General features: G+C 32.9%; 8 protein-coding genes and 2 long non-coding RNA genes across 10 annotated transcripts; 3 read left to right on the top strand and 7 right to left on the bottom strand.

The window, feature by feature from the left end:
* Positions 1 to 4,615: 4,615 nt before the first annotated feature.
* On the bottom strand, positions 4,616 to 6,183 carry LOC144424305 (DEP domain-containing protein 1B-like). Its single transcript, XM_078113481.1, has 4 exons — positions 5,858 to 6,183; positions 5,633 to 5,733; positions 5,208 to 5,305; positions 4,616 to 4,958 (listed from the first exon to the last, which is right to left on the bottom strand). Exons 1-4 carry the CDS (start codon positions 6,113 to 6,115, stop codon positions 4,858 to 4,860), a joined length of 558 nt encoding a protein of 185 aa, XP_077969607.1. The 5' UTR covers positions 6,116 to 6,183; the 3' UTR covers positions 4,616 to 4,857.
* Positions 6,184 to 8,978: 2,795 nt separating this feature from the next.
* Positions 8,979 to 10,719, bottom strand: LOC120331280 (uncharacterized). Its single transcript, XM_039398351.2, has 4 exons — positions 10,144 to 10,719; positions 9,919 to 10,019; positions 9,491 to 9,588; positions 8,979 to 9,240 (listed from the first exon to the last, which is right to left on the bottom strand). The coding sequence occupies exons 1-4, from the start codon at positions 10,534 to 10,536 to the stop codon at positions 9,056 to 9,058; spliced, it is 777 nt and encodes a 258-aa protein (XP_039254285.2). The 5' UTR covers positions 10,537 to 10,719; the 3' UTR covers positions 8,979 to 9,055.
* Positions 10,720 to 16,238: 5,519 nt separating this feature from the next.
* On the bottom strand, positions 16,239 to 17,287 carry LOC144424463 (DEP domain-containing protein 1A-like). The gene is made up of 4 exons (XM_078113803.1): positions 17,036 to 17,287; positions 16,817 to 16,917; positions 16,531 to 16,636; positions 16,239 to 16,412 (listed from the first exon to the last, which is right to left on the bottom strand). Exons 1-4 carry the CDS (start codon positions 17,285 to 17,287, stop codon positions 16,239 to 16,241), a joined length of 633 nt encoding a protein of 210 aa, XP_077969929.1.
* A 13,159-nt stretch (positions 17,288 to 30,446) lies between these two features.
* On the top strand, positions 30,447 to 31,745 carry LOC144424295 (uncharacterized). The gene is made up of 4 exons (XM_078113463.1): positions 30,447 to 30,721; positions 30,835 to 30,935; positions 31,151 to 31,244; positions 31,499 to 31,745. The coding sequence occupies exons 1-4, from the start codon at positions 30,467 to 30,469 to the stop codon at positions 31,664 to 31,666; spliced, it is 618 nt and encodes a 205-aa protein (XP_077969589.1). The 5' UTR covers positions 30,447 to 30,466; the 3' UTR covers positions 31,667 to 31,745.
* Positions 31,746 to 36,409: 4,664 nt separating this feature from the next.
* Positions 36,410 to 37,730, bottom strand: LOC144411705 (DEP domain-containing protein 1A-like). The gene is made up of 4 exons (XM_078113438.1): positions 37,436 to 37,730; positions 37,219 to 37,319; positions 36,934 to 37,039; positions 36,410 to 36,819 (listed from the first exon to the last, which is right to left on the bottom strand). The coding sequence occupies exons 1-4, from the start codon at positions 37,685 to 37,687 to the stop codon at positions 36,646 to 36,648; spliced, it is 633 nt and encodes a 210-aa protein (XP_077969564.1). The 5' UTR covers positions 37,688 to 37,730; the 3' UTR covers positions 36,410 to 36,645.
* Positions 37,731 to 39,867: 2,137 nt separating this feature from the next.
* LOC120332087 (DEP domain-containing protein 7-like) lies at positions 39,868 to 41,223 on the top strand. The gene is made up of 4 exons (XM_039399291.2): positions 39,868 to 40,168; positions 40,285 to 40,385; positions 40,612 to 40,705; positions 40,958 to 41,223. The coding sequence occupies exons 1-4, from the start codon at positions 39,914 to 39,916 to the stop codon at positions 41,123 to 41,125; spliced, it is 618 nt and encodes a 205-aa protein (XP_039255225.2). The 5' UTR covers positions 39,868 to 39,913; the 3' UTR covers positions 41,126 to 41,223.
* Positions 41,224 to 42,732: 1,509 nt separating this feature from the next.
* LOC144424306 (uncharacterized) lies at positions 42,733 to 44,017 on the bottom strand. The gene is made up of 4 exons (XR_013476610.1): positions 43,561 to 44,017; positions 43,343 to 43,443; positions 43,057 to 43,162; positions 42,733 to 42,942 (listed from the first exon to the last, which is right to left on the bottom strand). It is a non-coding gene; the product is annotated as an uncharacterized LOC144424306 (long non-coding RNA).
* Positions 44,018 to 45,971: 1,954 nt separating this feature from the next.
* On the bottom strand, positions 45,972 to 47,236 carry LOC120348584 (DEP domain-containing protein 1B-like). Its single transcript, XM_039418742.2, has 4 exons — positions 46,936 to 47,236; positions 46,719 to 46,819; positions 46,435 to 46,539; positions 45,972 to 46,320 (listed from the first exon to the last, which is right to left on the bottom strand). Exons 1-4 carry the CDS (start codon positions 47,185 to 47,187, stop codon positions 46,317 to 46,319), a joined length of 462 nt encoding a protein of 153 aa, XP_039274676.2. The 5' UTR covers positions 47,188 to 47,236; the 3' UTR covers positions 45,972 to 46,316.
* A 2,135-nt stretch (positions 47,237 to 49,371) lies between these two features.
* LOC144424308 (DEP domain-containing protein 7-like) lies at positions 49,372 to 50,783 on the top strand. The gene is made up of 4 exons (XM_078113485.1): positions 49,372 to 49,680; positions 49,797 to 49,897; positions 50,124 to 50,217; positions 50,470 to 50,783. The coding sequence occupies exons 1-4, from the start codon at positions 49,426 to 49,428 to the stop codon at positions 50,635 to 50,637; spliced, it is 618 nt and encodes a 205-aa protein (XP_077969611.1). The 5' UTR covers positions 49,372 to 49,425; the 3' UTR covers positions 50,638 to 50,783.
* Positions 50,784 to 52,009: 1,226 nt separating this feature from the next.
* LOC144424299 (uncharacterized) lies at positions 52,010 to 53,042 on the bottom strand. Its single transcript, XR_013476606.1, has 3 exons — positions 52,873 to 53,042; positions 52,587 to 52,692; positions 52,010 to 52,472 (listed from the first exon to the last, which is right to left on the bottom strand). It is a non-coding gene; the product is annotated as an uncharacterized LOC144424299 (long non-coding RNA).
* Between the last annotated feature and the right edge of the window lie 8,683 nt (positions 53,043 to 61,725).

Here is a 61,725-nt window from a genome sequence, read left to right as displayed (position 1 = left end):
AGAGAAAATTTGCTGAAATGTGCCTATCCATATCAAACGTGGGACTAACAAGACATCAATTTAAATGAGAGCACCGTTGCCAGATGGTACCAAGCTTCTAAGAGTATTTGGTATGCGGCACGCTAGAACATTTTATGCGGCTCTCGACAAATTTTTGAATTTTCAAGTAATTGACAATTAAAGTGCCACTTATCATTTTTCAGATTTGAAAAAGATAAAATTCATTCTAGAGTCTAGTAAAAGGAGGTAGTCTGAAATAATTTACAGTAACCTGCGTTATTCTACCTTATCAGAAAATTTCCCGACTATAATGCAATCGCTGGACCACCGCGCGGTGCGGAATGTCTGATTTTGATGACGTTATCATACAAAACTTCAAAATCAAAACGAATTTTATAGTGCCAACAGGAATATTAGAAATAAAAGTGATAGTCTTTTAGCGACAGCAATCTTTAATCTTTAAAAAAGCAATTGGCTCAGTACTTGAAAAGAATAACAACAACAGTTTTTGTGGGCTTTATGTGATTCGGTGATTCGGTTTTTGGTATACGACAATGTCATCAAACTTTGAAAACAAAACAAAAATTTTCAAGCATATTGGTTTGGAATAATCTTGTCGATCCTTTCAACTCAAAAATGCAATGCAAGAAAATAGGAATTATGATATTCCACGTCAAAATTTATAATTTTAATACCTTTTTTATTATTATTATCCAATTCTAATATATGCTCTAACCAGGTTCAAAAATTCATTGGGTGAAGTGGATGAACGAAAATTTGTCGGTTCCGGAAAGCTTTATTATTAATTCAAGGTTGATAAAATAATATTTTTTTATCAATATTGAGATACTAACTGACGTATTAAATATAACACTCGTTCTTCATTTGCTCATTAGGTTTCCCAAAGATCCTGAACTCTCTCCACTCGAGAGTCTTGCCAAGACAACAAACTTTCCTCATTGAAGATTATTTATGCATTAGTTTGTTACATGTTGATTTCTGACAACTTGATACTGTGCAATAATTCAAAACAACGTTTCAATTTGTTTCAAGACAACAAACTCATGTAAATGTACATGGGTGGATATGTACGTGGTGAACATGTCGGTGGGTGCAAATGTACTGGGATTGAAGCTGACTTTCTTAAGAGCGAGGTTCCTATGGCTGTTCGGTTGCTTTGTATGAAGTAAGGCTTAGAGATCGCTTGTGAAATTTGATAAATGAAAATTTGTTTGATGATATAATTTTATACCTGAATGTGAATGTCGATGTTGCGAGCTGATCCGAAATCTGCTAACTGGTTTAATAATCGTAACTTACTCAAATATCATCTCAGCAATCTACTATTAAGTCTAAGTTAACTTCAAGTTTTTTGCAAAGATCATCCTTTGGCGAAATCAAACTTTTACTAAATCATTTTCGGACAGATTCTATTTTCTAGCATTTAACTTTCTTTCGTTCTTTTCCAATTACACTCTATAATTTACGAATAGTTGATTCATACAATCAATAAATACATGGAAAAATTATTCAATTCATTGATGAGCCAAAAAAAAACAAAATGAATGAAAAAGTTATAATTTACGAATAGTTGATTCAAACAATCAATAAATACATGGCAAACAGCTGATGAACCGGTGAAGCATTCATTGTAAATCTTAAGATTTTTCCGATTGCGGCAGCAACATATTTGTGACTCAAACGATTTGACAAATGTGTTCCAGGTTTTTGTCGCTTCGAAAGCTTTGTTTTCTGATTTTCTGTTTTTGACTGAGCAGTTTTTGTAATCTTGATCTTCAGTATATGTTTCCATGGCCATTTGAACGATGTAGATGGTAGAAAAACCTTTTACCTTTACCAAGTTTGTGAAAGTTTCAGCTTCAAAAACAAGAATAAGATGTGATTCCCTCAAAATGTTTTGATCTCTATCCCGAGTGCTGCAATACCAGCGCATTTAAATATTGCCTCCGCCACTAAACGACTCATGTCATACGCAGGTAATATTACTAATGAGCAAAACAACGTCAGCGAAATGAAATTCAACAAAAATTTATCAGAAGACATAGTCCAATATGTACAATTGGAATAATAATAATTAAGTACAGCACTCATTGAAGGAGAAATTCAAAATTATGCATCATATTTCTGTTGTTGGTTTAGAGCTCATCTATCTAAATAATCAACACAATGGACGTCAGTTCTATGTAATCTTCACACAACATTCGTCAATGATTTTGCATATGTTCCCAATAAAATATTGCACTTTAATTAACTAATTATTTTCTCATCGTCAAAAGTAATTTCTGTGATGTGTATTCACAATGCAATATACCAATTTGATGCAGATGCTTGATCCAATTGTATTATATACCTCACTATATTACGCTCGCTAATTAAAACTTGGAAAAATATTCGAACTAGTGATGATCTCGGAAAAAGCAACGTGTAGATCAGAGATGAATCTGCTGTGACAAGTCAGAGTGTAAAGACAAAGCGGATAGTTTTTTAAACACACCAACAATGAAAATACATTAAAAAATTATAAGAACCCCATTTTTTCTGTACAGTTGGTTATGTAAATATCCATAATTTACTCAAGAATCATGAACACTTGTGTGTTTACCCACAAAAAACATGGTGTCAGAATCGGGATTGATTTAAAGCTGCTTGAAGAATTCAAAAAATCGCGTCAGTGAGAAATTAATTTGGAGATGGCTGATTTGTCATTGAACAGACCAGATCCTCTGATTTTTGATGGAAATGTTGCTGAATGCTGGAAAATATTTGTTAGTAAATTTGATATTGTCATCGGAGCACTGCATAGCCATGAATATGACAAAAATATAAAGCTTGCCTATTGCATAATTTGATTGGGGAAAAGAGCGGAGAAAAAATCTTTTACATATGAGGAAGCTGAAGGTGACATTCCTACCGAATCTCGCGATGATCCAGAATGCCTGGAGAGAAAATTTGCTGAAATGTGCCTATCCAAATCAAACGTGGGACTAACAAGACATCAATTTAAAATGAGAGCACAGATGCCAGATGGTACCAAGCTTCTATTAGTATTTGACATGCGGCACGCTAGAACATTTTATGCGGCTCTCGACAAATTTTTGAATTTTCAAGTAATTGACAATTTAAATGCCACTTATCATTTTTCAGATTTGAAAAAGATAAAATTCATTCTAGAGTATAGTAAAACGAAGTAGTCGCAAATCATTTACAGTAACCTGCGTTATTCTACCTTATCAGAAAATTCCCCGACTAGAATGCAATAGCTGGACCACCGCGCGGTGCGGAATGTCTGATTTTGATGACGTTATCATACAAAACTTCAAAATCAAAACAAATTTTATAGTGCCAACAGGTATATTAAAAATACATGTGATAGTCTTCTAGCGACAACAATCTTTATTCTTAAAAAAGAAATTGGCTCAGTACTTGAAAAGAATAACAACAACAGTTTTTGTGGGCTTTATGTGATTCGGTGATTCGGTTTTTGGTATACGACAATATCATCAAACTTTGAAAACAAAACAAAAATTTTCAAGCATATCGGTTCGGAATAACCTTGTCGATACTTTCAACTCAAAAATGCAATGCAAGAAAATATGAATTATGATATTCCGCGTCAAAATTTATAATTTTAATACCTTTTTCATTATTATTATTCAATTCTAATATATGCTCTAACCAAGTTCAAAAATTCATTGGGTGAAGTGGATGAACGAAAAATTTGTCGGTTCCGGAAAGCTTTATTATTAATTCAAGGTTAATAAAATAATATTTTTTTATCAATATTAAGATACTAACTGACGTATTAAATATAAAAAACATTTAATGAATGCTTCAATAAAATATATTGATAACAATTTACACTTTGAGTTATTTATATTTTTCATTCATATACTTTAATTAAACCCTCGTTCTTCATTTGCTCATTAGATTTCCCAAAAATCCTGAACTCTCTCCACTCGAGAGTCTTGCCAAGACAACAAACTCTCCTCATTGAAGATTATTTATGCATTAGTTTGTTATATGTTGATTTCTGACAACTTTATACTGTGCAATAATTCAAAACAACGTTTCAATTTGTTTCAAGACAACAAACTCATGTAAATGTACATGGGTGGATATGTACGTGGTGAACATGTCGGTGGGTGCAAATGTACTGGGATTGAAGCTGACTTTCTTAAGAGCGAGTCTCCTTTGGCTGTTCGGTTGCTTTGTATGAAGTAAGGCTTAGAGATAGCTTGTGAAATTTGATAAATGAAAATTTGTTTGATGAGATAATTTTATACCAGAATGTGAATGTCGATGTTGCGAGCTGATCCAAAATCTGCTAACTGGTTTAATAATCGTAACTTACTCAAATATCATCTCAGCAATCTACTATTAAGTCTAAGTTAACTTCAAGTTTTTTGCAAAGATCATCCTTTGGTGAAATCAAACTTTCACTAAATCATTTTCGGACAGATTCTATTTTCTCGCATTTAACTTTCTTTCGTTCTTTTCCAATTACACTCTATAATTTACGAATAGTTGATTCATACAATCAATAAATACATGGAAAAATTATTCAATTCATTGATGAACCAATAAAAAGAAAATGAATGAAAAAGTTATAATTTACGAATAGTTGATTCAAACAATCAATAAATACATGGCAAAATTATACAACTCATTGATGAAAGAATAAAAAAAATAAATGAAAAAGTATGTTCGTAGGAAAGTGAAAATGAGAAATCAGAAAAATAAATTAAGTATTTCATTCTGCTGAAAAAGATAAAAGAACTGTTGCGTTGGACTGCTTTGAGTTCAAAGATAATTTTTTTTGCCCTGTGTTTATATTCTTCAAATCTTTATTCGTCCATTCCATCGTGCTACAGAAGAGATTGAAAATCTTTTTGCACTTTTTCGAAAATGTGCTTGAGTTTTGTCTATCTGGACGGAAACTAAAAGCGAAAAGAACTCATTTATTCGGCGTAATAACAGCAACATACAAAAAGTACTATTTTAGACTAAACTTAAATTTCAATTTTTAAATAGGCTGAATGAGATATTCTTTTATAATTTGTCAGTTACTATTATATATAAATATCAAATATTACAACTGTCTCAAATAACATTTTGTTTTATCCTTGAATTTCAAACTAAAACTAGTCGCGACAACTAGATATATATCCATCATGTAGGTTACACACCTTTTCTTCCAACTAATGCATGAATTGAATTACTTCGATTCTGTGATCGATTTTCGATCCATTTCTTGCTGGCATTCGAACATTCGCGTTCGGCCAATCTATAAAAAAAAACAATATGTTTAAAATATATATATTAGCATCTGAGTCATACCTCGGTAGTCGAACATAATTCGCTCGGGAATGGTGTTCGACTATCGATTTGTGCAAGTACCGGAACTTTTTTGCCATAAGGAACAATGATAAATTTTGACTCTAATTTCCTGGGCGACCACCCAATCGTTCGAGTGTTGAGTCTTTTGATTACCGAGATATCACTGTATATCGTAAGCAATTTAATCAAAGATGAAAGGAATTATATATCACAATGCAAAACTCATACTTTAACAAATGACATTCGGAATAAAAAAAATATGGACTAATTATACCTATATAATTTTCCCGAATCTTTGAATTCTTCCGATAACCATTTTTCATTAATATCTTCTATAATATGTTGATCCATGAAATTCTGTAGCAGTTTTATACCCTTTAGGAATGAAATATAAAAATACTTTAGTTGGAATTGCAGCAATATTTCAAATACCTCGTGCATTTTCGATAAAATCAATTTACACTAAAATTGTGTACAACACATGTTCAGCATTTCTTACCTGAGATCTTGACACATTCTCATAGTTTCCCATTTCTTTCAGGATTTTATGCATTGTGGTAACAGCTGATGAACCGGTGAAGCATTCTTTGTAAATCTTAAGATTTTTCCGATTGCGGCAGCAACATATTTGTAACTCAAACGATTTGACAAATGTGTTCCAGGTTTTTGTCGCTTTGAAAGCTTTGTTTTCTGATTTTCTGTTTTTGACTGAGCAGTTTTTGTAATCTTGATCTTCAGTATATGTTTCCATGGCCATTTGAACGATGTAGATGGTAAAAAAAACTTTTACCTTTACCAAGTTTGTGAAAGTTTCAGCTTCAAAAACAAGAATAAGATGTGATTCCCTCAAAATGTTTTGATCTCCATCCCGAGTGCTGCAATACCAGCGCATTTAAATATTGCCTCCGCCACTAAACGGCTCATGTCATACTCAGGTAATATTACTAATGAGCAAAACAACGTCAGCGAAATGAAATTCAACGAAAATTTATCAGAAGATATAGTCCAATATGTACAATTACAATAATAATAATTAAGTAAATTCAAAATTATGCATCATATTTCTGTTGTTGGTATAGAGATCATCTATCTAATTAATCAACACAATGGACGTCAGTTCTATGTAATCTTCACACAACATTCGTCAATGATTTTGCATATGTTCCCAATAAAATATTGCACTTCAATTAACTAATTATTTTCTCATCGTCAAAAGTAATTTCTGTGATGTGTATTCACAATGCAATATACCAATTTGATGCAGATGCTTGATCCAATTGTATTATATACCTCACTATATTACGCTCGCTAATTAAAACTTTGAAAAATATTTGAACTAGTGATGATCTCGGAAAACGCAACGTGTAGATCAGAGATGAATCTGCTGTGACAAGTCAGAGTGTAAAGACAAAGCGGATAGTTTTTTAAACACACCAACAATGAAAATACATTAAAAAATTATAAGAATCCCATTTTTTCTGTACAGTTGGTTATGTAAATATCCATAATTTACTCAAGAATCATGAACACTTGTGTGTTTACCCACAAAAAAACATGATGTCAGAATCGGGATTGATTTAAAGCTGCTTGAAGAATTCAAAAAATCGCGTCAGTGAGAAATTAATTTGGAGATGGCTGATTTGTCATTGAACAGACCAGATCCTCTGATTTTTGATGGAAATGTTGCTGAACGCTGGAAAATATTTGTTAGTAAATTTTATATTGTCATCGGAGCACTGCATAGCCATGAATATGACAAAAATATAAAGCTTGCCTATTGCATAATTTGATTGGGGAAAAGAGCGGAGAAAAGAAGAATCTTTTACATATGAGGAAGCTGAAGGTGACATTCCTACCGAATCTCGCGATGATCCAGAATGCCTGGAGAGAAAATTTGCTGAAATGTGCCTATCCAAATCAAACGTGGGACTAACATGACATCAATTTAAAATGAGAGCACAGATGCCAGATGGTACCAAGCTTCTATTAGTATTTGGCATGCGGCACGCTAGAACATTTTATGCGGCTCTCGACAAATTTTTGAATTTTCAAGTAATTGACAATTTAAGTGCCACTTATCATTTTTCAGATTTGAAAAAGGAAAAATTCATTCTAGAGTCTAGTAAAACGAAGTAGTCGCAAATCATTTACAGTAACCTGCGTTATTCTACCTTATCAGAAAATTCCTCGACTAGAATGCAATAGCTGGACCACCGCGCGGTGCGGAATGTCTGATTTTGATGACGTTTTCATACAAAACTTCAAAATCAAAACGAATTTTATAGTGCCAACAGGAATATTAAAAATACATGTGATAGTCTTCTAGCGACAACAATCTTTAATCTTTAAAAAAGCAATTGGCTCAGTACTTGAAAAAAATAACAACAACAGTTTTTGTGGGCTTTATGCGATTCGGTGATTCGGTTTTTGGTATACGACAATGTCATCAAACTTTGAAAACAAAACAAAAATTTTAAAGCATATTGGTTTGGAATAATCTTGTCGATCCTTTCAACTCAAAAATGCAATGCAAGAAAATAGGAATTATGATATTCCACGTCAAAATTTACAATTTTAATAACCTATTTATTATTATTATCCAATTCTAATATATGCTCTAACCAGGTTCCAAAATTCATTGGGTGAAGTGGATGAACGAAAAATTTGTCGGTTCCGGAAAGCTTTATTATTAATTCAAGGTTAATAAAATAATATTTTTTTATCAATATTAAGATAATAACTGACGTATTAAATATAAAAAACATTTAATGACTGCTTCAAAAAAATATATTAATAACAATTTACACTTTGAGTTATTTATATTTTTCATTCATATACTTTAATTAAACCCTCGTTCCTCATTTGCTCATTAGATTTCCCAAAATTCCTGAACTCTCTCCACTCGAGAGTCTTGCCGAGACAACAAACTCTCCTCATTGAAGATAATTTATGCATTAGTTTGTTACATGTTGATTTCTGACAACTTTATACTGTGCAATAATTCAAAACAACGTTTCAATTAGTTTCAAGACAACAAACTCGTGTAAATGTACATGGGTGGATATGTACGTGGTGAACATGTCGGTGGGTGCAAATGTACTGGGATTGAAGCTGACTTTCTTAAGAGCGAGTCTCCTTTGGCTGTTCGGTTGCTTTGTATGAAGTAAGGCTTAGAGATAGCTTGTGAAATTTGATAAATGAAAATTTGTTTGATGAGATAATTTTATACCAGAATGTGAATGTCGATGTTGCGAGCTGATCCGAAATCTGCTAACTGGTTTACTAATCGTAACTTACTCAATTATCATCTCAGCAATCTACTATTGAGTCTAAGTTAACTTCAAGTTTTTTGCAAAGATCATCCTTTGGCAAAATCAAACTTTTACTAAATCATTTTCGGACAGATTCTACTTTCTAGCATTTAACTTTCTTTCGTTCTTTTCCAATTACACTCTATAATTTACGAATAGTTGATTCATACAATCAATAAATACATGGAAAAATTATTCAATTCATTGATGAGCCAATAAAACGAAAATGAATGAAAAAGTTATAATTTACGAATAGTTGATTCAAACAATCAATAAATACATGGCAAAATTATGCAACTCATTGATGAAAGAATAAAAAAAAATAAATGAAAAAGTATGTTCGTAGGAAAGTGAAAAAGAGAAATCAGAAAAAAAAATTAAGTATTTCATTCTGCTGAAAAAGATAAAAGAACTGTTGCGTTGGACTGCTTTGAGTTCAAAGATAATGTTTTTTGCCCTGTGTTTATATTCTTCAAATTTATTCGTCCATTCCATCGTGCTACAGAAGAGGTTGAAAATCTTTTTGCACTTTTTCGAAAATGTGCTTGAGTTTTGTCTATCTGGACGGAAACTAAAAGCGAAAAGAACTCATTTTATTCGGCGTAATAACAGCAACATACAAAAAGTACTATTTTAAGCTAAACTTAAATTTCAATTTTTAAATAGGCTGAATGAGATATTCTTTTATGATTTGTCAGTTACTATTATATATAAATATCAAATATTACAACTGTCTCAAATAACATTTTGTTTTATCCTTGAATTTCAAACTAAAACTATTCGCGACAACTAGATATATATCCATCACGTAGGTTACACACCTTTTCTTCCAACTAATGCATGAATTGAATTACTTCGATTCTGTGATCGATTTTCGATCCATTTCTTGCTGGCATTCGAACATTCGCGTTCGGCCAATCTATAAAAAAAAAACAATATGTTTAAAATATATATATTAGCATCTGAGTCATACCTCGGTAGTCGAACATAATTCGCTCGGGAATGGTGTTCGACTATCGATTTGTGCGAGTACCGGAACTTTTTTGCCATAAGGAACAGTGATAAATTTCGACTCTAATTTCCTGGGCGACCACCCAATCGTTCGAGTGTTGAGTCTTTTGATTACCGAGGTATCACTGTATATCGTAAGCAATTTAATCAAAGATGAAAGGCATTATATATCACAATGCAAAACTCATACTTTATAACATATGACATTCGGAATAAAAAAAATATGGACTAATTATACCTATATAATTTTCCCGAATCTTTGAATTCTTCCGATAACCATTTTCCATTAATATCTTCTATAATATGTTGATCCATGAATTTCTGTAGCAGTTTTATACCCTTTAGGAATGAAATATTAAAATACTTCAGTTGGAATTGCAGCAATATTTCAAATACCTCGTGCATTTTCGATAAAATCAATTTACACTAAAATTGTGTACAACACATGTTCAGCATTTCTTACCTGAGATCTTGACACATTCTCATAGTTTCCCATTTCTTTCAGGATTTTATGCATTGTGGTAACAGCTGATGAACCGGTGAAGCATTCTTTGTAAATCTTAAGATTTTTCCGATTGCGGCAGCAACATATTTGTGACCCAAACGATTTGACAAATGTGTTCCAGGTTTTTGTCGCTTTGAAAGCTTTGTTTTCTGATTTTCTGTTTTTGACTGAGCAGTTTTTGTAATCTTGATCTTCAGTATATGTTTCCATGGCCATTTGAACGATGTAGATGGTAAAAAAACCTTTTACCTTTACCAAGTTTGTGAAAGTTTCAGCTTCAAAAACAAGAATAAGATGTGATTCCCTCAAAATGTTTTGATCTCTATCCCGAGTGCTGCAATACCAGCGCATTTAAATATTGCCTCCGCCACTAAACGACTCATGTCATACGCAGGTAATATTACTAATGAGCAAAACAACGTCAGCGAAATGAAATTCAACGAAAATTTATCAGAAGATATAGTCCAATATGTACAATTAGAATAATAATAATTAAGTACAGCACTCATTGAAGGAGAAATTCAAAATTATGCATCATATTTCTGCTGTTGGTTTAGAGCTCATCTATCTAATTAATCAACACAATGGACGTCAGTTCTATGTAATCTTCACACAACATTCGTCAATGATTTTGCATATGTTCCCAATAAAATATTGCACTTTAACTTAATTAACTAATTATTTTCTCATCGTCAAAAGTAATTTCTGTGATGTGTATTCACAATGCAATATACCAATTTGATGCAGATGCTTGATCCAATTGTATTATATACCTCACTATATTACGCTCGCTAATTAAAACTTGGAAAAATATTCGAACTAGTGATGATCTCGGAAAAAGCAACGTGTAGATCAGAGATGAATCTGCTGTGACATGTCAGAGTGTAAAGACAAAGCGAATAGTTTTTTAAACACACACACAATGAAAATACATTAAAACATTACAAGAACCCCATTTTTTCTGTACAGTTGGTTATGTAAATATCCATAATTTACTCAAGAATCATGAACAGTTGTGTGTTTACCCACAAAAAAACATGGTGTCAGAATCGGGATTGATTTAAAGCTGCTTGAAGAATTCAAAAAATCGCGTCAGTGAGAAATTAATTTGGAGATGGCTGATTTATCATTGAACAGACCAGATTCTCTGATTTTTTGATGGAAATGTTGCTGAACGCTGGAAAATATTTGTTAGTAAATTTTATATTGTCATCGGAGCACTGCATAGCCATGAATATGACAAAAATATAAAGCTTGCCTATTGCATAATTTGATTGGGGAAAAGAGCGGAGAAAAAATCTTTTACATATGAGGAAGCTGAAGGTGACATTCCTACCGAATCTCGCGATGAACCAGAATGCCTGGAGAGAAAATTTGCTGAAATGTGCCTATCCAAATCAAACGTGGGACTAACAAGACATCAATTTAAAATGAGAGCACAGATGGTACCAAGCTTCTATTAGTATTTGACATGCGGCACGCTAGAACATTTTATGCGGCTCTCGACAAATTTTTGAATTTTCAAGTAATTGACAATTTAAATGCCACTTATCATTTTTCAGATTTGAAAAAGATAAAATTCATTCTAGAGTATAGTAAAACGAAGTAGTCGCAAATCATTTACAGTAACCTGCGTTATTCTACCTTATCAGAAAATTCCCCGACTAGCATGCAATAGCTGGACCACCGCGCGGTGCGGAATGTCTGATTTTGATGACGTTATCATATAAAACTTCAAAATCAAAACGAATTTTATAGTGCCAACAGGTATATTAAAAATACATGTGATAGTCTTCTAGCGACAACAATCTTTAATCTTTGAAAAAGCAATTGGCTCAGTACTTGAAAAGAATAACAACAACAGTTTTTGTGGGCTTTATGTGATTCGGTGATTCGGTTTTTGGTATACGACAATGTCATCAAACTTTGAAAAGGAAACAAAAATTTTCAAGCATATCGGTTTGGAATAATCTTGTCGATACTTTCAACTCAAAAATGCCATGCAAGAAAATATGAATTATGATATTCCGCGTCAAAATTTATAATTTTAATAACTTTTTTATTATTATTATCCAATTCTAATATATGCTCTAACCAGGTTCAAAAATTCATTGGGTGAAGTGGATGAATGGAAAATTTGTCGGTTCCGGAAAGCTTTATTATTAATTCAAGGTTAATAAAATAATATTTTTTTATCAATATTAAGATACTAACTGACGTATTAAATATAAAAAACATTTAATGACTGCTTCAAAAAAATATATTGATAACAATTTACACTTTGAGTTATTTATATTTTTCATTCATATACTTTAATTAAACCCTCGTTCTTCATTTGCTCATTAGATTTCCCAAAAATCCTGAACTCTCTCCACTCGAGAGTCTTGCCAAGACAACAAACTCTCCTCATTGAAGATTATTTATGCATTAGTTTGTTACATGTTGATTTCTGACAACTTTATAATGTGCAATAATTCAAAACAACGTTTCAATTTGTTCCAAGACAACAAACTCATGTAAATGTACATGGATGGATATGTACGTGGTGAACATGTCGGTGGGTGCAAATGTACTGGGATTGAAGCTGACTTTCTTAAGAGCGAGTCTCCTTTGGCTGTTCGGTTGCTTTGTATGAAGTAAGGCTTAGAGATAGCTTGTGAAATTTGATAAATGAAAATTTGTTTGATGAGATAATTTTATACCAAAATGTGAATGTCGATGTTGCGAGCTGATCCGAAATCTGCTAACTGGTTTAATAATCGTAACTTACTCAAATATCATCTCAGCAATCTACTATTAAGTCTAAGTTAACTTCAAGTTTTTTGCAAAGATCATCCTTTGGCGAAATCAAACTTTTACTAAATCATTTTCGGACAGATTCTATTTTCTAGCATTTAACTTTCTTTCGTTCTTTTCCAATTACACTCTATAATTTACGAATAGTTGATTCATACAATCAATAAATACATGGAAAAATTATTCAATTCATTGATGAACCAAAAAAAAGAAAATGAATGAAAAAGTTATAATTTACGAATAGTTGATTCATACAATCAATAAATACATGGCAAAATTATTCAATTCATTGATGAACCAAAAAAAAGAAAATGAATGAAAAAGTTATAATTTACGAATAGTTGATTCAAACAATCAATGAATACATGGCAAAATTATACAACTCATTGATGGAAGAATAAAAAAAATAAATGAAAAAGTATGTTTTGTGCCTTATACCTGTTGATTCGTTTGCATTCAGAAGATAAAATATTTTTTATAACACATCGTCTGTGATATTTAAAATGCTTGAATAGTTTGTCGGCCAAACAAGAGTTAGTTAGATTATTAGTGCTGTGGGAATATTAGTACTTCAGGAATTTTTGTATTTGATTTGTATATGCAAATTGACGCGATACTGGGAGCAGCCACGTTGAGACTTGTCGCATGAGACTTCATCGTCACACTCTCCGGGGAATCCAGGATATATGGAAATCATATCCTGATACATCAATTGATGAAAACCTAGGAAGCTAGACTATTTCTGTACTATAAACATATAAAAGACTCTAGTTATATTAATGTTACCACTGCCTAGCACGTCAAATAGTGAAATGAGGTTAGTTTAATTTACCTGTTTACTGGTACATGCAGTAAAATTAACGTATTTTTTATTTACATATGGTTAAAAATTTCTTTTCGTCTTTTGTGTCCATGTAGTATTGCTCTTTTGTTTCAGATAACACGACTTATCGATCGAAAGTTGGGGGATCCCCAAAACAGCGCTCTTACTCCATAGTGACACCATGTGTCCCATCATTAATTAATTAACACCTCGCTAATTATACGACATAATTCGCCCGAAATCAATATGAATGCACATGAAAAATCTGGAGCAGAATTCAATCTCGCTTTCGTGAAAGCTTTGGCCTCTTTCTTTACACGAGTATCAAAACATGATACACTGATACCAGGTAAAAGCCAATCTCTGTCATCAGAAGTAGATACAAATAAAATAAATTCCAACTTGCTTACTTCAGAATCAAATTGTGACGTCGTTTCCTAGGCGGGTACATTTAGCACAGAAATAAGAATAAACAGCACCAGTATCAAAATGCCCGGATGAACCAATGTGATGGTGCTGAAAATAATCTATCTGCAAAAGATGAAATAAATCACAATATAGCAGAGAATCCAGGTCTGTGGATTGATTTCTCCACTGATGATGTGGCTCATTGGATTGCTCGTGGACCCAGTAACTATCAGCATCATAATGAATCTTTTGACAAGTCTAACCGTTATTTCAGTGGTGGCAAACCAGAGTAGGGTATTGTTCGCAGAAGGGTTGTTCGGGCGAAAGTCAATGGTGAGAAATGGGAGAGAGTGGTTAATGTATTCACCATCAACAGAATCAGTTTATTGTTTTGTTTGTAAACTGTTTTCTCCGAACAATTTCACTAATTTTATTACAAAAGAAGGGGTTCAGTGATTGGCGAATAAACATATTATGATTTATCGTGCATTCTTTTTTTTACATTGAAGATACATGAACGGCTTCATTTACTTTACCATGCAATCGTACATTATGCTATCGTAATCGTATCGAAAACGGAGTTCGGCGCAGTCTACCATTTGAGTGAAGTGATTGAATTGCGATTGATGAAACTTCACAGATTACGTCGTCGATGACTCATTTAATTCTGAGACGGATTGTTTGAAATTCACTCTAGTCTCAGATGAGGCTGCAACTGAGTTAATGATGATCGGTCTTTATTAGGAAGACCAACTGAAATGGGCTTTTAGGGAAGGGACTATTGAGTTAAGGAAAAGCGTGCCAATGGAAAAATACCTCATGTCAAACGAGCTGAGCGTGGGATATTGTCAATGTTTGGGTCAACATACGTCTGCGAATCTGTGTTTTCCACCCTAAAACAGGTGGAATCACAGCATTGATCTGTTCTGACTCATACCAATGTGAACGAATTGACTCGGTTGGCTACAACGACATACAAACCAAATTTGAAGAGGATTGTTCAATCCAAGGTATGACAAAAGTTCCACTAAGTAGCATGAATATCTATGAATGGCTTGTAAATTTCAGTCATAATCATGTTGGTTGGTGACATTTACTATATACTAGCATTCTAGCAGGGCTGAATAGAGGTATATCTGATGTTCATGTGTGTTCTTGTTTATAATGTGGCTCTTCGCGGTAATAAAGTACGAAATGCTGCTGTTTGTCTCTGACTGGTTGGCCACCCCTGGACTAGATGCTTTATCTCTGTTAAGTATAGATGTGTTACTTAATCTTAGCTTTGAGGATCTAATCAAAGATTTGCAGCTAAAAATGAGGAGAAAACTTTTCAAATGTATGTGACGGTATAAGTTGGACACAATTAAATTGGTATATAAGGACATTTTAGAATACCGTAATTTTCATAGATTGAATATTTTACGCGACAGAAAAATCATTATACGCTGAAACGGCGGCTCTTTCAACGAGCGTGTAATCGCGGTGACTGTTACCGACGGCAATGGTAATTTCCGATTTCCGATCCCTTATGAAAATCCTAGCTGTGCGCCTGATCTCAATTATTTGTACTGGTATTAGGATTAGATAGGGCAGTAATTTAGTTATGAACCATATACCAATCGAAACCTACCTTCTTTACTAATTGACAACAGTACCTGCATCAGATCGAGTTCTTATAATCAAACAGTAACATTGTGTTTGATTGATAAACTATGCAAATCTTACATATTACAGACGATATCTTTTAAAAATATATCTATATTTTGATTGCAAAAAACATCAGAAGATTGAAAGACTTAACAATTTGTGGGCAATAGAGTTATTCAAGCAAGAGAACAAGGAATATAAAAATATAAAAATAATTGTATTGAAAAAGAAAAGAGATGTGGATTAGATATAGGTCAATTGTTCACATAAAGTATTCTAAGTTTGAATAGATTAACAATAAGCGTTTAGTTCTGATTTGCATTTGTCGCTTCTCTTTCCATTCATTTTCGATACAGCGAAACTAAATTTTCCAGTACACTCAAAACTTTTGATTTTGGACTTTTGAAGTCGATTTTAAAAAGAATCTCGCGCTTTTGATAACTGCACAAGAGTTTTTTTCCGATGAGAATTCGAACATTGAACTTGAGGTTGAATATTTTCTAAGTACCGATGGTGATTTGTTGACTAACTTTTTTGTTCGTAGTGTGGTCAGCTGTAAAACGTAGTTTTGAATTATTGCACAGTTCAAAGTTGTCAGAAATCAGCATGTAACAAACTAATTCATAAATAAATATATATAAGATTAAACTTTTTAATGCGTGAATACATACCTTTGGTTGCATAAAGTATGAGCGGAGAGATTTGGATCTTCTATGAGGGGAATTTGTTGTCTTTGCAGTACTCTCGAGTAAAGAGAGTTCAGGATCTTTGGGAAATCTAATAGGCAAATGAGAAACGAGTTTTCAAAATATATCGACGAAAGATGAGAATACCTCAGTGTAAATTAGTATTAATATTTTTTTAAGCAGTCAATAAATCTTTTTAATGTTTAATACATCAGATATTATGCTAATACTAATAAAAATAATATTTTATTAACCCTGAATTAATAATTACCTGTAAAGCTTTCCGGAATCAACAAATTTTTCATTCATCCATTTTCCATGGATATCTTCGATTAGATGTTGTTCAATGAGTTTTTGAAGAAGTTTGGCAACCTGATTAAGAAATGTATTAGAATTAAATAATTATATAAAAAAAGGAATTAAATTTATGAATTTTGACGTGGAATATCATAATTCGATTCAATTCATGAAATAAAATACGAAACCATACCTGAATGCGTAAAATATTTCCAAATTGTTTTTTTGATAGTAAAATGAAATGCATTGTATCAACTGCAGATGATCCCGTAAAACATTCTTCATAAATTTTCAGATTCCTTCTTGTTTTCTTGCATTGCATTTTTGACTTGAAAGTATCAACAAGAATATTCCAAACCAAGGTTGCTTTAAACGTCTTTGTTGTACTTTTAGCATCATTGTCGGTCGTATAGTTATCAGGTCGTATGAATGATTTTGCATTCATTTCGATATTGTCCTCAAGAAATTAAATTTAGTCAGTTCAATTTGCTTCCCTGAGTTAATTAATGCTAACTGACTTTCTAAATAACAATATATATACTTCTGTTTTCAATATTTTATCAATTAAAAACTGACAGATAAGAATCATGTGATTTGTTTCTTTTGATATTGTGTAATTAAGTTTGGTTGAGCCGATTTTTCTTATCTTACTTTTGCGATGAGAAGATTTAATGATAAGCTTATTTAATACTAAATAACAATAAAACAGTTAATTAACTTTTTATCCTCCTTTTTGCGTAAATTGCATGTTCAAATCTTGTGAATCGTTTGACGAACGCGGTTGGTGCTTGCAACAATACATTATCTGTATTTTATAATTAGGTTTTTCTGATTTGTCGCAATCAGATCAGTTTTCTTAGCGCATTTTACCTTCACTTTTACATATAACGATCAGGCGTTATGATACAGTAATGCATACAGAGTATAGCAAAACTCACAAGTTCATTTCATATATTTTTATAAATGGCGATAATACAAAAGGTTCAAACTTGTTATCTCTTCAACATTATAATTTACATTAATAAAATGGATATAATATCCAGAAAAAGTCGATTAAATTTTATGTCGTTGATAACTGGTTCCATGTGACCCACTCAACTCTTGAACCACAACGAAAATCCGGAGTTTCTCAACACTCTCGAGCAATTTAATAAGAGATAATTTTTTAAATCAGGAAGTGCACAAAGTGTGAAAACCTAGGGATGATCCAATATCATTTAACGTATCAGATGCAACACATTAAAAAAATGCGAAAAAAGTTATTTGATAGATTCACACTTTTGGACACAGTGCGAAAAGAGAAAAAAAAAACACAAAGGAAAGAGATTATATTGTTGTAAGTTATGGGTTATATTTTGTATTTTATAAAATGGTTTATATATATTTTTTGATTGCGCATATATATTATTAAAAATGAATTAAAACCAAAAAAGATTTTGAGTGCATGCTCCATCATTTTCAATATGCCTAAAGGGATAACATATATATTATATATATACAATATATCCTATATATAATTCTGGCGCAAACTTTAAATAGTCTCCATCGCTTACAAAAATGTAACTGTGAATAAAAAACAATCTAGATTGTAGTTGATTTCACATTTGGTTATTCAATATTAAATTATCGAGGTGTTAATGTTTCCGAGTAATAGAATTAATAATAAAGTGTACCATCTATCAATTGTGTACAATTGCGATCCAATCACATTACATTTAATGATTGGGTTCAAGGTAATGGAGACCTGCTATTGGTGACCAAAGTTGAATAAACCCTAGAAAAAAATCAGTTTTGTGTTCAAATTCCTGCATTTCATCCATTTGAGACAACTCTGCGGGATAGTCTTCGCGGTTGCCGCCGGCTTCCATATCTGACGGAGGTTTGGCGCTGAACGTCGGATGTCTGAAATTGCACCTGATAGTTATTTTTGTTGCGGACACGCTTCACACTAATTAATTATGTTTGTCAATTACAAGATGATTATTAAACAAGTTCATACATTTTATTATAAATAAAAGACTGGTCGTTTAATTATTATATTCTCTTGTAAGATAAGTCATAGACGCATTGAAAATAAAATATAGGTAATTTGAGAAGATAGATAGGTAGATCATATGTATATGGCGTTTCCGCGATTGAATTTCAGCGATGTGGTAGGTGGTCACACTACTGGTACTGTAAATGATTTGATGATACTTCGTTTTGCTCTTCGACCCAAATGTGAATGCGCTTAAGTCTTAGGATTATATGGTCGTAGATTTCTTGTTTTAATAGTAGATAAACGCCATGGTATCGCCATTTACTCAACTGTGTAATACGGGGCGTAATATTTGAATGCTTATAGTATTCCAGTAAATATAATCCGATAGAATTTTTCTTGCAGAGACGTTAATTAAAGAAATGTAAAGATAAAGTTATGGCGAGGTATTTGATGTTAAAAATCCAATGCCAATTAACATATTATTGGAAGGCGATGGTTCAATGAACGCCTTATCTCTTTATCATAAGTGATTATCAAGTTCCATTATGATCATAACAAATTTATCTTTCATCGATTATTATAATTAATATATTAATATATATGACTTGTTTAGAAAGTCAGTTATCATCATTAGCATAGCTAAGTAAGAATAAATCTTAATTAGCAGCATAACTTGAAAAACTATGGAAAATCAAAATGGAGAAGAATTAGACTACAACAATTGTCTCATCGGAAACACAAAATCAGAAAACAAAGCTTTTAAAGCAACAAGGATATGGAAGGTTATTGTGAATTCGTTTGAATCACAAATGTATTGCGGCCGGAGGCGAAAAAATCTTAAAATTTATGAAGATTGTTTCACCGGTTCATCAGCTGTCACCACAGTGCATTCTATTTTGGAGGAAATAGAAAACTATGAGAACGTGTCAAGATGTCAGGTACGGAGACTAGAACAGAAATTGCGAGTTTACACTTCAATGGAATCGAATTATTTTTAAAGGTTTAGTTTTCAAACATTCTCAAAATGTCCTAAATGTTTTTATTTAATCCCCAGGCCAAAAAACTGCTACAGAAATTCATGGATCAACGTATTATAGAAGATGTTAATGGCAAATGGTTGTCGGAAGAATTCAAAGATTCGGGAAAATTATATAGGTAAATATATAACCTTATTCCAAAATAAAACAGAAAGTTTTATTTATAGGTGGTCACTTTTACATAAATGTCACAATTTATTTTAAGAAACTACTTATTTTATATTGTTATGGTCTATGTTTTAGATAGATGCAAAATTTCTATAGAACTTTTTGCTGTGACGGCATTGCTATCGGAAACAAAGAGCTGTTTATAACTCACAATAAACGTTGCTATTTTTTTGCAGATTTTTTAAATATGATTTTCAAAACGAATTGAATGGTAAAAAAGACATGTCCTTGAATCAAAGTGGTTCCACCCAATCACTACTAAGAACGAAGGTTTGTCATCTGTTGATATATTTTATTGATATCTGCATATATAATATTATTCTTATAACGCGTTTTTGTCCAGGCAAGCAAGTACGATATATATTGTATTTTATTGATGCTACTGCGAAGCTTAGTCAAATTTCAATTGAAATATATTAATAATAATATTATTTATTATACATTTAATTTCCTAAAAAGTAAAAAATAATTAACAAGTGAAAAATTATTTACGCCAATTAAAAGTTTTTATTTTATTTTTAGTCTCTTTCAAGATCGAAATCAATTATGACTCATTCTCCGACAAAGGTGAAAAAATACTCAATCAGTTCCTACAACGCAAAAGACACATCGGATAGGGAATCTTCCAACGTCAAAAAAATTGCTAGAATTTTATTTTCTCTAAATTTTAAGCAATCAAATACGAAATAAGTTTTTCCTGAAAATTTTAATTCTCCAGCACTTTATTTTTGAATAATGCAATGTCTGTATCGATTTAGGTTACAATTCATATATTGCAAATTATGTGTTATTTTTTTATCATGCAATTGATCATTTACTTTTTTATAATTTTTATGCAATTATATAAAGTTTATTTATAATTTGAGTTGTTAAAGTATATTACAGGTTGGGTTGAAAACTAGAAATTGTAATATACGTATTAAGTTTAAATTAAGTTTGATCAAGGATATCGTGGCGAACTGGATTGCGCATCCTAATAAGATGATTCTGAAACGGGTTCAGACTTTTCAATTTCACATTTCTTGATGTCCGATTGTATAGTTTCAAAGAATCGAGACAGATCACTCCTCGAAACCGTGGATTACTGGTCATCGGAATAACGGATTAACGATAAGCCTACTTGGTGTTAGCTTCAAGTAGTTCAACTTCTTCAAAAATCGGGTTAATTTCAGATAAATTTGTTCAATAGTTGGTTAATTCACCACAACAACAGCAACAGCGAAAAAGTCCACTTCGTCCCTAATAGCCATTTATATCATATCATCCCAGCAATACGTCACAGGACTACCATATAAAAATTTTCTTTTTCAACATTGAAAGTTTCAAATATTTCGATCATAACCAAATATTACGAAATATTTCATTTCCGATCGAATATGCTAACCATTCCTATATTTTTTGAACAACAAATTCGAAATGATTTCATTGTGGATACGCTCCACCAATCAATTTACAATTACAATTTAGGAGATATTTTGTTAAAAACACCCATAACTGAGCATAGATAGATATTCATCTTCAGATCAACCAAAAATATTTTATAACCTTGAATTACCAATCGAAACCTACCTTCTTTACTAATTGACAACAGTACCTGCATCAGATCAAGTTCTTATAATCAAACAGTAACATGGTGTTTGACTGATAAACTATGCAAATCTAACATATTACAAACGATATCTTTCAAAAATATATCTTTATTTTGATTACAAAAAACATCAGAAGATTGAAAGACCTAACAATTTGTGGGCAATAGAGTTATTCAAGCAAGGGAACAAGGAATATAAAAATATAAAAATAATTGTAATGAAAAAAAAGGAGATGTAGATTAGATATAGGGCAGTCGTTCACATAAAGTTTTCTAAGTTTGAATAGATTAATAATAAGCGTTTAGTTATGATTTGCATTTGTCGCTTCTCTTTCCATTCATTTTTGATACAGCGAAACTAAATTTTCCAGTACACTTTTGATTTTGGACTTTCGAAGACGATGTTAAAAAGAATCTCGCCCCTTTGATAACTGCACAAGAGTTTTTTTCCGTTGAGAATTGAACATTGAACTTGAAGTTGAATATTTTCTAAGTACCGATGGTGATTTGTTGACTGACTTTTTTGTTCGTAGTGTGGTCAGCTGTAAAACGTTGTTTTGAATTATTGCACAGTTCAAAGTTGTCAGAAATCAACAAGTAATAAACTAATGCATAAATAAATAAATAAATATAGGTTTAAACATTTTAATGCGTGAATACCTACCATAGATTGCATAAAGTATGAGCGGAGAGATTTGGATCTTCCATGAGGGAGGTTTGGTGTCTTTGCAGTACTCTCGAGTGGAGAGAGTACATGGTTTTTGGGAAACCTAATAAGAAAATGAAAAACGTGTTTTCAAAATATATCGACGAAAGATGAGAATACCTCAGTGTAAATTAGTATTAATATTTTTTGAGCAGTCAATAAATCTTTTTAATGTTTAATACATCAGATATTATGCTAATACTAATAAAAACAATATCTTATTAACTTTTAATTAATATTTACCTGTAAAGATTTCCGGAATCAACAAATTTTTCATTCATCCATTTTCCGTGTATATCTTCCATTAGTTGTTGTTCAATGAATTTTTGAAGAAGTTTGGCAACCTGATTAAGAAATGTATTAGAATTAAATAATCATTTAAAAATAGAATTAAATTTATTAGTTTTGACGTGGAATATCATGATTCGATTCAATTCATAAAAGAAGATACGAAACCATACCTGTTTTTGCCGGCTTCAATATATGAAGGAGGTTGGGCGCTAAACGACTGATGTCTGGAATTGCACCTATGCATCGTATCAACTGATCACCTGCAGTTGATACGATGCATAGGTGCCCGTGAAACATTCTTAATAAATTTCCAGATTTCTTCTTATTTTCTTGCATTGCATTTTTGACTCAAAAGAATCGACGAGATTATTCGAAACCAATGTTGCTTCAACTGTCCTCCTCGTGCCTTCAGCATCATCATCAGTCGTATAGTCAATGTTATCAGTTCCTAAGAATGATTTTCATTCATTCCGATATCATCCTCGAGAAATCAAATTAACTGACTTATCTAATATCATCAAATATACCTCTGTTATCAATATTTTATCAATTATTAAATAACATATTTTCATGAATCATTTTATTTGTTTTATTTGTTTCAGTGATATGCACAAGTTTATGCATTTCACCTATTTCAGACAACTTCGTGATTGTATTCGATATCATAGCTTGCATTTCATTTCGCTCTGCGGGATAGTCTCCTGCGGTTGCCGCCGGCTTCCATATATGACGGAGGTTTGGCGCTGAACGTCGGATGTCTGGAATTGCACCTGATAGCTATTTTTGTTGCGGTCACGCTTCACACTAATTAATTATGTTTGTCAATTAGAAGATGATTATGAAACAAGTTCATCAATTTTATTATAAATATAAGAACGGTCGTTTAATTATTATATTCTCTTGTAGGATAGGTCATAGACGCATTGAAAATAAAATATAGGTAAATTGAGAACATAGATATGTAGATCATATGTAGGCACTATATGGCGTTTCCGCGATTGAATTGTGGTTGGTGGTCACACTACTGGTACTGTAAAAGATTTGATGATACTTCGTTTTGGCCTTTGAACCAAATGTGAATGTGCTTCAGTTTTCTTGTTTTAATAGTATATAAACGCTATAGATATGTGAATGTTTATAGTATTCCAGTAAAGATAATCCAATAGAATTTTTCCTGCAAAGACGTTAATTAAAGAAATATAAAGATAAAGTTACGGCGAGGTATTTGATGTTATAAATCCAATGCCAATTAATATAATATTGAAGGGTGATGGTTCAATGAACGCCTTATCTCTTTATCATAACTGATTATCAAGTTCCATTATGATCATAACAAATTTATCTTTCAACAATGATTATTATTAATATATTAATATTTATGACTCGTTTAGAAAGTCAGTTATCATTATTAGCATAGCTAAGTAAGAATAAATTAGCGGCATAGCTTGAAAAACTATGGAAAATCAAAATAGAGAAGAATTAGACTACAACAATACGTATTAAGCTTAAATTAGGTTTGATCAAGGATATCGTGGAGAACTGGATTGCGCATCCTAATAAGATGATTCTGAAACGGGTTCAGACTTTTCAATTTCCAATTTCTTGATGTCCGATTGTATAGTTTCAAATAATCGAGACAGATCACTCCTCGAAACCGTGGATTACCTGTCATCGGAATAACGGATTAACGGATTATGATCATAACAAATTTATCTTTCAACAATGATTATTATTAATATATTAATATTTATGACTCGTTTAGAAAGTCAGTTATCATTATTAGCATAGCTAAGTAAGAATAAATTAGCGGCATAGCTTGAAAAACTATGGAAAATCAAAATGGAGAAGAATTAGACTACAACAATTGTCTCATCGAAAACACAAAATCAGAAAACAGAGCTTTCAAAGCAACAAAGATATGGAACATTATTGTGAATTCGTTCGAATCACAAATGTATTGCGGCCGGAGACGAAAAAATCTTAAAATTTATGAAGATTGTTTCACTGGTTCATCAGCTGTCACCACAATGCATTCTATTTTAGAGGAAATAGGAAACTATGAGAACGTGTTAAGATGTCAGGTACGGAAACTAGAAAAGAAATTGCGAGTTTTCACAATGGAATAGTATTATTTTTAAAGATTTAGTTTTCAAACATTTTCAAAATGTTTTAAATGTTTTTATTTAACCCTCAGGCCAAAAAACTGCTACAGAAATTCATGGATCAACGTATTATAGAAGATGTTAATGGCAAATGGTTGTCGGAAGAGTTCAGCGATTCGGGAAAATTATATAGGTAAATATATAACCTTATTCAAAATAAAACAGGAAGTTTTATTTATAGGTGGTCAGTTTTCCATCAATGTCACAATTTATTTTAAGAGAGTACTTATTTTATATTGTAATGGTCTATGTTTTAGGTAGATGCAAAATTCCATAGAACTTTTTAGCTGTAATGACATTTCTATCGGAAAGAAAGAGTTGTTTAACTCACAATAAACGTTGCTATTCCTATTTGCAAATTTTCTAAATGTGCTTTACAAAAAGAATTGAATGGTAATAAAGACATGTCCTTGAATCGAAGTGGTTCCATCCAACCACTATTAAGAACGAAGGTTTGTCATCTGTTGATATTTTATTGATATGTGTATATCTGATATTATTCTTATGACGCGTTTTTGTCCACGCAAGCAAGTACGATATATATGGTATTTTGTTGATGCTACTGCGATGCTTAGTCATTTTATTTATTTACGTCAATTACAATTTTTATTTTATTTTTAGTCTCTTTCAAGATCGAAATCAATTATGGCTCATTCTCCGGCAAAGGTAAAAAAATACTCAATCAGTTCCTACAACGCGAAAGATACATCGGATAGGGAATCTTCCAACGTCATAAAAATTGCTAGAATTTTATTTTCTCTAAATTTTAAGCAATCAAATACGCAATAAGTTTTTCTTGAAAATTTCAATTCTCCAGCACTTTATTTTTAAATAATGCAATTTCTGTATCTATTTTTGTTACAATTCATGTATTGCAAATTATGTGTTATTTTTTTATCATGCAATTGATCATTTACTTTTTTATAATTTTTATGCAATTATATAAAGATTATTTGAGTTGTTAAAGTATATTACAGGTTAGGTTGAAAACTAGAAATTGTAATATACGTATTAAGTTTAAATTAAGTTTGGTCAGGGAAATCGTGGCGAACACATTAGATGAGCTCACAAGAAAGCAATGCTAAAATATATGGACACGGAGGCTAAAACGAAATATTTCACCCACGTTTTTCTCAAAATTCATAGCCTGGACAACGCAGATGAGCATCGTAACTTACCAGTAGAGGTATGGTACCGCATTTTACTAGGTTCGCCAGGTCCTATGTAAGACCTATGACAATGATGATCCAAGCGTCTATTGCCAACGTGAAATAAAATACCAAACGATTCGACTCACAACTGCAGAATCTAATCTTTTACAGTACTTTACCTTTGACCGTTAATTTTCCGTACCTAGTTTAGAGTGTGGTCATCGTTGTGTGAATTGTGTGATCGTTCTTCGAATCAGGACTTTTAAAACTGGATTGCGCATCCTAATGAGATGATTCTGAAACGGGTTCAGACTTTTCAATTTCCAATTTCTTGATGTCCGATTGTACAGTTTCAAACAATCGAGACAGATCACTCCTCGAAACCGTGGATTACCGGCCATCGGAATAAGGGATTAACGATAAGCCTACTTGGTGTTACCTTCAAGTAGTTCAACTTCTTCAAAAATCGGGTCAATTTCAGATAAATTTGTTCAATAGTTGGTTAATTCACCACAACAACAGCAACAGCAAAAAGGTCCACTTCGCCCCTAATAACCATTTATATCATATCATCCCAACAATACGTCACAGGACTACCATATCAAAATTTTCTTTTTCAGCATTGAAAGTTTCAAATATTTTGATCATAACCATATATTACGAAATATTTCATTTCCGATCGAATAGGCTAACCATTTCTATATTTTTTGAACAACGAATTTGAAATGATTTAATTGTGGATACGCTCCACCAATTAATTTAGATTTACAATTTATGAGATGTTTTGTTAAAAACACCCATAACTGAGCATAGATAGATATTTATCTTCAGATCAACCAGATAATAGAACTGGAAAATATTTTATAATCCTTGAAGTAACAATCGAAACCTACCTTCTTTACTAATTGACAACAGTACCTGCATCAGATCGAGTTCTTATAATCAAACAGTAACATGGTGTTTGACTGATAAACTATGCAAATCATACATATTACAGACGATATCTTTTAAAAATATATTTATATTTTGATTGCAAAAACATCAAAAGATTGAAAGACCTAACAATTTGTGGGCAGTAGAGTTATTCAAGCAAGGGAACAAGGAATATAAAAATATAAAAATAATTGTAATGACAAAGAAAAGAGATGTAGATTAGATATAGGTCAGTCGTTCACATAAAGTTTTCTAAGTTTGAATAGATTAATAATAAGCGTTTAGTTCTAATTTGCATTTGTCGCCTCTCTTTCCATTCATTTTTGATACAGCGAAACTAAATTTTCCAGTACACTCAAAACTTTTGATTTTGGACTTTCGAGGACGATGATAAAAAGAATCTCGTGCCTTTGATAACTGCACAAGAGTTTTCTTCCGTTGAGAATTCGAACATTGAACTTGAAGTTGAATATTTTCGAAGTACCGATGGTGAATTGTTGACTGACTTTTTTGTTCGTAGTGTGGTCAGCTGTAAAACGTTGTTTTGAATTATTGCACAGTTCAAAGTTGTCAGAAATCAACATGTAACAATCTAATGCATAAATAAATATAAGTTTAAACATTTTAATGCGTGAATACATACCTTTGGTTGCATAAAGTATGAGCGGAGAGATTTGGATCTTCTATGAGGGAGGTTTGGTGTCTTTGCAGTACTCTCGAGTGGAGAGAGTTCAGGATGTTTGGGAAATCTGATAGGCAAATGAAAAACGAGTTTTAAAAATATATCGACGAAAGATGAGAATACCTCAGTGTAAATTAGTATTAATATTTTTTTAAGCAGTCAATAAATCTTTTTAATGTTTAATACATCAGATATTATGCTAATATTAATAAAAATAATATTTAATTAACCTTTAATAATTACCTGTAAAGCTTTCCGGAATCAACAAATTTTTTATTCATCCATTTTCCATGGACATCTTCGATTAGATGTTGTTCAATGAATTTTTGAAGAAGTTTGGCAACCTGATTAAGAAATGTATCAGAATTAAATAATTATATAAAAAAGGAATTAAATTTATGAATTTTGACGTGGAATATTATAATTCGATTCAATTCATGAAAGAAGATACGAAACCATACCTGAATGCGTAAAATATTTCCAAATTGTTTCTTTGATAGTAAAATGAAATGCATTGTATCAACTGCAGATGATCCCGTAAAACATTCTTCATAAATTTTGAGATTTCTTCTTATTTCCTTGCATTGCATTTTTGACTTGAAAGTATCAACAAGATTATTCCAAACCAAGGTTGCTTTAAACGTCTTTGTTGTACTTTTAGCATCATTGTCGGTCGTATAGTTATCAGGTCGTATGAATGATTTTGCATTCATTTCGATATTGTCCTCAAGAAATTAAATTTAGTCAGTTCAATTTGCTTCCCTGAGTTAATTAATGCTAACTGACTTTCTAAATAACAATATATATACTTCTGTTTTCAATATTTTATCAATTAAAAACTAACAGATAAGAATCATGTAGTTTGTTTCTTTTGATATTGTGTAATTAAGTTTGGTTGAGCTGATTTTTCTTATCTCACTTTTGCGATGAGAAGATTTATTGATAAGCTAATTCAATACCAAATAACAATAAAACAGTTAATTAACTTTTTATCCTCTTTTCCGAGTAAATTGCATGTTCAAATCTTGTGCATCGTTTGACGAACGCGGTTGGTGGTGGCAACAATACATCATCTGTATTTTATAATTAGGTTTTTCTGTTTTGTCGCAATCAGATCAGTTTTCTTAGCGCTTTTTTACCTTCACTTTTTCATACAACGATCAGGCGTTATGATACAGTATGCATATAGAGTATAGCAAAACTCACAAGTTCATTTCAAATATTTTTATAAATGGCGATAATACAAATGGTCCGAACTTGTTAGTTCTTCAACATTATAATTTACATTAATAAAATGGATATAATATCCAGAAAAAGTCGATTAAATTTTATGTCGTTGATAAACAACTTATTCACATGACCCACTCAACTCTCGAACATCAACAAAAATCCAGAGTCCCTTAACACACTCGAGCGATTTAATAGAGATGGTTTTATAAATCAGGAAGTGCTTGAAGTGTGAAAACCTATGAATGATGCAATTACATTCAACATAACAGGTGTAACACATTAAATAAGTGTGAAAATTAGTATTTACTATATATTGCGGAAAGAGGGAAAAAATACAACGGAAATAGATTGGATTGTTGTAAGTTATGGGTAATGTTTTGTATTTTTTAAAATAGTTCATATTTGAATTCATTTCGCATATATATTTAATTAAAAATTTATTAAAATCGAAAAAAGTTTCGAATCTCCATCCTTCTCAATATGCTTAAAGGCAGCGGATAATATTATAAATACAAAATATCTATCGCTCATACAGATAATTCCAAACTTCGCGGTTGCGCAGATGCTATTCCCATATGTAATTCTGGCGCAAACTTCAGTAGGTCTCCATCATATAAAAAATTGTAAATGTGAATATAAAACAACCAAAATTGTAGTTGAATTCACATTAGGTTATTCAATGATAAATTATCGAGGAGTTGATGTTATTCTCGAGTAATAAAATCATTAATAAATTGTCCCATCTATCAATTGTGTACAACTGGGATTCAATCACATTACAATCAATTATTGGGTTCAAGTTAATTGGTGGCCAAAGTTGCATAAACCCATTAAAAAATCAGTGTTATGCTCAGGTTTCTGCATTTCACCTATTTCAGACAACTTCGTGGTTGTATTCGATATCATAGCTTGCATTTCATTTCGCTCTGCGGGATAGTCTCCTGCGGTTGCCGCCGGCTTCCATATATGACGGAGGTTTGGCGCTGAACGTCGGATGTCTGGAATTGCACCTGATAGTTATTTTTGTTGCGGACACGCTTCACACTAATTAATTATGTTTGTCAATTAGAAGATGATTATTAAACAAGTTCATACATTTTATTATAAATATAAGAACAGTCGTTTAATTATTATATTCTCTTGTAGGATAAGTCATAGACGCATTGAAAATAAAATATAGGTAAATTAAGAACATAGATATGTAGATCATATGTAGGCACAATATGGCGTTTCCGCGATTGAATTGTGGTTGGTGGTCACACTACTGGTACTGTAAAAGATTTGATGATACTTCGTTTTGGTCTTTGAACCAAATGTGAATGTGCTTCAGTTTTCTTGTTTTAATCGTATATAAACGCTATAGATATGTGAATGTTTATAGTATTCCAGTAAAGATAATCCAATAGAATTTTTCCTGCAAAGACGTTAATTAAATAAATATAAAGATAAAGTTACGGCGAGGTATTTGATGTTATGAATCCAATGCCAATTAATATATTATTGAAGGGTGATGGTTCAATGAACGCTTTATCTCTTTTTCGTAACTGATTATCAAGTTCCATTATGATCATAACAAATTTATCTGTCATCAATGAATATTATTATTATATTAATATTTATGACTCGTTTAGAAAGTCAGTTATCATTATTAGCATAGCTAAGTAAGAACAAATTAGCGGCATAGCTTGAAAAACTATGGAAAATCAAAATGGAGAAGAATTAGACTACAACAATTGTCTCATCGAAAACACAAAATCAGAAAACAAAGCTTTTAAAGCAACAAAGATATGGAACGTTATTGTGAATTCGTTCGAATCACGAATGTATTGCGGCCGGAGGCGAAAAAATCTTAAAATTTATGAAGATTGTTTCACCGGTTCATCAGCTGTCACCACAATGCATTCTATTTTAGAGGAAATAGGAAACTATGAGAACGTGTTAAGATGTCAGGTACGGAAACTAGAATAGAAATTGCGAGTTTTCACAATGGAATAGTATTATTTTTAAAGATTTAGCTTTCAAACATTTTCAAAATGTTTTAAATGTTTTTATTTAACCCCCAGGCCAAAAAACTGCTACAAAAATTCATGGATCAACGTATTATAGAAGATGTTAATGGCAAATGGTTGTCGGAAGAGTTCAAAGATTCGGGAAAATTGTATAGGTAAATATATAACCTTATTCCATATAAAACAGAAAGTTTTATTTATAGGTGGTCAGTTTTACATCAGTGTCACAATTTATTTTAAGAAAGTACTTATTTTATATTGGTATGGTCTATGTTTTAGGTAGATGCAAAATTCCATAGAACTTTTTTGCTGTGATGACATTTCTTTGGGAAAGAAAGAGTTGTTTAACTCTTGCTATTCCTATTTGCAGATTTTCTAAATGTGCTTTACAAAAGGAATTGAATGGTAATAAAGACATGTCCTTGAATCGAAGTGGTTCCATCCAATCACTACTAAGAACGAAGGTTTGTCATCTGTTGATATTTTATTGATATGTGTATATATAATATTATTCTTATGACGCGTTTCTATCCACGCAAGCAAGTACGATATATATGGTATTTTTAAATATGCTACTGCGATGCTTAGTCAAATTTCAATTAAAAATATATTATTAATATTAATATTTATTATACATTTAATTTATCAGAAAATGTGTAAAAATAATTACAAAGTGAACATTTTTTTACGTCAATTACAATTTTTATTTTATTTTTAGTTTCTTTCAAGATCGAAATCATTTATGACTCATTCTCCGGCAAAGGTAAAAAAATACTCAATCAGTTCCTACAACGCGAAAGATACATCGGATAGGGAATCTTCCAACGTCATGAAAATTGCTAGAAATTTATTTTCTCTAAATTTTAAGCAATCAAATACGCAATAAATTTTTCCTGAAAATTTTAATTCTCCAGCTCTTTATTTTTAAATAACGCAATGCCTGTATCTATTTTTGTTACAATTCATTTATTGCAAATTATGTGTTATTTTTTTATTATGCAATTGATCATTTACTTTTTTATAATTTTTATGCAATTATATAAAGTTTATCTATAATTTGAGTTGTTAAAGTATATTACAGGTTAGGTTGAAAACTAGAAATTGTAATATACGTATTAAGTTTAAATTAAGTTTGATCAGGGAAATCGTGGCGAACACATTAGATGAGCTCACAAGAAAGCAATGCTCAAAATATATGGACACGGAGGCTAAAACGAAATATTTCACCCACGTTTTTCTCAAAATTCATAGCCTGGACAACGCAGAGGAGCATCGTAACTTACCAGTAGAGGTGCCGCATTTTCCCAGGTTCGCCAGGTCTTATGTAAGACCTATGACAATGATGATCCAAGCGTCTATTGCCAACGTGAAATAAAATACCAAACGATTCGACTCACAACTGCAGAATCTAATCTTTTACGGTACTTTACCTTTGACCGCTAATTTTCCGTACCTAGTTTAGAGTGTGGTCATCGTTGTGTGAATTGTGTAACCGTTCTTCGAATCAAGACTTTTAAAACTGGATTGCGCATCCTAATGAGATGATTCTGAAACGGGTTCAGACTTTTCAATTTCCAATTTCTTGATGTCCGATTGTACAGTTTCAAACAATCGAGACAGATCACTCCTCGAAACCGTGTATTACCGGCCATCGGAATAAGGGATTAACGATAAGCCTACTTGGTGTTAGCTTCAAGTAGTTCAACTTCTTCAAAAATCGGGTGAATTTCAGATAAATTTGTTCAATAGTTGGATAATTCACCACAACAACAGCAACAGCAAAAAGGTCCACTTCGCCCCTAATAACCATTTATGTCATATCATCCCAACAATACGTCACAGGACTACCATATAAAAATTTTCTTTTTCAACATTGAAAGTTTCAAATATTTTGATCATAACCATATATTACGAAATATTTCATTTCCGATCGAATATGCTAACCATTTCTCTATTTTTGAACAACGAATTTGAAATGATTTCATTGTGGATACGCTCCACCAATCAATTTAGATTTACAATTTAGGAGATGTTTTGTTAAAAACACCCATAACTGAGCATAGATATATATTTATCTTCAGATCAACCAGATAATAGAACTGGAAAATATTTTATAACCTTGAATTAACAATCGAAACCTACCTTCTTTACTAATTGACAACAGTACCTGCATCAGATCGAGTTCTTATAATCAAACAGTAACATGATGTTTGACTGATAAACTATGCAAATCTTACATATTACAGACGATATCTTTTAAAAATATATCTATATTTTGATTGCGAAAAACATCAGAAGATTGAAAGACCTAACAATATGTGGGCGATAGAGTTATTCAAGCAAGGGAACAAGGAATATAAAAATAGAAAAATAATTGTAATGAAAAAGAAAAGATATGTAGATTAGATATAAGTCAGTCGTTCACATAAAGTTTTCTAAGTTTGAATAGATTAATAATAAGCGTTTAGTTCTGATTTGCATTTGTCGCTTCTCTTTCCATTCATTTTCGAAACAGCGAAACTAAATTTTCCAGTACACTTTTGATTTTGGACTTTCGAAGACGATGTTAAAAAGAATCTCGCCCCTTTGATAACTGCACAAAAGTTTTCTTCCGTTGAGAATTCGAACATTGAACTTGAGGTTGAATATTTTCTACCGAAGTACCGATGATGATTTATTGACTGACTTTTTTGTTCGTAGTGTGGTCAGCTGTGAAACGTTGTTTTGAATTATTGCACAGTTCAAAGTTGTCAGAAATCAACAAGTAACAAACTAATGCAAAGTATGAGCGGAGAGATTTGGATCTCCTATGAGAGAGATCTGGTGTCTTTGCAGTACTATCGAGTGGAGAGAGTTCAGGATCTTTGGGAAACCTAATAGACAAATGAAAAACGAGTTTTTAAAATATATCGACGAAAGATGAGAATACCTCAGTGTAAATTAGTATTAATATTTTTTGAAGAGTTCAATAAATCTTTTTAATGTTTAATACATCAGATATTATGCTAATACTAATAAAAATAATATTTTATTAACCTTTAATTAATATTTACCTGTAAAGCTTTCCAGAATCAACAAATTTTCAATTCATCCATTTTCCGTGGATATCTTCGATTAGATGTTGTTCGATGAATTTTTGAAGAAGTTTGGCAACCTGATTAAGAAATGCATTAGAATTAAATAATCATTTAAAAATAGAATTAAACTTATGAATTTTGACGTGGAATATCATAATTCGATTCAATTCATAAAAGAGGATACGAAATAATACCTGAATGCGTACAATATTCCCAAATATTGGGTTCAAGTTATTAATGAAGATTTGCTATTGGTGACCAAAGTTGAATAAAACCTATAAAAAAATCAGTTTTATGTTGATATTTCTGCATTTCATCCATTTCAGACAACTTCATGGTTGTATTCAGTATCATAGCTTGCATTTCATTTCGCTCTACGGGATAGTCTCCTGCGGTTGTTGCCGGCTTCCATATATGAAGGAGGTTGGGCGCTAAACGACTGATGTCTGAAATTGCACCTATGCATCGTATCAACTGATGCATTCCGATATCATCCACGAGAAATCAAATTAACTGACTTATCTAATAACATTAAATATACCTCTGTTATCAATATTTTATCAATTAATAAATAACATATTTAAATCATTTTATTTGTTTCTATTGATATTGTATAATTAGGTTTGGTTGAGTTTATTCTTCTCTTATTTCACATTTCCAATGAGACGATTTATTGATAAGATAATTTAATATCAAATAACAATTGAAACAGATAATTAACTTTTTAACCTTCTTTCTCCGTCAAATCTTGTGAATCGTTAGACGAAAGCGGTTGGTTCTTTCAACAATACACTATCTGTATTTTATGATAAGGTTTTTCTGTTTTGTCGCAATTAGATCAGTTTTCTTAGCGCTTTCATTTACATAACATTTTACAAAGAACGATTAGGGCTGGGCGTTATGATACGGCTAAGCATAATATCCGCAAGTATATTTCGTGTATTTTTATAAATGGCAATAATAGAAAAGATTCGATTTTTTATCCCTTTAAAATTATGATTTACGGCAATAAAAAGATGATAATATTCATAAAAAAGTCGATAAAATTTTTTGTCGTTGATAAACAACTTGTTCACATGACCCACTCAACTCTTGAACATCAACAAAAATCCAGAGTCCCTTAACACACTCGAGCGATTTAATAGAGATAGCTTTATAAATCAGGAACTGCTTGAAGTGTGAAAACCTATTAATGATGCAATTATATTCAACATAACAGGTGCAACACATTAAAAAAGTGTGAAAATTAGTATTTAATATATTCACACTTTTGGGCACATTGCGGAAAGAGGGAAAAATACAATGGAGAGAGATTGGATTGTTGTAAGTTATGGGAAATGTTTTGTATTTTTTTAAATGGTTTATATTTGAATTCATTGCGCATATATATATAATTAAAAATGTATTAAAATCAAAAAATTTTTTAAATCTCCATCATTCTCAATATGCTTAAAGGCAGCGGATAATATTATAAATACAATATATCTATCGCTCATACAGATAATTCCATACTTCGCGGTTGCGCGTATGCTATTCCCATATGTAATTCTGGCACAAACACTAAATAGGTTCCATAATATAAAAAATTGTAAATGTGAATATGAAAAACAATAATTGTAGTTGGATTCACATTAGGTTATTCAATGATAAATTATCGAGGAGTTGATGTTATTTTCGAGTAATAAAATCATTAATAAATTGTCCCATCTATCAATTGTGTACAACTGGGATTCAATCACATTACAATTAATTATTGGGTTCAAGTTAATTGGTGGCCAAAGTTGCATAAACCCATTGAAAAATCAGTGTTATGCTCAAGTTTCTGCATTCCACCTATTTCAGACAACTTCGTGGTTGTATTCGATATCATAGCTCGCATTTCATTTCGCTCTGCGGGATAGTCTCCTGCGGTTGCCGCCGGCTTCCATATATGACGGAGGTTTGGCGCTGAACGTCGGATGTCTGGAATTGCACCTGATAGTTATTTTTGTTGCGGACACGCTTCACACTAATTAATTATGTTTGTCAATTAGAAGATGATTATTAAACAAGTTCATACATTTTATTATAAATATAAGAACAGTCGTTTAATTATTATACAATCAATAACATTAAATTTATGAATTTCGACGTGGAATATCATAATTCGATTCAATTCAAAAAAGAGGATACGAAATCATACCTGAATGCGTACAATATTCCCAAAGATTGGGTTCAAGTTATTAATGGAGACCTGCTATTGGTGACCAAAGTTGAATAAACCCTATAAAAAAATCAGTTTTATGTTTATATTTCTGCATTTCATCCATTTCAGACAACTTCGTGGTTGTATTCAACCAGATAATAGAACTGGAAAATATTTTATAACCTTGAATTACCAAACGAAACCTACCTTCTTTACTAATTGACAACAGTACCTGCATCAGATCGAGCTCTTATAATCAAACAGTAACATGATGTTTGACTGATAAACTATGCAAATGTTACATATTACAGACGACATCTTTTAAAAATATATCTATATTTTGATTGCGAAAAACATCAGAAGATTGAAAGACCTAACAATATGTGGGCGATAGAGTTATTCAAGCAAGGGAACAAGGAATATAAAAATAGAAAAATAATTGTAATGAAAAAGAAAAGATATGTAGATTAGATATAAGTCAGTCGTTCACATAAAGTTTTCTAAGTTTGAATAGATTAATAATAAGCGTTTAGTTCTGATTTGCATTTGTCGCTTCTCTTTCCATTCATTTTCGAAACAGCGAAACTAAATTTTTCAGTACACTCAAAACTTTTGATTTTGGACTTTCGAAGACGTTGTTAAAAAGAATCTCGCGCCTTTGATAACTGCACAAGAGTTTTCTTCCGTTGAGAATTCGAACATTGAACTTGAGGTTGAATATTTTCTAAGTACCGATGGTGATTTGTTGACTGACCTTTTTGTTCGTAGTCTGGTCAGCTGTAAAACGTTGTTTTGAATTATTGCACAGTTCAAAGTTGTCAGAAATCAACATGTAACAAACTAATGCATAAATAAATAAAAGTTTAAACATTTTAATGCGTGAATACATACCTTTGGTTGCATAAAGTATGAGCGGAGAGATTTGGATCTTCTATGGGGGGAGTTTGTTGACTTTGCGGTACTCTCGAGTGGAGAGAGTTCAGGATCTTTGGGAAATCTAATAAGCAAATAAAGAACGAGTTTTTAAAATATATCGACGAAAGATGAGAATACCTCAGTGTAAATTAGTATTAATATTTTTTGAGCTGTCAATAAATCTTTTTAATGTTTAATACATCAGCTATTATGCTAATACTAATAAAAACAATATTTTATTAACCCTGAATTAATAATTACCTGTAAAGCTTTCCGGAATCAACAAATCTCTCATTCATCCATTTTCCATATATATCTTCGATTAGATGTTTTTCAATGAATTTTTGAAGAAGTTTGGCAACCTGATTACGAAATGTATTAGAATTAAATAATTATATTAAAAAGGAATCAAATTTATGAATTTTGGCGTGGAATTTCATATTCGATTCAATTCATGAAAGAAGATACGAAACCATACGTGAATGCGTAAAATATTTCCAAATTGTTTCTTTGATAGCAAAATGAAATGCATTGTATCAACTGCAGATGATCCCGTAAAACATTCTTCATAAATTTTTAGATTTCTTCTTATTTTCTTGCATTGCATTTTTGACTTGAAATTATCAACAAGATTATTCCAAACCAAGGTTGCTTTAAACGTCTTTGTTGTACTTCCAGCATAATTGTCGGTCGTATAGTTATCAGGTCGTATGAATGATTTTGCATCCATTTCGATATTGTCCTCAAGAAATTAAATTTAGTCAGTTCAATTTGCTTCCCTGAGTTAATTAATGCTAACTGACTTTCTAAATAACAATATATATACTTCTGTTTTCTATATTTTATCAATTAAAAACTGACAGATAAGAATCATGTGATTTGTTTCTTTTAATATTGTGTAATTAAGTTTGGTTGAGCTGATTTTTCTTATCTTACTTTTGCGATGAGAAGATTTAATGATAAGCTTATTCAATACTAAATAACAATAAAACAGTTAATTAACATTTTATCCTCCTTTTTGCGTAAATTGCATGTTCAAATCTTGTGAATCGTTTGACGAACGCGGTTGGTGCTTGCAACAATACATTATCTGTATTTTATAATTAAGTTTTTCTGATTTGTCGCAATCAGATCAGTTTTCTTAGCGCATTTTTACCTTCACTCTTACATACAACGATCAGGCGTTATGATACAGTAATGCATACAGAGTATAGCAAAACTCACAAGTTCATTTCATATATTTTTATAAATGGCGATAATACAAAAGGTTCAAACTTGTTATCTCTTCAACATTATAATTTACATTAATAAAATGGATATAATATCCAGAAAAAGTCGATTAAATTTTATGTCGTTGATAACTGGTTCCATGTGACCCACTCAACTCTTGAACCACAACGAAAATCCGGAGTTCCTTAACACTCTCGAGCAATTTAATAAGAGATAATTTTTTAAATCAGGAAGTGCACAAAGTGTGAAAACCTAAGTATGATCCAATATCATTTAACGTATCAGATGCAACACATTAAAAAAATGCGAAAAATGTTATTTGATAGATTCACACTTTTGGACACAGTGCGAAAAGAGAAAAAAAAAAAACAATGGAAAGAGATTATATTGTTGTAAGTTATGGGTTATATTTTGTATTTTATAAAATGGTTTATATATTTTTTTAATTGCGCATATATATTATTAAAAATGAATTAAAACCGAAAAAGATTTTGAGTGCATGCTCCATCATTTTCAATATGCCTTAAGGGATAATATATATATAATATATATATATTATATATATACAATATATCCTATATATAATTCTGGCGCAAACTTTAAATAGTCTCCATCGCTTACAAAAATGTAACTGTGAATAAAAAACAATCTAGATTGTAGTTGATTTCACATTTGGTTATTCAATATTAAATTATCGAGGTGTTAATGTTTCCGAGTAATAGAATTAATAATAAAGTGTACCATCTATCAATTGTGTACAATTGCGATCCACTCACATTACATTTAATGATTGGGTTCAAGGTAATGGAGACCTGCTATTGGTGACCAAAGTTGAATAAACCCTAGAAAAAAATCAGTTTTGTGTTCAAATTCCTGCATTTCATCCATTTGAGACAACTCTGCGGGATAGTCTTCGCGGTTGCCGCCAGCTTCCATATCTGACGGAGGTTTGGCGCTGAACGTCGGATGTCTGAAATTGCACCTGATAGTTATTTTTGTTGCGGACACGCTTCACACTAATTAATTATGTTTGTCAATTACAAGATGATTATTAAACAAGTTCATACATTTTATTATAAATATAAGAACGGTCGTTTAATTATTATATTCTCTTGTAAGATAAGTCATAGACGCATTGAAAATAAAATATAGGTAATTTGAGAACATAGATAGGTAGATCATATGTAGGCACTATATGGCGTTTCCGCGATTGAATTTCAGCGATGTGGTAGGTGTACTGTAAATGATTTGATGATACTTCGTTTTGCTCTTCGAACCAAATGTGAATGCGCTTAAGTCTTAGGATTATATGGTCGTAGATTTCTTGTTTTAATAGTAGATAAACGCTATGGTATCGCCATTTACTCAACTGTGTAATACGGGGCGTAATATTTGAAAGCTTATAGTATTCCAGTAAATATAATCCGATAGAATTTTTCTTGCAAAGACGTTAATTAAAGAAATGTAAAGATTAAGTTATGGCGAGGTATTTGATGTTAAAAATCCAATGCCAATTAACATATTATTGAAGGGCGATGGTTCAATGAACGCCTTATCTCTTTATCATAAGTGATTATCAAGTTCCATTATGATCATAACAAATTTATCTTTCATCGATGATTATAATTAATATATTAATATATATGACTTGTTTAGAAAGTCAGTTATCATCATTAGCATAGCTAAGTAAGAATAAATCTTAATTAGCAGCATAACTTGAAAAACTATGGAAAATCAAAATGGAGAAGAATTAGACTACAACAATTGTCTCATCGGAAACACAAAATCAGAAAACAAAGCTTTTAAAGCAACAAGGATATGGAAGGTTATTGTGAATTCGTTTGAATCACAAATGTATTGCGGCCGGAGGCGAAAAAATCTTAAAATTTATGAAGATTGTTTCACCGGTTCATCAGCTGTCACCACAATGCATTCTATTTTAAAGGAAATAGAAAACTATGAGAACGTGTCAAGATGTCAGGTACGGAGACTAGAACAGAAATTGCGAGTTTACACTTCAATGGAATCGAATTATTTTTAAAGGTTTAGTTTTCAAACATTCTCAAAATGTTTTAAATGTTTTTATTTAATCCCCAGGCCAAAAAACTGCTACAGAAATTCATGGATCAACGTATTATAGAAGATGTTAATGGCAAATGGTTGTCGGAAGAATTCAAAGATTCGGGAAAATTATATAGGTAAATATATAACCTTATTCCAAAATAAAACAGAAAGTTTTATTTATAGGTGGTCACTTTTACATAAATGTCACAATTTATTTTAAGAAACTACTTATTTTATATTGTTAGGGTCTATGTTTTAGATAGATGCAAAATTTCTATAGAACTTTTTGCTGTGACGGCATTGCTATCGGAAACAAAGAGTTGTTTATAACTCACAATAAACGTTGCTATTTTTTTGCAGATTTTTTAAATATGATTTTCAAAACGAATTGAATGGTAAAAAAGACATGTCCTTGAATCGAAGTGGTTCCATCCAATCACTACTAAGAACGAAGGTTTGTCATCTGTTTATATTTTATTGATATGTGCATATATAATATTATTCTTATAACGCGTTTTTGTCCAGGCAAGCAAGTACGATATATATTGTATTTTATTGATGCTACTGCGAAGCTTAGTCAAATTTCAATTAAAAATATACTAATATTAATATTATTTATTATACATTTAATTTCCTAAAAAGTGAAAAAATAATTAACAAGTGAAAAATTATTTACGCCAATTAAAAGTTTTTATTTTATTTTTAGTCTCTTTCAAGATCGAAATCAATTATGACTCATTCTCCGACAAAGGTGAAAAAATACTCAATCAGTTCCTACAACGCAAAAGACACATCGGATAGGGAATCTTCCAACGTCAAAAAAATTGCTAGAATTTTATTTTCTCTAAATTTCAAGCAATCAACTATGCAATAAATTTTTTTATGAAACTTTTAATTCTCCAGCACTTTATTTTTAAATAATGCAATGCCTGTATCTATTTATGTTACAATTCATGTATTGTAATTTATGTGTTATTTTTTTATTATGCAATTGATCATTTACTTTTTTATAATTTTTATGCAATTATATAAAGTCTAATTATAATTTGAGTTGTTAAAGTATATTACAGGTTAGGTTGAAAACTAGAAATTGTAATATACGTATTAAGTTTAAATTAAGTTTGATCAGGGAAATTGTTGCGAACACATTAAATGAGCTCACAAGAAAGCAATGCTCAAAATATATGGACACAGAGGCTAAAACGAAATATTTCACCCACGTTTTTCTCGAAATTCATAGCCTGGACAACGCAGAGGAGCATCGTAACTTACCAGTAGAAGTATGGTACCGCATTTTCCTAGGTTCGCCAGGTCCTATGTAAGACCTATGACAATGATGATCCAAGCGTCTATTGCCAACGTGAAATAAGATACCAAACGATTCGACTCACAACTGCAGAATCTAATATTTTACGGTACTTTACCTTTGACCGCTAATTTTCCGTACCTAGTTTAGAGTGTGGTCATCGTTGTGTGAATTGTGTAATCGTTCTTCGAATCAGGACTTTTAAAACTGGATTGCGCATCCTAAGGAGATGATTCTGAAACGGGTTCAGACTTTTCAATTTCCAATTTCTTGATGTCCGATTGTACAGTTTCAAAAAATCGAGACAGATCACTTCTCGAAACCGTGGATTACAGGTCATCGGAATAACGGATTAACGATAAGCCTACTTGGTGTTAGCTTCAAGTTGTTCAACTTCTTCAAAAATCGGGTTAATTTCAGATAAATTTGTTCAATAGTTGGAAAGATAGCAATCTTAATTCACCACAACGACAGCAACAGCAAAAAAGTCCACTTCGCCCCTAATAACCATTTATATCATATCATCCCAGCAATATGTCACAGGACTACCATATAAAAATTTTCTTATTCAACATTGAAAGTTTCAAATATTTTGATCATAACCAAATATTACGAAATAATTCATTTCCGATCGAATATGCTAACCATTTCTCTATTTTTTGAACAACGGATTTGAAATGATTTCATTGTGGATGCGCTCCACCAATCAATTTAGGAGATATTTTGTTAAAAACACCCATAACTGAGCATAGATAGATATTCATCTTCAGATCAACCAGATAATAGAACTGGAAAATATTTTTTAACCTTGAATTACCAATCGAAACCTACCTTCTTTACTAATTGACAACAGTACCTACATCAGATCGAGTCATTATAATCAAACAGTAACATTGTGTTTGATTGATAAACTATGCAAATCTTACATATTACAGACGATATCTTTTAAAAATATATTTATATTTTGATTGCAAAAAGCAAAAAACATCAGAAAATTGAAAGACCTAACAATTTGTGGACAATAGAGTTATTCAAGCAAGGGAACAAGAAATATAAAAATATAAAAATAATTGTAATTAAAAAGGAAAGAGATGTAGATTACATAAAGTTTTCTAAGTTGAATAGAATAATAATAAGCGTTTAGTTCTGATTTGCATTTGTCGCTTCTCTTTCCATTCATTTTTGATAGAGCGAAACTAAATTTTCCAGTACACTTTTGATTTTGGACTTTCGAAGACGATGTTAAAAAGAATCTCGCCCCTTTGATAACTGCACAAGAGTTTTCTTCCGTTGAGAATTCGAACATAGAACTTGAGGTTGAATATTTTCTACCGAAGTACCGATGGTGATTTATTGACTGACTTTTTTGTTCGTAGTGTGGTCAGCTGTAAAACGTTGTTTTGAATTATTGCACAGTTCAAAGTTGTCAGAAATCAACAAGTAACAAACTAATGCATAAATAAATATAGGTTTAAACATTTTATTGCGTGAATACATACCTTTGGTTGCATAAAGTATGAGCGGAGAGATTTGGATCTCCTATGAGAGAGATCTGGTGTCTTTGCAGTACTATAGAGTGGAGAGAGTTGAGGATCTTTGGGAAATCTAATAGGCAAATGAAAAACGAGTTTTTAAAATATATCGACGAAAGATGAGAATACCTCAGTGTAAATTAGTATTAATATTTTTTAAAGAGTTCAATAAATCTTTTTAATGTTTAATACATCAGATATTATGCTAATACTAATAAAAATAATATTTTATTAACCTTTAATCAATATTTACCTGTAAAGCTTTCCGGAATCAACAAATTTTCAATTCATCCATTTTCAGTGGATATCTTCGATTAGATGTTGTTCGATGAATTTTTGAAGAAGTTTGGCAACCTGATTAAGAAATGCATTAGAATTAAATAATCATTTAAAAATAGAATTAAATTTATGAATTTTGACGTGGAATATCATAATTCGATTCAATTCATAAAAAAGGATACGAAATAATACCTGAATGCGTACAATATTCCCAAATATTGGGTTCAAGTTATTAATGAAGATTTGCTATTGGTGACCAAAGTTGAATAAAACCTATAAAAAAAAATCAGTTTTATGTTGATACTTCTGCATTTCATCCATTTCAGACAACTTCGTGGTTGTATTCAGTATCATAGCTTGCATTTCATTTCGCTCTACGGGATAGTCTCCTGCGGTTGTTGCCGGCTTATATATATGAAGCAGGTTGGGCGCTAAACGACTGATGTCTGAATGCATCGTATCAACTGATGCATTCCGATATCTTCCACGAGAAATCAAATTAACTGACTTATCTAATAACATTAAATATACCTCTGTTATCAATATTTTATCAATTAATAAATAACACATTTAAATCATTTTATTTGTTTCTATTGATATGGTATAATTAGGTTTGGTTGACCTTTTTCTTCTCTTATTTTACATTTCCAATGAGACGATTTATTGATAAGATAATTTAATATCAAATACCAATTGAAACAGATAATTAACTTTTTATCCTTCTTTCTCCGTCAAATCTTGTGAATCGTTAGACGAAAGCGGTTGGTTCTTTCAACAATACACTATCTGTATTTTATGATAAGGTTTTTCTGTTTTGTCGCAATTAGATCAGTTTTCTTAGCGCTTTCATTTACATAACATTTTACAAAGAACGATTAGGGCTGGGCGTTATGATACGGCTAAGCATAATATCCACAAGTATATTTCGTGTATTTTTATAAATGGCAATAATAGAAAAGATTCGATTTTTTATCCCTTTAAAATTATGATTTACGGTAATAAAAAGATGATAATATTTATAAAAAAGTCGATAAAATTTTTTGTCGTTGATAAACAACTTGTTCACATGACCCACTCAACTCTTGAACATCAACAAAAATCCAGAGTCCCTTAACACACTCGAGCGATTTAATAGAGATAGCTTTATAAATCAGGAACTGCTTGAAGTGTGAAAACCTATTAATGATGCGATTATATTCAACATAACAGGTGCAACACATTAAAAAAGTGTGAAAATTAGTATTTAATATATTCACACTTTTGGGCACATTGCGGAAAGAGGGAAAAATACAATGGAAAGAGATTGGACTGTTGTAAGTTATGGGAAATGTTTTGTATTTTTTAAAATGGTTTATATTTGAATTTATTGCGCATATATATATAATTAAAAATGTATTAAAATCAAAAAAAGTTTTAAATCTCCATCATTCTCAATATGCTTAAAGGCAGCGGATAATATTATAAATACAATATATCTATCGCTCATACAGATAATTCCAAACTTCGCGATTGCGCGTATGCTATTCCCATATGTAATTCTGGCACAAACACTAAATAGGCTCCATAATATAAAAAATTGTAAATGTGAATATGAAAAACAATAATTGTAGTTGGATTTACATTAGGTTATTCAATGATAAATTATCGAGGAGTTGATGTTATTTCCGAGTAATAAAATCATTAATAAATTGTCCCATCTATCAATTGTGTACAACTGGGATTCAATCACATTACAATTAATTATTGGGTTCAAGTTAATTGGTGGCCAAAGTTGCATAAACCCATTGAAAAATCAGTGTTATGCTCAAGTTTCTGCATTCCACCTATTTCAGACAACTTCGTGGTTGTATTCGGTATCATAGCTTGCATTTCATTTCGCTCTGCGGGATAACCTCCTGCGGTTGCCGCCGGCTTCCATATATGACGGAGGTTTGGCGCTGAACGTCGGATGTCTGAAATTGCACCTGATAGTTATTTTTGTTGCGGACACGCTTCACACTAATTAATTATGTTTGTCAATTAGAAGATGATTATTAAACAAGTTCATACATTTTATTATAAATATAAGAACAGTCGTTTAATTATTATACAATCAATAACATTAAATTTATGAATTTCGACGTGGAATATCATAATTCGATTCAATTCAAAAAAGAGGATACGAAATCATACCTGAATGCGTACAATATTCCCAAAGATTGGGTTCAAGTTATTAATGGAGACCTGCTATTGGTGACCAAAGTTGAATAAACCCTATAAAAAAATCAGTTTTATGTTTATATTTCTGCATTTCATCCATTTCAGACAACTTCGTGGTTGTATTCAACCAGATAATAGAACTGGAAAATATTTTATAACCTTGAATTACCAAACGAAACCTACCTTCTTTACTAATTGACAACAGTACCTGCATCAGATCGAGTTCTTATAATCAAACAGTAACATGATGTTTGACTGATAAACTATGCAAATGTTACATATTACAGACGACATCTTTTAAAAATATATCTATATTTTGATTGCGAAAAACATCAGAAGATTGAAAGACCTAACAATATGTGGGCGATAGAGTTATTCAAGCAAGGGAACAAGGAATATAAAAATAGAAAAATAATTGTAATGAAAAAGAAAAGATATGTAAATTAGATATAAGTCAGTCGTTCACATAAAGTTTTCTAAGTTTGAATAGATTAATAATAAGCGTTTAGTTCTGATTTGCATTTGTCGCTTCTCTTTCCATTCATTTTAGAAACAGCGAAACTAAATTTTTCAGTACACTCAAAACTTTTGATTTTGGACTTTCGAAGACGTTGTTAAAAAGAATCTCGCGCCTTTGATAACTGCACAAGAGTTTTCTTCCGTTGAGAATTCGAACATTGAACTTGAGGTTGAATATTTTCTAAGTACCGATGGTGATTTGTTGACTGACCTTTTTGTTCGTAGTCTGGTCAGCTGTAAAACGTTGTTTTGAATTATTGCACAGTTCAAAGTTGTCAGAAATCAACATGTAACAAACTAATGCATAAATAAATAAAAGTTTAAACATTTTAATGCGTGAATACATACCTTTGGTTGCATAAAGTATGAGCGGAGAGATTTGGATCTTCTATGGGGGAATTTGTTGACTTTGCGGTACTCTCGAGTGGAGAGAGTTCAGGATCTTTGGGAAATCTAATAAGCAAATAAAGAACGAGTTTTTAAAATATATCGACGAAAGATGAGAATACCTCAGTGTAAATTAGTATTAATATTTTTTGAGCTGTCAATAAATCTTTTTAATGTTTAATACATCAGCTATTATGCTAATACTAATAAAAACAATATTTTATTAACCCTGAATTAATAATTACCTGTAAAGCTTTCCGGAATCAACAAATCTCTCATTCATCCATTTTCCATATATATCTTCGATTAGATGTTTTTCAATGAATTTTTGAAGAAGTTTGGCAACCTGATTACGAAATGTATTAGAATTAAATAATTATATTAAAAAGGAATCAAATTTATGAATTTTGGCGTGGAATTTCATATTCGATTCAATTCATGAAAGAAGATACGAAACCATACGTGAATGCGTGAAATATTTCCAAATTGTTTCTTTGATAGCAAAATGAAATGCATTGTATCAACTGCAGATGATCCCGTAAAACATTCTTCATAAATTTTCAGATTTCTTCTTATTTTCTTGCATTGCATTTTTGACTTGAAATTATCAACAAGATTATTCCAAACCAAGGTTGCTTTAAACGTCTTTGTTGTACTTCCAGCATAATTGTCGGTCGTATAGTTATCAGGTCGTATGAATGATTTTGCATCCATTTCGATATTGTCCTCAAGAAACTAATTTTAGTCAGTTCAATTTGCTTCCCTGAGTTAATTAATGCTAACTGACTTTCTAAATAACAATATATATACTTCTGTTTTCAATATTTTATCAATTAAAAACTGACAGATAAGAATCATGTGATTTGTTTCTTTTGATATTGTGTAATTAAGTTTGGTTGAGCTGATTTTTCTTATCTTACTTTTGCGATGAGAAGATTTAATGATAAGCTTATTCAATACTAAATAACAATAAAACAGTTAATTAACTTTTTATCCTCCTTTTTGCGTAAATTGCATGTTCAAATCTTGTGAATCGTTTGACGAACGCGGTTGGTGCTTGCAACAATACATTATCTGTATTTTATAATTAAGTTTTTCTGATTTGTCGCAATCAGATCAGTTTTCTTAGCGCATTTTTACCTTCACTTTTACATACAACGATCAGGCGTTATGATACAGTAATGCATACAGAGTATAGCAAAACTCACAAGTTCATTTCATATATTTTTATAAATGGCGATAATACAAAAGGTTCAAACTTGTTATCTCTTCAACATTATAATTTACATTAATAAAATGGATATAATATCCAGAAAAAGTCGATTAAATTTTATGTCGTTGATAACTGGTTCCATGTGACCCACTCAACTCTTGAACCACAACGAAAATCCGGAGTTCCTTAACACTCTCGAGCAATTTAATAAGAGATAATTTTTTAAATCAGGAAGTGCACAAAGTGTGAAAACCTAAGTATGATCCAATATCATTTAACGTATCAGATGCAACACATTAAAAAAATGCGAAAAATGTTATTTGATAGATTCACACTTTTGGACACAGTGCGAAAAGAGAAAAAAAAACACAAAGGAAAGAGATTATATTGTTGTAAGTTATGGGTTATATTTTGTATTTTATAAAATGGTTTATATATTTTTTTAATTGCGCATATATATTATTAAAAATGAATTAAAACCGAAAAAGATTTTGAGTGCATGCTCCATCATTTTCAATATGCCTTAAGGGATAATATATATATAATATATATATATTATATATATACAATAGATCCTATATATAATTCTGGCGCAAACTTTAAATAGTCTCCATCGCTTACAAAAATGTAACTGTGAATAAAAAACAATCTAGATTGTAGTTGATTTCACATTTGGTTATTCAATATTAAATTATCGAGGTGTTAATGTTTCCGAGTAATAGAATTAATAATAAAGTGTACCATCTATCAATTGTGTACAATTGCGATCCACTCACATTACATTTAATGATTGGGTTCAAGGTAATGGAGACCTGCTATTGGTGACCAAAGTTGAATAAACCCTAGAAAAAAATCAGTTTTGTGTTCAAATTCCTGCATTTCATCCATTTGAGACAACTCTGCGGGATAGTCTTCGCGGTTGCCGCCAGCTTCCATATCTGACGGAGGTTTGGCGCTGAACGTCGGATGTCTGAAATTGCACCTGATAGTTATTTTTGTTGCGGACACGCTTCACACTAATTAATTATGTTTGTCAATTACAAGATGATTATTAAACAAGTTCATACATTTTATTATAAATATAAGAACGGTCGTTTAATTATTATATTCTCTTGTAAGATAAGTCATAGACGCATTGAAAATAAAATATAGGTAACTTGAGAACATAGATAGGTAGATCATATGTAGGCACTATATGGCGTTTCCGCGATTGAATTTCAGCGATGTGGTAGGTGGTCACACTACTGGTACTGTAAATGATTTGATGATACTTCGTTTTGCTCTTCGAACCAAATGTGAATGCGCTTAAGTCTTAGGATTATATGGTCGTAGATTTCTTGTTTTAATAGTAGATAAACGCTATGGTATCGTCATTTACTCAACTGTGTAATACGGGGCGTAATATTTGAAAGCTTATAGTATTCCAGTAAATATAATCCTATAGAATTTTTCTTGCAGAGACGTTAATTAAAGAAATGTAAAGATAAAGTTATGGCGAGGTATTTGATGTTAAAAATCCAATGCCAATTAACATATTATTGGAGGGCGATGGTTCAATGAACGCCTTATCTCTTTATCATGAGTGATTATCAAGTTCCATTATGATCATAACAAATTTATCTTTCATCGATGATTATAATTAATATATTAATATATATGACTTGTTTAGAAAGTCAGTTATCATCATTAGCATAGCTAAGTAAGAATAAATCTTAATTAGCAGCATAACTTGAAAAACTATGGAAAATCAAAATGGAGAAGAATTAGACTACAACAATTGTCTCATCGGAAACACAAAATCAGGAAACAAAACTTTTAAAGCAACAAGGATATGGAAGGTTATTGTGAATTCGTTTGAATCACAAATGTATTGCGGCCGGAGGCGAAAACATCTTAAAATTTATGAAGATTGTTTCACCGGTTCATCAGCTGTCACCACTATGCATTCTATTTTAAAGGAAATAGAAAACTATGAGAACGCGTCAAGATGTCAGGTACGGAGACTAGAACAGAAATTGCGAGTTTACACTTCAATGGAATCGAATTATTTTTAAAGGTTTAGTTTTCAAACATTCTCAAAATGTTTTAAATGTTTTTATGTAATCCCCAGGCCAAAAAACTGCTACAGAAATTCATGGATCAACGTATTATAGAAGATGTTAATGGCAAATGGTTGTCGGAAGAATTCAAAGATTCGGGAAAATTATATAGGTAAATATATAACCTTATTCCAAAATAAAACAGAAAGTTTTATTTATAGGTGGTCACTTTTACATAAATGTCACAATTTATTTTAAGAGACTACTTATTTTATATTGTTATGGTCTATGTTTTAGATAGATGCAAAATTTCTATAGAACTTTTTGCTGTGACGGCATTGCTATCGGAAACAAAGAGTTGTTTATAACTCACAATAAACGTTGCTATTTTTTTGCAGATTTTTTAAATATGATTTTCAAAACGAATTGAATGGTAAAAAAGACATGTCCTTGAATCGAAGTGGTTCCACCCAATCACTACTAAGAACGAAGGTTTGTCATCTGTTTATATTTTATTGATATGTGCATATATAATATTATTCTTATAACGCGTTTTTGTCCAGGCAAGCAAGTACGATATATATTGTATTTTATTGATGCTACTGCGAAGCTTAGTCAAATTTCAATTAAAAATATACTAATAATAATTTTATTTATTATACATTTAATTTCCTAAAAAGTGAAAAAATAATTAACAAGTGAAAAATTATTTACGCCAATTAAAAGTTTTTATTTTATTTTTAGTCTCTTTCAAGATCGAAATCAATTATGACTCATTCTCCGACAAAGGTGAAAAAATACTCAATCAGTTCCTACAACGCAAAAGACACATCGGATAGGGAATCTTCCAACGTCAAAAAAATTGCTAGAATTTTATTTTCTCTAAATTTCAAGCAATCAACTATGCAATAAAATTTTTTATGAAAATTTTAATTCTCCAGCACTATTTTTAAATAATGCAATGCCTGTATTTATTTATGTTACAATTCATGTATTGTAAATTATATGTTATTTTTTTATTATGCAATTGATCATTTACTTTTTTATAATTTTTATGCAATTATATAAAGTCTAATTATAATTTGAGTTGTTAAAGTATATTTCAGGTTAGGTTGAAAACTAGAAATTGTAATATACGTATTAAGTTTAAATTAAGTTTGATCAGGGAAATTGTTGCGAACACATTAAATGAGCTCACAAGAAAGCAATGCTCAAAATATATGGACACAGAGGCTAAAACGAAATATTTCACCCACTTTTTTCTCGAAATTCATAGCCTGGACAACGCAGAGGAGCATCGTAACTTACCAGTAGAGGTATGGTACCGCATTTTCCTAGGTTCGCCAGGTCCTATGTAAGACCTATGACAATGATGATCCAAGCGTCTATTGCCAACGTGAAATAAAATACCAAACGATTCGACTCACAACTGCAGAATCTAATATTTTACGGTACTTTACCTTTGACCGCTAATTTTCCGTACCTAGTTTAGAGTGTGGTCATCGTTGTGTGAATTGTGTAATCGTTCTTCGAATCAGGACTTTTAAAACTGGATTGCGCATCCTAAGTAGATGATTCTGAAACGGGTTCAGACTTTTCAATTTCCAATTTCTTGATGTCCGATTGTACAGTTTCAAAAAAATCGAGACAGATCACTTCTCGAAACCGTGGATTACAGGTCATCGGAATAACGGATTAGCGATAAGCCTACTTGGTGTTAGCTTCAAGTTGTTCAACTTCTTCAAAAATCGGGTTAATTTCAGATAAATTTGTTCAATAGTTGGAAAGATAGCAATCTTAATTCACCACAACGACAGCAACAGCAAAAAAGTCCACTTCGCCCCTAATAACCATTTATATCATATCATCCCAGCAATATGTCACAGGACTACCATATAAAAATTTTCTTATTCAACATTGAAAGTTTCAAATATTTTGATCATAACCAAATATTACGAAATAATTCATTTCCGATCGAATATGCTAACCATTTCTCTATTTTTTGAACAACGAATTTGAAATGATTTCATTGTGGATGCGCTCCACCAATCAATTTAGGAGATATTTTGTTAAAAACACCCATAACTGAGCATAGATAGATATTCATCTTCAGATCAACCAGATAATAGAACTGGAAAATATTTTTTAACCTTGAATTACCAATCGAAACCTACCTTCTTTACTAATTAACAACAGTACCTACATCAGATCGAGTCATTATAATCAAACAGTAACATTGTGTTTGATTGATAAACTATGCAAATCTTACATATTACAGACGATATCTTTTAAAAATATATTTATATTTTGATTGCAAAAAGCAAAAAACATCAGAAAATTGAAAGACCTAACAATTTGTGGACAATAGAGTTATTCAAGCAAGGGAACAAGAAATATAAAAATATAAAAATAATTGTAATTAAAAAGAAAAGAGATGTAGATTAGATATAGGTCAGTCGTTCACATAAAGTTTTCTAAGTTGAATAGAATAATAATAAGCGTTTAGTTCTGATTTGCATTTGTCGCTTCTCTTTCCATTCATTTTTGATACAGCGAAACTAAATTTTCCAGTAAACTTTTGATTTTGGACTTTCGAAGACGATGTTAAAAAGAATCTCGCCCCTTTGATAACTGCACAAGAGTTTTCTTCCGTTGAGAATTCGAACATAGAACTTGAGGTTGAATATTTTCTACCGAAGTACCGATGGTGATTTATTGACTGACTTTTTTGTTCGTAGTGTGGTCAGCTGTAAAACGTTGTTTTGAATTATTGCACAGTTCAAAGTTGTCAGAAATCAACAAGTAACAAACTAATGCATAAATAAATATAGGTTTAAACATTTTATTGCGTGAATACATACCTTTGGTTGCATAAAGTATGAGCGGAGAGATTTGGATCTCCTATGAGAGAGATCTGGTGTCTTTGCAGTACTATAGAGTGGAGAGAGTTGAGGATCTTTGGGAAATCTAATAGGCAAATGAAAAACGAGTTTTTAAAATATATCGACGAAAGATGAGAATACCTCAGTGTAAATTAGTATTAATATTTTTTAAAGAGTTCAATAAATCTTTTTAATGTTTAATACATCAGATATTATGCTAATACTAATAAAAATAATATTTTATTAACCTTTAATTAATATTTACCTGTAAAGCTTTCCGGAATCAATAAATTTTCAATTCATCCATTTTCCGTGGATATCTTCGATTAGATGTTGTTCGATGAATTTTTGAAGAAGTTTGGCAACCTGATTAAGAAATGCATTAGAATTAAACGGACCAGAACACTATTGCTTATTTCGGATCAGCATCATATTTGTTACGAGACTCACGACATGGCCAATTATTGAGGGCATAAAATGGCCTGTTAAAATTTAGAAAACTGTTATTCCCAACTAAAAACCATCAGTAGCCCAATTAGTAAAACATTTTTAAACTGCCAATTAAGGTTATAGTTTAATATTTGGGATTCCAGCCTACATATACGAATGCTGTCAATCATGTTTTGTCGGCGTACGATTGAATCATCTCATTGGCATACACGACCAGTATAACCCATGGAAGTTGGTGGCAAGATAGTAAAGTTCAATGTGGCGATCGGGTCGTGAATAAAGCGCCGTTAGGTCAGGTAACGAATAGTATGGCACCGTAGGTCAGAGATAGGTAAGTTGTGGCAGATAGGGCAGTGGGTCCGAGGATAGGTAAGTTGAGGTAGATAGGACAGTAGGTCGAAAAGAGAGAGGCAGTGGGTGTGACCTTTTTATCCTCGTCTCATTGCCATATCTCCCTCAACTTTTCTTTCCTCTATCCACTGCACTATCTGCCTCAAATTTCCCACCCTCGACCCCCTTTCCGACCTCCATCAACCCACTAATCTTCGACCTATGACACTATACAACTCAGCCCCTAACCTAACAGCGCTACAATCACGACTAGATCGTCAAAAAGAACTCCGTCATCTTGCAACCAACTTCCATGTGTTATACTGGTCGAGTATGCCAATGAGATGATTCAATCGTACGTCGACAAAACATGATTGACGGCATTCGTAAATGTAGGCTGGAATCTCAATTGGTAATCAATAACCATAATGAGTGGCTTAAAAATGTGCTACTAATTAAGCTACTGATGGCGTCGGGTTTGAGGTGACTGTTTTTAAAATTTTGAAAGGCCATTCGATATCGACATACCTGAGTTCATTTTCCGAAACTCATTCAATGTCTCTTGTATTTCCGTTCAAGGCAAAACGATGAGCAAATAATAAAATATTTGCACGCTTACTCATTTTCAACGAATGCTCTGCCATATTCTGTTGTATATACAAATTTCTTTTACGTGACTGAGAATGCTGAAAAGTCAAAAACAGTCAAAAATAAAAGTCGCTCAGTGAGTGTAATCCCTTCCAAACTATTTTAGAGCCATGAAATGTTTTGTCGTAGCTAGCGTTGCCAACTGCCCTTTAATTCAGCGTATAGTCCCAAAATTGAGCTTATCTTATCTGCAACTTAATGAAGTTGCAAAGGACGCAATTCGTACGTAATCTTTGGCATCGCTTTTACTATAAAACGTAGACGAAAAATACTTTATACGGATCAGCATCATATTGTAACAAGACTGACGGCATGGCCAATTATTAAAGGCATAAAAGGGCCTGTTAAAATTTAGAAAACTGTTATTCCCAACAAAAAATCATCAGTAGCCCAATTAGTAAAACATTTTTAAACTGCCAATTAAGGGTATTGTTTAATATTTGAGATTCCAGCCTACTTATACGAATGCTGTCAATCATGTTTTGTCGACGTACGATTGAATCATCTCATTGGCATACACGACCAGTATAACCCATGGAAGTTGGTCGCAAGATAGTAAAGTTCAGTGTGGCGATCGGGTAGTGAATAAAGCGCCGTTTGGTCAGGTACCGAATAGTATAGCACCGTAGGTCAGAGATAGGTAGGTTGAGGGAGATAGGACAGTAGGTCGAAAAGAGAGAGGTTGAGGGAGATAGAGCAGTGGGTCGAGGATAGGAAGGTTGAGGGAGCTGGGGCAGTTGGTCGAGGATAGGAAAGTTGAGGGAGGTCGGGCAGTGGGTCGAGGACAGTTTTAAGTTCTTTAACGGAGTACTTTTGGCACGCAAACAACAAAAGTTTGCCGACCTCTCGTTTAGACTTCAGAGCCAGTGAAGTTACCGCCCTATTTCACTCAACCTTCCTATCCTCGACCCACCGCCCTACCTCCCTCAACCGTCCTATCCTCGACACACTATACTATTTCCCCCACACTTCCTATCCCCTTCAACCCCTTTATCCTCGTCCCATTGCCATATCTCCATCACCTTTCTTTCCTCTATCCACTGCACTATCTGCCCCAAATGTCCCACCCTCGACCCACTTTCCGACCTCCATCAACTTACTTATCTTCGACCTACGACGCTATACCACTCAGCCCCTAACCTGACGGCGCTACACTCACGACTAGATCGTCTAAATGAACTCCACCATATCGCAACCAACTTCCATGTGTTATACTGGTCGAGTATTCCAATGAGATGATTCAATCGTACGTCGACAAAACATGATTGACAGCATTCGTGAATGTAGGCTGGAATCTCAATTGGTAATCAATAACCATAATGAGTGGCTTAAAAATGTGCTACTAATTAAGCTACTGATGGCGTCAGATTTGAGGTGACTGTTTTTAAAATTTTGAAATGCAATTTGATATCGACATACCTGAGTTCATTTTCCGAAACTCACTCAATGTCGCTTGTATTTCCGTTCAAGGCAAAACGATGAGGAAATAATAAAGTATTTGCACGCTTAGTCATTTTCAACAAATGTTCTGCCATATTCTGTTGTCTATACAAATTTCTTTTATGTGACTGAGAATGCTGAAAAGTCAAAAACGGTCAAAAATATAAGTCGCTCAGTGAGTGTAATCCCTTCCAAACTATTTTAGAGCCATGAAATATTTTGTCGTAGCTAGCGTTGCCAACTGCCCTTTAATTCAGCGTATAGTCCCAAAATTGAGCTTATCTTATCTGCAACGTAATGAAGTTGAAAAGGACTGAGTTAGTACGTAATCTTTGGCATCGCTTTTACTATAAAATGTTGAAGATAAATACTTTATACGGACCAGAACACTATTGCTTATTTCGGATCAGCATCATATTTGTTACGAGACTCACGACATGGCCAATCATTGAGGGCATAAAATGGCCTGTTAGAATTTAGAAAACTGTTATTCCCAACAAAAAACCATCAGTAGCCCAATTAGTAAAACATTTTTAAACTGCCAATTAAGGGTATTGTTTAATATTTGAGATTCCAGCCTACATATACGAATGCTGCCAATCATGTTTTGTCAACGTACGATTGAATCATCTCATTGGCATACACGACCAGTATAACCCATGGAAGTTGGTGGCAAGATAGTAAAGTTCAGTGTGGCGATCGGGTCGTGAATAAAGCGCCGTTAGGTCAGGTAACGAATAGTATGGCACCGTAGGTCAGAGATAGGTAAGTTGTGGCAGATAGGGCAGTGGGTCCGAGGATAGGTAGGTTGAGAGAGATAGGACAGTAGGTAGAAAAGAGAGAGGTTGAGGGAGATAAAGCGGTGGTTCGAGGATGTGAAAGTTGGGAAGATAGAGCAGTGGGCCGAGGATAGGAAGGTTGAAGGAGCTAGGGCAGTGGGTCGAGAATAGGAACGTTGAGGAAGGTCGGGCAGTGGGTCCGAGGATAGGTAGGTTGAGGGAAATAGTGCAAGACAGTAGGTCGAAAAGAGAGAGGTTGATGGAGATAGAGCGGTGGTTCGAGGATGTGAAAGTTGAGGGAGATCGGGCAGTGGGTCATGGAGATGGGGCAGTAATAGTTTGCCGGCCTCTGGTTTAGACTTCCCTCCACTTTCCTATTCTCGATACTCTGCCCTGTCTCCCTCGACCAACTGCTGCATCTCCCTCAACCGTCCTATCTTCGACCCACTGTCCTATTTCCTATCCCCTTCGACCTTTTTATCCTCGTCTCATTGCCATATCTCCATCAACTTTTCTTTCCTCTATCCACTGCACAATCTGCCTCAATTGTCCCACCCTCGACCCACTTTCCGACCTCCATCAACTTACTTATCTTCGACCTACGACGCTATACCACTCAGCCCCTAACCTAACGGCGCCACACTCACGACTAGATCGTCTAAAAGAACCCCACAATCTCGCAACCAACTTCCATGTGTTATACTGGTCGAGTATGCCAATGAGATGTTTCAATCGTACGTCGACAAAACATGATTGACAGCATTCGTAAATGTAGGCTGGAATCTCAATTGGTAATCAATAACCATAATGAGTGGCTTAAAAATGTGCTACTAATTAAGCTACTGATGGCGCCATATTTGAGGTGACTGTTTTTAAAATTTCGAAATGCCATACGATATCGACATACCTGAGTTCATTTTCCGAAACTCATTCAATGTCGCTTGTATTCCCGTTCAAGGCAAAACGATGAGGAAATAATAAAGTATTTGCACGCTTAGTCATTTTCAACGAATGTTCTGCCATATTCTGTTGTCTATACAAATTTCTTTTATGTGGCTGAGAATGCTGAAAAGTCAAAAACGGTCAAAAGTATAAGTCGCTCAGTGAGTGTAATCCCTTCCAAACTATTTTAGAGCCATGAAATGTTTTGTCGTAGCTAGCGTTGCCAACTGCCCTTTAATTCAGCGTATAGTCCCAAAATTGAGCTTATCTTATCTGCAACTTAATGAAGTTGAAAAGGACGGAGTTAGTACGTAATCTTTGGCATCGCTTTTACTATAAAATGTTGAAGATAAATACTTTATACGGACCAGAACACTATTGCTTATTTCGGATCAGCATCATATTTGTTACGAGACTCACGACATGGCCAATTATTGAGGGCATAAAATGGACTGTTAGAATTTAGAAAACTGTTATTCCCAACAAAAAACCATCAGTAACCCAATTAGTAAAACATTTTTAAACTGCCAATTAAGGGTATTGTTTAATATTTGAGATTCCAGCCTACATATACGAATGCTGCCAATCATGTTTTGTCAACGTACGATTGAATCATCTCATTGGCATACACGACCAGTAAAACCCATGGAAGTTGGTGGCAAGATAGTAAAGTTCAGTGTGGCGATCGGGTCGTGAATAAAGCGCCGTTAGGTCAGGTAACGAATAGTATGGCACCGTAGGTCAGAGATAGGTAAGTTGTGGCAGATAGGGCAGTGGGTCCGAGGATAGGTAGATTGAGGGAGATAGGACAGTAGGTAGAAAAGAGAGAGGTTGAGGGAGTTAAAGCGGTGGTTCGAGGATGTGAAAGTTGGGGAAATAGAGCAGTGGGCCGAGGATAGGAAGGTTGAAGGAGCTAGGGCAGTGGGTCGAGAATAGGAACGTTGAGGAAGGTCGGGCAGTGGGTCCGAGGATAGGTAGGTTGAGGGAGATAGAGCGGTGGTTCGAGGATGTGAAAGTTGAGGGAGATAGGGCAGTAATAGTTTGCCGGCCTCTGGTTTAGACTTCCCTCCACATTCCTATTCTCGATCCTCTGCCCTGTCTCCCTCGACCAACTGCTGCATCTCCCTCAACCGTCCTATCCTCGATCCACTGTCCTATTTCCTATCCCCTTCGACCTTTTTATCCTCGTCTCATTGCCATATCTCCATCAACTTTTCTTTCCTCTATCCACTGCACTATCTGCCTCAAATGTCCCACCCTCGACCCACTTTCCGTCCTCCATCAACTTACTTATCTTCGACCTACGACGCTATACCACTCAGCCCCTAACCTAACGGCGCTACACTCACGACTAGATCGTCTAAAAGAACCCCACAATCTCGCAACCAACTTCCATGTGTTATACTGGTCGAGTATGCCAATGAGATGATTCAATCGTACGTCGACAAAACATGATTGACAACATTCGTAAATGTAGGATGGAATCTCAATTGGTAATCAATAACCATATTGAGTGGCTTAAAAATGTGCTACTAAATAAGCTACTGATGGCATCAGGTTTGAGGTGACTGTTTTTAAAATTTTGAAATGCCATTCGATATCAACATACCTGAGTTCATTTCCCGAAACTCATTCAATGTCGCTTGTATTTCCGTTCAAGGCAAAACGATGAAGGAATAATAAAATTTTTGCATGCTTAGTCATTTTCAACGAATGATCTGCCATATTCTGTTGTCTATACAAATTTCTTTTATGTGACTGAGAAGGCTGAAAAGTCAAAAACAGTCAAAAATATAAGTCGCTCAGTGAGTGTAATCCCTTCCAAACTATTTTAGAGCCATGAAATGTTTTGTCATAGCTAGCGTTGCCAACTGCCCTTTAATTCAGCGTATAGTCCCAAAATTGAGCTTATCTTATCTGCAACTTAATGAAGTTGAAAAGGACGGAGTTAGTACGTAATCTTTGGCATCGCTTTTACTATAAAATGTTGAAGATAAATACTTTATACGGACCAGAACACTATTGCTTATTTCGGATCAGCATCATATTTGTTACGAGACTCACGACATGACCAATTATTGAGGGCATAAAATGTTCTGTTAGAATTTAGAAAACTGTTATTCCTAACAAAAACCATCAGTAGCCCAATTAGTAAAACATTTTTAAACTGCCAATTAAGGTTATTGTTTAATATTTGAGATTCCAGCCTACATATACGAATGCTGCCAATCATGTTTTGTCAACGTACGATTGAATCATCTCATTGGCATACACGACCAGTATAACCCATGGAAGTTGGTCGCAAGATAGTAAAGTTCAGTGTGGCGATCGGGTCGTGAATAAAGCGCCGTTAGGTCAGGTAACGAAAAGTATGGCACCGTAGGTCAGAGATAGGTAAGTTGTGGCTGATAGGGCAGTGGGTCCGAGGATAGGTAGGTTGAGGGAGATAGGACAGTAGGTAGAAAAGAGAGAGTTTGAGGGAGATAAAGCGGTGGTTCGAGGATGTGAAAGTTGGGGAGATAGAGCAGTGGGCCGAGGATAGGAAGGTTGAAGGAGCTAGGGCAGTGGGTCGAGAATAGGAACGTTGAGGAAGGTCGGGCAGTGGGTCCAAGGATAGGTAGGTTGAGGGAGATAGTACAAGACAGTAGGTCGAAAAGAGAGAGGTTGATGGAGATAGAGCGGTGCTTCGAGGATGTGAAAGCTGAGGGAGATCGGGCAGTGGGTCATGGAGATAGGGCAGTAATAGTTGGCCTCTGGTTTAGACTTCCCTCCACTTTCCTATTCTCGATCCTCTGTCCTGTCTCCCTCGACCAACTGCTGCATCTCCCTCAACCGTCCTATCCTCGACCCACTGTCCTATTTTCTACCCCCTTCGACCTTTTTATCCTCGTCTCATTTCCATATCTCCATCAACTTTTCTTTCCTCTATCCACTGCACTATCTGCCTCAAATGTCCCACCCTCGACCCACTTTCCGACCTCCATCAACTTACTTATCTTCGACCTACGACGCTATACCACTCAGCCCCTAACCTAACGGCGCTACACTCACGACTAGATCGTCTCAAAGAACCCCACAATCTCGCAACCAACTTCCATGTGTTATACTGGTCGAGTATGCCAATGAGATGATTCAATCGTACGTCGACAAAACATGATTGACAGCATTCGTAAATGTAGGCTGGAATCTCAATTGGTAATCAATAACCATATTGAGTGGCTTAAAAATGTGCTACTAATTAAGCTACTGATGGCGTCAGGTTTGAGGTGACTGTTTTTAAAATTTTGAAATGCCATTCGATATCAACATACCTGAGTTCATTTTCCGAAACTCATTCAATGTCGCTTGTATTTCCGTTCAAGGCAAAACGATGAAGGAATATTAAAATATTTGCACGCTTAGTCATTTTCAACGAATGATCTGTCATATTCTGTTGTCTATACAAATTTCTTTTATGTGACTGAGAAGGCTGAAAAGTCAAAAACAGTCAAAAATATAAGTCGCTCAGTGAGTGTAATCCCTTCTAAACTATTTTAGAGCCATGAAATGTTTTGTCGTAGCTAACGTTGCCAACTGCCCTTCAATTCAGCGTATAATCCCAAAATTGAGCTTATCTTATCTGCAACTTAATGAATTGGAAAAGGACGGAGTTAGTACGTAATCTTTGGCATCGCTTTTACTATAAAATGTTGAAGATAAATACTTTAAACGGACCAGAAAGAACACTATTGCTTATTTCGGATCAGCATCATATTTGTTACGAGACTCACGACATGGCCATTTATTGAGGGCATAAAATGGCCTGTTAAAATTTAGAAAACTGTTATTCCTAACTAAAAACCATCAGTAGCCCAATTAGTAAAACATTTTTAAACTGCCAATTAAGGTTATAGATTAATATTTGAGATTCCAGCCTACATATACGAATGCTGTCAATCATGTTTTGTCGGCGTACGATTGAATCATCTCATTGGCATACACGACCAGTATAACCCATGGAAGTTGGTGGCAAGATAGTAAAGTTCAATGTGGCGATCGGGTCGTGAATAAAGCGCCGTTAGGTCAGGTAACGAAAAGTATGGCACCTTAGGTCAGATATAGGTAAGTTGTGGCAGATAGGGCAGTGGGTCCGAGTATAGGTAGGTTGAGGGAGATAGGACAGTAGGTCGAAAAGAGAGAGGTTGAGGGAGATAAAGCGGTGGTTCGAGAATGTGAAAGTTGGGGAGATACAGCAGTGGGTCGAGGATAGGAAGGTTGAAGGAGCTAGGGCAGTGGATCGAGAATAGGAACGTTGTGAAAGGTCGGGCAGTGGGTCCGAGGATTGGTAGGTTAAGGGAGATAGGACAGTAGGTCGAAAAGAGAAAGGTTGATGGAGATAAAGCGTTGGTTCGAGGATGTGAAAGTTGAGGGAGGTCGGGCAGTGGGTCATGGAGATAGGGCAATAATAGTATGGCGGCCTCTGGTTTAGACTTCCCTCCACTTTCTTATTCTCGATCCTCTGCCCTGTCTCCCTCGACCAACTGCTGCAC

Source organism: Styela clava, chromosome 6 (genome assembly GCF_964204865.1).
Source record: "Styela clava chromosome 6, kaStyClav1.hap1.2, whole genome shotgun sequence".
Lineage (NCBI taxonomy): Eukaryota > Metazoa > Chordata > Ascidiacea > Stolidobranchia > Styelidae > Styela > Styela clava.
Note: the sequence above shows the minus strand (reverse complement) of the source record. Positions and strands in the feature narration are given on the sequence as shown.

Bases quoted from the DNA above. Each gene is read 5' to 3' on its own strand.
- LOC120332087 (XM_039399291.2), top strand. From the start codon at position 39,914: ATGGAAAATCAAAATGGAGAAGAATTAGACTACAACAATTGTCTCATC. The intron at 40,169-40,284 runs GTACGGAGACTA...TTTAATCCCCAG, and splicing joins AGAACGTGTCAAGATGTCAG to GCCAAAAAACTGCTACAGAA. The intron at 40,386-40,611 runs GTAAATATATAA...ATTTTTTTGCAG, and splicing joins GATTCGGGAAAATTATATAG to ATTTTTTAAATATGATTTTC.
- LOC144424305 (XM_078113481.1), bottom strand. From the start codon at position 6,115: ATGGCCATGGAAACATATACTGAAGATCAAGATTACAAAAACTGCTCA. The intron at 5,734-5,857 runs GTAAGAAATGCT...TCATTCCTAAAG, and splicing joins AGAATGTGTCAAGATCTCAG to GGTATAAAACTGCTACAGAA. The intron at 5,306-5,632 runs GTATAATTAGTC...TTTTTTTTATAG, and splicing joins GATTCGGGAAAATTATATAG to ATTGGCCGAACGCGAATGTT.
- LOC120331280 (XM_039398351.2), bottom strand. From the start codon at position 10,536: ATGCGCTGGTATTGCAGCACTCGGGATAGAGATCAAAACATTTTGAGG. The intron at 10,020-10,143 runs GTAAGAAATGCT...TCATTCCTAAAG, and splicing joins AGAATGTGTCAAGATCTCAG to GGTATAAAACTGCTACAGAA. The intron at 9,241-9,490 runs GTGTGTAACCTA...TTTCGCTTTTAG, and splicing joins TGCATTAGTTGGAAGAAAAG to TTTCCGTCCAGATAGACAAA.
- LOC144424463 (XM_078113803.1), bottom strand. From the start codon at position 17,287: ATGAATGCAAAATCATTCATACGACCTGATAACTATACGACCGACAAT. The intron at 16,918-17,035 runs GTATGGTTTCGT...TTTCTTAATCAG, and splicing joins GAAATATTTTACGCATTCAG to GTTGCCAAACTTCTTCAAAA. The intron at 16,637-16,816 runs GTAATTATTAAT...TTTGCCTATTAG, and splicing joins GATTCCGGAAAGCTTTACAG to ATTTCCCAAAGATCCTGAAC.
- LOC120348584 (XM_039418742.2), bottom strand. From the start codon at position 47,187: ATGGATGCAAAATCATTCATACGACCTGATAACTATACGACCGACAAT. The intron at 46,820-46,935 runs GTATGGTTTCGT...TTTCGTAATCAG, and splicing joins GAAATATTTCACGCATTCAC to GTTGCCAAACTTCTTCAAAA. The intron at 46,540-46,718 runs GTAATTATTAAT...TTTGCTTATTAG, and splicing joins GATTCCGGAAAGCTTTACAG to ATTTCCCAAAGATCCTGAAC.
- LOC144424295 (XM_078113463.1), top strand. From the start codon at position 30,467: ATGGAAAATCAAAATGGAGAAGAATTAGACTACAACAATTGTCTCATC. The intron at 30,722-30,834 runs GTACGGAAACTA...TTTAACCCCCAG, and splicing joins AGAACGTGTTAAGATGTCAG to GCCAAAAAACTGCTACAAAA. The intron at 31,245-31,498 runs GTTTGTCATCTG...TTTTATTTTTAG, and splicing joins AATCACTACTAAGAACGAAG to TTTCTTTCAAGATCGAAATC.
- LOC144424308 (XM_078113485.1), top strand. From the start codon at position 49,426: ATGGAAAATCAAAATGGAGAAGAATTAGACTACAACAATTGTCTCATC. The intron at 49,681-49,796 runs GTACGGAGACTA...TGTAATCCCCAG, and splicing joins AGAACGCGTCAAGATGTCAG to GCCAAAAAACTGCTACAGAA. The intron at 50,218-50,469 runs GTTTGTCATCTG...TTTTATTTTTAG, and splicing joins AATCACTACTAAGAACGAAG to TCTCTTTCAAGATCGAAATC.
- LOC144411705 (XM_078113438.1), bottom strand. From the start codon at position 37,687: ATGGATGCAAAATCATTCATACGACCTGATAACTATACGACCGACAAT. The intron at 37,320-37,435 runs GTATGGTTTCGT...TTTCGTAATCAG, and splicing joins GAAATATTTTACGCATTCAC to GTTGCCAAACTTCTTCAAAA. The intron at 36,820-36,933 runs GTATGTATTCAC...AACGTTTTACAG, and splicing joins CATACTTTATGCAACCAAAG to CTGACCAGACTACGAACAAA.